Source organism: Oncorhynchus gorbuscha, linkage group LG08 (genome assembly GCF_021184085.1).
Source record: "Oncorhynchus gorbuscha isolate QuinsamMale2020 ecotype Even-year linkage group LG08, OgorEven_v1.0, whole genome shotgun sequence".
Classification (NCBI taxonomy): Eukaryota; Metazoa; Chordata; class Actinopteri; order Salmoniformes; family Salmonidae; genus Oncorhynchus; species Oncorhynchus gorbuscha.
This window is the reverse complement of record NC_060180.1, coordinates 52,921,342-52,982,025: the sequence shown is the minus strand read 5'-3', so window position 1 is coordinate 52,982,025 and position 60,684 is coordinate 52,921,342. Positions and strand designations below refer to the sequence as shown.

General features: G+C 42.4%; 1 protein-coding gene across 4 annotated transcripts; it reads right to left on the bottom strand.

The window, feature by feature from the left end:
* Window positions 1-337: 337 nt before the first annotated feature.
* On the bottom strand, window positions 338-59,365 carry LOC124041807 (collagen alpha-1(XV) chain-like). 4 transcript variants are annotated; one of them, XM_046359855.1, is made up of 43 exons: window positions 59,234-59,365; window positions 59,066-59,139; window positions 28,433-28,989; window positions 25,038-25,112; window positions 24,586-24,651; window positions 21,655-21,787; window positions 21,374-21,411; window positions 21,053-21,253; window positions 20,865-20,891; window positions 20,699-20,761; window positions 20,522-20,599; window positions 20,369-20,428; window positions 19,925-20,056; window positions 17,802-17,855; window positions 17,656-17,682; window positions 17,205-17,333; window positions 17,038-17,097; window positions 16,890-16,925; window positions 15,725-15,766; window positions 15,549-15,611; window positions 15,108-15,143; window positions 14,311-14,394; window positions 12,095-12,154; window positions 11,527-11,562; window positions 9,010-9,072; window positions 8,800-8,889; window positions 8,669-8,704; window positions 8,354-8,407; window positions 8,176-8,232; window positions 7,998-8,057; window positions 7,650-7,691; window positions 6,317-6,344; window positions 6,122-6,196; window positions 5,940-5,965; window positions 5,549-5,647; window positions 5,187-5,331; window positions 4,951-5,015; window positions 4,622-4,750; window positions 4,407-4,499; window positions 3,991-4,059; window positions 2,410-2,607; window positions 2,094-2,209; window positions 338-1,953 (listed from the first exon to the last, which is right to left on the bottom strand). In XM_046359855.1, exons 1-43 carry the CDS (start codon window positions 59,242-59,244, stop codon window positions 1,737-1,739), a joined length of 3,804 nt encoding a protein of 1,267 aa, XP_046215811.1. In that variant the 5' UTR covers window positions 59,245-59,365; the 3' UTR covers window positions 338-1,736. The 4 variants fall into 4 exon arrangements, with proteins under 4 accessions (XP_046215811.1, XP_046215808.1, XP_046215809.1 ...); XM_046359852.1 differs by lacking the exons at window positions 59,066-59,139; window positions 59,234-59,365 and adding an exon at window positions 32,685-33,194; XM_046359853.1 differs by lacking the exons at window positions 59,066-59,139; window positions 59,234-59,365 and adding an exon at window positions 32,685-33,194 and having other exon boundaries at window positions 21,664-21,787.
* Window positions 59,366-60,684: the final 1,319 nt, after the last annotated feature.

Sequence of the window (60,684 nt, the reverse complement as noted above, 5' to 3'; positions counted from 1 at the left end):
AAGGAGAAACACGGAAGAGTTGTAATCATTGCAGATACACTGTAAGAAACACCTAGTCAGAGTAATCCAGAGAGACAGATTTGATAACAAACCGTAAATATTTCTCAAATGTCCCCAACCATAATTAAGAAGCTGTATGAACACTCATCAAATAATGCCGAGGTTTTTTATTCTTAATGATGTAGACGTCCTAGGCCCACTTTCAACAGAATAATCGGTAGTGACATGGTTTGCTACCACCTAGTGCCCATTTGGTGTACCTGCGTTTATTTACCTTCAAGATAAAATGTCATTGATTGTGTGTTGCAGAACTACACATGACATTAATAACAGAGTCTTAAAAAACAAACATTTATTCACTGAGCAACAGTCAATGAGTACAAACATTGTATTTCTCTAAATGACAGTCAAACATTTTCTTTCCAATTTAAAAAAGACAATCTTCCTGACTGTAAAAATATAACCGTCTGTGAAATTAATCAACATATAAAAATACTTTGCGCTTTAGAGTTGATACTGTTCCTATCATTTCCCCAGCCATTAAAATATCTAGCTCTTGATTATATATTTGTTGAAAGTACATCTAGTTAGTCAATTAGTAGAATACCGTACAAAAATAACTTTCAGGTTAGATAGCACGTGTAGTGTTTCAATTTAATTTCATTTGAATGTGAAGCTATGTTTTGCTAGATATAAGATGATGTGCTGTTACAGTATAAATAAAAAATGTAAAACATAGAATTAAACTTAAATATTAAGAAAAAGTTATCACTCGCAACAGAAAAACCCTTAACAATTTTCACAGACAAAAAGCCTTCATGGCTATGGAAACATCCCAAACTATTCAAATCAACTCACAGTGCATCGAAATGACTTCAAGGCCTAAAGAGGAAAAAAAGGTCCCTTGTCTGAAAACATCCAAGTATTTTATTATACATTTATATCACAGAAAAACAGAAAAGACCAGTTGTCCTAATTTCATCATATCATCACATTGTTTTGAGGACTGATACAGTAATCCACAAAAGGTTAGAACTGTTGTTGCCTCTATGCAAACTACTCTACTGGGCACTTAAGAATAAGACTAAATTGAGCAAACCAACAAAAAAAATGTGTTAATGATTACTTCAGCAGAAACAGTGTGTTAGTCGGTTGGTTGCTGATTACCAGATCTTTGGCATTCCTTATTCAGTCAATTGAAACATAAAGTGAATTGGAGTTATGCAGTGCTTTTGACAGGAAGCAATTTACATTATATTTACACTTTTCTTAAAGGGACAGGAAAACTTAGATTAGGGACAAGTGCAAAGCAGTGATGCTGTGTTGATAGAAGGTTAATAATGAGAGGTTAATGAAGCGGGGAGTTTCATCTGTGGTCAGTATGAAATAGTGTAAAAGTGCCTCTTGTGGTCCAGCACATAACTGCTCTTTGTTAATAGGAGGTGTGTGTGTGTGTGTGTGTGTGTGTGTGTGTGTGTGTGTGTGTGTGTGTGTGTGTGTGTGTGTGTGTGTGTGTGTGTGTGTGTGTGTGTGTGTGTGTGTGTGTGTGTGTGTGTGTGTGTGTGTGTGTGTGTGTGTGTGTGTGTGTGTGTGTGTGTGTGTGTGTGTGTGTACTGGATTTGCTTGAACATGTGTCAATAGCTTAGTTTTACATGCTCTTCATGAAAACATGAATGAGATCTAGTTTTGTGTGTGTGTATGAGAGAGAGTGTGTATACTATATGTGTATATTGAGGTTAATTAGACCTTCTGTGGTCAGTGTAGCTGTTCTCGATACACAGCACTACGAAGCGGTTGGAGCAGCTGCGGGTGTGTTGGCCCAGCAGTCTGCCTGTTTGGAGGAGAGAGGCCTGGCCCGTCACTGCCATGTCACCTGCCCGCCACGCCTCGCAGTAGTTAGTGGTCATACGGATTCCCACCGTGCTGGAGCCATGCCACACCAGCTTCTGAGGCCTGCGTTCACAGACAACACACACAGAGTTAAACACAGACATTTGACATTTTACATTTAGAGACACTCTAAAACCAGGGTTAAACCAGGGTTCAACTATGTTGTATGTTTTTTAATGGGTCAGCCAAAGCTGGTCACTAACCAAGTAGGGTCCGTCATGACGTTCCGTCCGTCAAATGAGTAGATGGGGATTGATAGGTCCAACACACCTCCATTCCCAGAGAAGATGTTCATCCAGCTGCCATAGAGCACCTCTCCCTGTGGAAAAGATACGATTAAAGGCACATTTACAGTCACACACTTCCTGTAGTTTCAATCAAGGAAATATTTCATTTAGAAAAATATGACTATACCTTAATGAGATTAGTACAACTGTCTTACCACATCATAACCAAAAAACGAAGGACCTATCAGTCCATTGTTTGTGTTTTAGTTGTCATAAGAGAGAACAACTGTACCTTGAGGTTGATGACGGGCATGCTGTAGCGATCTCCCTTCTTGACGATGGTTGCCAGGTCCTGGAGGTGTGAGGACATGAAGGCTCTGTAGGTAGCGGTGAGGCCCATGGTGCGGGCCTGCTGGTAGCACTGGAAATCTGCCCCCCGGATGCCACGCATGTCCCCAGAGAACGGAGCGTTTAGGGCCACCAAGTGCAGCTGAAGAAGAAAAAAGTCAATGGACTTAGACAACACAGCTTAAAACCTTTTAGGGATAGGGGGCAGCATTTTCACTTTGGATGAATTACATGCCCATAGTGAACTGCCTCCTACTCTGTCCAAGATGCTAATATATGCATATTATTATTACTATTGGATAGAAAACACTCTGAAGTTTCTAAAACTGTTTGAATTATGTCTGTGGGTATAACATAACTCATAGGGCAGGCAAACTTCCAAACAGGAAGTTGAAATTCTGGGGTTGGTTGATTTTCAACTCATCGCCTATTCACATCCAAATAAGATATGGATCTGTTTGCACTTCCTACGCCTTCCACTAGATGTCAACAGTCAGTAGAACGTGGAATGAAGCCTCTAGTGTGATGTGGGACCGGATGGCAGCTATTTGAGTCACTGGTCTGGCAGAATGCCAGTTCCTGGTTACGCGCAGTAGTCATTATATCACCTTGCGTTCCATTACTCTGTAGACAAAACGAATGCTCCAGTTGGAACGTTATTGGATATATATGATAATAGCATCCTGAAGATTGATTCTCTACTTAGTTTGACCAGTTTATTCGACCTGGAATATAACTATTTGAAGTTGTCGTCCGAGTTCGCCTGGACCAGCGCCAGCTTTTGGACATGTGAACTAAACATGCTAGTAAAAGTAGCTAATTGGACACTAGTAATGGACATTATGGAACAAAACAACGATTTATTGCAGAACTAGGATTCCTTGCACTGCATTCTGATGAAAGATCATCAAAGGTAAGGGAATATTTATGATGTAATTTCGGATTTCTGTTGACTCCAACATGGCTGAGCGCCGTCTCAGATTATTGCATGGTATGCTTTTAACGTTTAAAAAAAATCTGACACAGCGGTTGCATTAAGAACGAGTGTATCTTTAATTATATGTAAAGCATGTATGTTTCGTCAAAGTTTATGATGAGTATTTCTGTTATCTGACGTAGCTCTCTGTAATTACTCCGGATATTTTGGAGGCATTTCTGAACATGGCGCCAATGTAAACCGAGATTTGTGGATATAAATATGCATATTATCAAACAAAACATAAATGTATTGTGTAACATGATATCATATGAGTGTCATCTGATGAAGATTATCAAAGGTTGCTGATTCATTTTATCTCTAATTGTGCTTTTGTGACTCTATCTTTGGCTGGGAAAAATGGCTGTGTGTTTTTTTTGTGGATTTGGTGGTGATCTAACATTTAAAAAAATATTTCCCGCGCTGCCTTTTCAGCTGAATGTTGGGGGAACCTGTGTCCTAGACAGGTTAATTAAGCAAGTCCATGGTAAACAATGTGCAACAGAGGTATAAACCCATAGCATATTGTATATGAAAATGAAGTCTTACCCCCGGTACTGAGTGAACTGTATGAGGTAGGACATTATAGTTGGGCATGTAGCTAGTTCCAACTAGTTCCTAAAAAAGCAGAGACACAAGCAAAGATTGACACGCCGTGAGTAAAGAAATCCTAAATAAAACATTTATCATAGACTGAAGAGTGGCAGGTAGCACCTAGGTTAGAGCGCTGGGCCAGTAACCAAAAGGTCACTGGTTCGAATACCAGAGCCGAGAAGGTGACACGTCTGTTGTTGTGCCCTTGAGCAAGGCACTTAACCCTAATTGCTCCAGGTACGCTGTTTGGATATGCAAAAAAAAAAACATTTCCATTACGCACTTGTGTGTAGCAGTACAAATATAAGCACGCCCCAGATGTAGTGTGTAGTGTAACAACAGTGGGTGCTGTGTTACTGTTGCCACAGTACCTGCCTGTGTGGTCTGCTGTGATCTGGTCTGCTCAGGGCCTGGGACAATGCGGAGGATGGGGTCTCTGCTGGGACAGGGATCAGCTCACCAAGCTGGAGAGACAGGACACTCATCACTGAATAAGCACAGGCAACATCTCATGTTCTATGCCAAAGGCTTTTAAGTAACTGAAGACATAACTGTGGGATTGTGGGACTGTAACGGCATACAGTACCTGAACCTTGCGCCAGCCATCTCTGGCTCTAACGTAGAGTTCTCCCTTGTCTGAGACATAGGCCATGGATCCCTCTGCAGCACGGTGGCTCTCCCTCATCAGAGTGATGGTGTTCCTGTATGTGGTCACCTGGGGTGAGAAGAGAGGAAGTTCATACTGAATCATAGACAACAGATAAATCCATGGTGGCAATGTGAGAACTGTATAGTGCACACGCAAACTCACACACAAGTAGGTACACAAAAACACATATACACATTTCCCTGTATGTTTACCTATGTTGACTTGGTGAGTATATAAGGAAGTAAGTACCCTACTGGTTGTCTTACCAGATTTTCATAGCCAGTAATCCCAGGAGGACCAGGAGGCCCAGGTGGGCCAGGAATACTCACAGCTGAAAAATAGAACAGTCATACAAAAGTATATCAGTGTACTGTAGGTCTACTAAACATACATTTGTGTATTTTATTAAATACATGAACTTGGAACTCACCCTAAACTAAAGCATGACAGAAAGGCTTAGTTTAAGATGTTGTATTTTAGCGAGCACACAGTGCACAGCTACCTGAGGCATAGACAGGGGGTGGTCCAGGGGGTCCAGTTGGCCCAGGGGGCCCCCGAGTGCCTGGTCGTCCAATGCCAGGAACTCCTGGTTCACCAGGAGCTCCAGGATGACCAGGGGCGCCAACAATGGATTCACCTTTTGGACCCTATATATAAATCATATACAAAATGGCCAAAGACACTGTCATATTTACTGTCATATTTCCAAATGTAACATACAAAAGTAAAAGCTTTATCATGTATGGAAATAAGTGTATTTTCTATTTAGCTTGACTACAGTTTTTAGTCAAGGTAAATGTATACAAGGTAAATGTATAATGTATACTGTACTTTGTTGAGTATTTGGAGCCTGGAATTACTCACCACAAGGCCTGATCTCCCAGGAAGACCTGGTGGGCCAGGCAACCCAGCGTCACCCTTCTCTCCTTTCATTCCTTCATAGCCCACGTCCCCTTTTTCTCCCTGTGGAACACACAGTTTGGCTGAATCAGTCTACTACATGTACATTTGAGTCATTATCCACAGCGACTTGCAGAAGCAATCAAGGGAACATCAACAGATTTCCTGACCTAGTTGGCTCTGGGATTTGCACTAGCAACCTTTCGGTTACTGCCCAACGTTCTTAACCATTAGCCTACCTGCCGCCCTATGACATGCATAAGAGTTTTACATAACATACATTTCCACTACTTATGCAGTATTTGAGAGTTGAACCGGTAAATGTTCCTTAGAGAACTTAAGGAAAAAGACTCACCACAAAGCCTTCGGGAAGAACACCATCTGAGGAGGGAGAAGATATCTTAGTTAATTGTCGTCTGTTGCAAACATATGTCTGAAGACGCTCATGCATACAGTTTCTGTTATAATTAAGTGCGCTAATTGCCAATAAACAAGTTAAATGGAGGATAAACTGCACCCTTGGCTGCACATACATACCTGGTTCTCCAGGTGTTCCAGGCAGTCCAACCTCTCCCTTTTCTCCTTTAGCACCTCTGTTTCCTCTCCTGCTACCTTTACAGAAATACAGTACAGGTGTATGAGACAACTGAGATCATCTATAAAAGTGTAAACCCTGCTCCATAGGCTGGATAGGTGATCCGATATTGTCAGTGTGATTCATTGATGACTTACCTTGTGATGATCCCCTGCTGCCATTCACCTAAAACACAAGATTGTATGCTTATTGTACTGTTATTGTGGATCAAACTTGTTGTGGAAAGATGTCACAAACAATATGGCTAATATAAAATTAAACCCAAAACCAGTTCCACATAATTCCCCCAAAATAATCACTAACAAAACATCTGTACATCCTATACAGACAACAAGTAAAGATGTTTCTGTTCAGTCAAAAACGTTGGGAAATTAAAATGGAGACATGAAGATTCATTTAGGTGTTAAAACATCCCTGCCAGCCTTGCACACACCAGTTAAACATAGAATGAGGACAAGGAGGGCGAGAGGTAGTAAGGAACTCAGTTGAATGTTCTTATTTTGGTCACCTTGAACTGCAGAGAAGTTAGAAGACGGAGAGCAACCATTACACTGGCTTTAAGGTCTCTGCACTGGCTGCCTGTGAGTTTTTAAATTCATTTTACGATTCTTCTATTGTTTTATAAGTCAATCCACAATAGTGCACCCCAATGCATGTCAGACATGTGTTTAAGGTATGTACCTAGTAGGTCCCTTAGGTCCTCTGGCACTTAACTATCCCAAAGCCTAGAACCAAGAGGCATGGAGAGGCAGCATTTAGTTATTATGTCCCCAGCCTGGAATAGCCTGCCAGAGAATCTGAGGGGGGACGAAACTGTGGACAAATTTAAAATAGATCTTAAACACATCTTTTTAACTTTGCTTTTCCTTAGGATGCTTTTTAGTGGTTCAGTTTGTGTCATTCTTTCATTTTTTAAATCTTATGTTTGTTGTTTTTGTCCTGTAACGCACATTGTGTTGCATGAAATGTGCTGTATAAACAAAGCTTGATTTGATGATTAACCTCTTAGCACTCTGAAGCTGAAAACCCAACAGATAAAAACACATGCAACAGCAACATGCCCAGGGTTAATAAAGGAACCAGATCACTCGAGGGAAAAAAGCTCTTTACATTTCTACTGGACTTTTACACTGTCAGCATAAAGCAGGCTGAACATTCAAAAGAGTTTGAATTCATCAATTCAGAAATGTGTGTATTGAAGTCAATGTGACTATTCAGTGTGGTTGAGATGTTCCAGTCACATATAATGGGACTGTATGATGTCACATATGACCTTATGACCTGCGGAAGAGCAGGAGCCAGCTTTATGCTGTTGTGAGGACCACCACAAACCCAGGAAACACGGATGGAGACACAGCACAGCTGCAGACAGGAGGAGATGGAGAGACTGCCTGTTAGAGGTAAGAGCCCACGGACTTACATGCGCCACCCCACCCAAAGGGCCTTAAAGGTGCTCAAACACAAACTTACTGGTGTTTTGCAGAACGGTCGGGGACGGACCGGAAAAACTGTCTTTAAGATTCAGAGGGAAATTATGACATCAGGCTAGTATTGATGGCGACATAATTGACAGCATCTGGATATCCAATGAAAGTGAGTACTTCATGTGTTGACATTACACCACCACTGGAGACAAATGACCGTTCATTTGTTGCTCTGTTTTGTTTGTCTCCAGTGGGTCCCGTTGCTACTGTATAACATTGCTACTAAAATCAAATGTCCATTCCCATCCACAATGCATTCTAATAATAGTAGAGAAACAGCAATGACATCAACACATCAATTCTTACTTACAGTATACAGGCATACTGTACTTACTCCATTGAGTCCTATTACTGGTCCTGGGGGACCGGGAGGGCCAGGAGGACCAGGAAGTCCCTAAACACAATTACATCGATCAAGAAATCACAGTCAATGACACCTCACTTTTCTATTAGTTAGTGAGTTGATTGTACTGTAATCCCATAAAATCACGTTCAAAGATGGCGATTCTTACTGGTTGACCAATGGCATCACCCTTGTCTCCCTTCTTCCCTGCCATTCCAGGTCGTCCCTACAGAAGAAAAAGGTAAACACTTACATAGGGCAGATTACAGTGACGGATGAAACTATCATATAATAACCAAACAAATTAAAACAGTAGTGACAGTAGAGTAGTGACTAAAAACACTAACCGGTCGACCAGGGAACCCGTATTCTCCTTTTTGTCCGGTTGGTCCGATTGGTCCCTTAAAAAGAAAACATGGTATTTTTTCATAACATTTTCACTCAGTAGACAGTAGGGACCAGTTTCCCAGACACAGATTAAGCCTATTCCTGGACTAAAAATCATGCTCAATGGAAATTCTCCATCAAAAGTACTTTTTAGTCCAGGACTAGGCTTAATCTCTGTCCGGGAAGCCGGCCTTATATGTTTACAGTTGTTTCAAACGTCTATAGCTAAGACCAATGTAACAGAGCATTGATTTAACAAGTCTTCATTCACTCACCATGATACCAGCAACTCCAGGGAACCCACGCTCACCCTGTAAACAGCACCCATACAAGGTCAGAATGCTTATCATCAGACAACCACTACCATACAATGTCTGTTGACCCTAGAGGTATAAAGAGACGTCACCTTTATTCCTTTTGGTCCCTGAGGGCCCCTGACACCTGTCAACACAGTGCCGTCCGCAGCGATCGTGACACCAGAATCCCCCTTCGCACCCTATGATGAGGAAAGACATAGAAGACAATCCTACCTATCTGATATAAGGTCTAGAGAATATAAATGCCCTAGCATGCAAGGGCAGTTAACACTAAAGACAAGAGCTTCCTCTGAGCTTACCTTCATTCCTGGTGGACCGTGAAGACCAGGAAGCCCAATGTCACCCTTTGGTCCTCTTGGGCCCTGGGCCAAGATCACAAGAATAATTATGGACAAAAAAGATAAGCGTATTTGAGCATAATGTACTTACAGTATAGTAGGTGAGTCAAGATATATGTTTTATTCATAACTACAGACTCTTCTCATTATGATAAGGAAACTACAAGTTTGTAGTGATTCCTATGTTGATGTAAAGAATATTTGTTGGTCCGTCATTTGAGAAGCAACCAGATGCCAAACTTGACACATTTATGAAATGGCTTATCCCAGTTAATAATAAGCATGCACCCATTAAGGAAATGACTGTATCGATTGATGAGGAGTTGAAAAATTGTATGGTTGAGAGGGACGAGGCAAAAGAAATGGCAAATAAGTTTGGCTGCACAACCGATTGACAAATTTAAAAATCATGTGACTAAAACTGAATAAAAAGAAGAAGAAACTACTCTATGAAACAAAGTAGAAGGACATAAAGAATGATAGTAAAAAGCTTTTGAGCACCTTGTGAAATTTTGGTCAAAAAGGCATACTCCCCTCCATCATTCATTGATTCAGATGACTCATTCATCATAAAATCCACTGATACTGCCAACTAATTTAATGATTTTGTATTGGGAAGATTAGCAAACTTAGCCATGACATGCCATCAACAAACGCTCACACCACACATGCAAGTCTATCTTACCAAATATGAAAGACAAGAGTTGTAATTTTGAATTCCGGATACTGAGTGAGGAAGAGGTGAAAAAAGTATTGCTGTCTATCAACAATGACAAGCCACCGAGGTCTGACAACATGGATAAAAAAGAGGATAATAGCGGACGATATTGCCACTCCTATTTTCCCTATATTCAATTTAAGCCTACTAGGAAGTGTGTGCCCTCAGGCCTGGAGGGAAGCAAAAGTCATTCTGCTACCAAAGAATAGTAAAGCACGATTTGCTGGGTCAAATAGCCGACCAATCAGCCTGTTACCAACCCTTAGTAAACTTTTGGAGAAAATTGTGTTTGACCAAATACAATGCTACTTTACAGTAAAGAAATTGCCAAAATATTTTTAGCATGCTTATAAGGAAGGACATTCAACAAGCACTTACACAAATTACTGATGATGATAAAAAGATTGTGGGGGCTGTTTTGTTAGATTTCAGTGTGGAGTTTGACATTATTGATCATAGTCTGCTGCTGGAAAAACATATGGTGTTATGGCTTTACACCCCTTGCAATATTGTGGATAAAGAGTTACCTGTCTAACAGAATATATAGGGTGTTCTTTAATGGAAGCCTATCCAACATAATCCAGGTAGAAATAGGAAGTCCCCAGGGTAGCTGTCTAGGCCTACTTTTTTCAATCTTTACTAACGACATGCCACTGGCTTTGAGTAAAGCCAAGGAATAAGTTAGTCCTAAATATTTCAAAACAAAAAGCATTGTATTTGGCACAAATCATTCACTAAACCTTTTTTTTGTGATGAATAAGGTGGATATTGAGCAAGTTAAGGTAACTAAACTGCTTGGAGTAACCCTGGATTGTAAACAGTCATGGTCAAAACATATTCATACAACACTACCTAAGATGGGGAGAAGTCTGTACATAATAAAGCACTGCTCTGCCTTCTTAACAGCACTATCAACAAGGCAGGTCCTACAGGCCCTAGTTTTGTCGCATCTGGACTACTGTTCAGTTGTGGTCAAGTGCCACAAAGAGGGACTTAGGAAAATGGCAATTGCCTCAGAACAGGGCAGCACGGCTGGCCCTTAGATGTACACAGAGAGCGAACATTAACATGTCAATCTCTCCTGGCTGAAAGTGGAGGGGAGATTGATTTCATCACTACTTGTAATTGGGAGAGCTGTTAACATGTTGAATGCACCGAGCTGTCTGTTTGAACTACTGGCACACAGCTCAGACACACATGCATACCGCACAAGACATGCCACCAGAGGTCTCTTCACAGTTCCCTAGTCCAGAACAGTCCCCTAGCCATGACTACATGGAACTCTATTCCACATCAAGTAACTCATGTAGGTAGTAATATTAGATTTAAAAAACCAGATAGAAATATACCTTATGGAACAACGGGGACTGTGAAGCAACACAAACATAGGCACAGACAATTGCATGCAAACACACGATAACATACGCACAATACACACACGTACCATGGCTTTTTTGTTGTAGATATGTGGTAGTAGATTAGTGGTCTGAGGGCACACACTTAATGTGTTGTGAAATCTGTTGTGAATGTATTGTAATGTTTTTTAAATTGTATAACTGACTTAATTTTGCTGCACCCCAGAAAGAGTAGCTGCTGCCTTGGCAGAAACTAATGGGGATCCTTAATACATACAAATATCCAATTCCTTCCCATAGCAGCAAAGACTAAATTAAATCTGTAATACAGTAATTCATAAAATGTACAATGGATCCTGCATGCTATATATGGGGTTATCACATTAAGAATGGAATTGCTCTTACAGGGAATCCTGCTCTGCCAGGCTCTCCTTCGGGGCCCTGTGACATGCAGCAAAACACACATATTATTAACGCATGGAATAATACAGTAACATGAAGTGTCTATGCAGCATGTATTAGCAACCATCTCGCAGAATACACACATTTCAAGGCTGTAATGTATCAACAATCTTTAGACCTGATATAATCATGATTCAGTGTAAGTGTATACATACATTCTGTAAGTAAGCTAAGCATATGCATTGTATGACCTAACTGTATGTGTTCTGGATCAATTATGCATTATGGTTGTATTAATTTGTATTAATGGTTGAGCTCTAGTAAATAGGCATTGAGGAATTGAAAACAGGCCACTCTGGCTTTACAAATGATAGATGGGACCAGAATGTATGAATCATTATGTCATTGCTCATGCATGACAAAACAATAAATGCAAACTGCCCTGAGGCATATTGATATGTGCCATGATTCAGCGTCCAGCCCATTTAATGTAGAGCATAATGGTAATTTCCATTCAATTATAATCGACTAGTTTCAGAAATACATATCAACTGAACATTGTGCTTCTCACCATCGGGCCAGGGGGCCCACGGATCTGATGAAACATGCCCTCTGTGTCGTTCAGGAGGAGCTGAGGGTAAATATATGACACACTGATTACAATAGTAAATATGCTGTATCTATACAAGCTATACATACACTTTACATACTTTACAAACTATGAATAGTTGAAAACCAAGTGGATGGCGATGAATACAATTGCACCATACATCTCAAGTTACTTCATGTAATATACAGTGAGGGAAAAAGTATTTGATCCCCTGCTGATTTTGTACGTTTGCCCACTGACAAAGAAATGATCAGTCTATAATGTTAATGGTAGGTTTATTTGAACAGTGAAAAAAATCCAGAAAAACACATGTCAAATTTTTTTTTAACCTTTATTTAACCAGGCAAGTCAGTTAAGAACATATTCTTATTTTCAATGACAGCCTGGGAACAGTGGGTTAACTGCCTGTTCAGGGGCAGAACGACAGATTTGTACCTTGTCAGCTCGGGGGTTTGAACTCACAACCTTCCGGTTACTAGTCCAACGCTCTAACCACTAGGCTACGTTGCATTGACACCTCACAATCAGAAAGGTTTCTGGCTCCCAGGTGTCTTTTATACAGGTAACGAGCTGAGATTAGGAGCACACTCTTAAAGGGAGTGCTCCTAATCTCAGTTTGTTACCTGTATAAAAGACACCTGACCACAGAAGCAATCAATCAATCAGATTCCAAACTCTCTACCATGGCCAAGACCAAAGAGCTCTCCAAGGATGTCAGGGACAAGATTGTAGACCAACACAAGGCTGGAATGGGCTTCAAGACCATTGCCAAGCAGCTTGGTGAGAAGGTGACAACAGTTGGTGTGATTATTCGCAAATGGAAGAAACACAAAAGAACTGTCAATCTCCCTCGGCCTGGGGCTCCATGCAAGATCTCACCTCGTGGACTTGCAATGATCATTAGAATGGTGAGGAATCAGCCCAGAACTACACGGGAGGATCTTGTCAATGATCTCAAAGCAGCTGGGACCATAGTCACCAAGAAAACAATTGGTAACATACTACGCCGTGAAGGACTGAAATCCTGCAGCGCCCACAAGGTCCCCTTGCTCAAGAAAGCACATATACATGCCCTTCTGATGTTTTCCAATGAACATCTGAATGATTCAGAGGACAACTGGGTGAAAGTGTTGTGGTCAGATGAGACCAAAATGGAGCTCTTTGGCATCAACTCAACTCGCCGTGTTTGGAGGAGGAGGAATGCTGCCTATGACCCCAAGAACACCATCCCCACCGTCAAACATGGAGGCGGCAACATTATGCTTTGGGGGTGTTTTTCTGCTAAGGGAACAGGACAACTTCACCGCATCAAAGGGACGATGGACGGGGCCATGTACCATCAAATCTTGGGTGAGAACCTCCTTCCCTCAGCCAGGGCATTGAAAATGGGTCGTGGATGGGTATTCCAGCATGACAATGACCCAAAACACACAGCCAAAATGCAAATCAACCTATAACATTTTTGACATGGGTTTTTCTGGATTTTTTTGTTGTTATTCTGTCTCTCACTGTTCAAATAAACCTACCATTAAAATTATACACTGATCATTTCTTTGTCAGTGTGTCACGCCCTGGTGGAAGTATGTATGTTTGTCTTCATTTATTTGGTCAGGCCAGGGTGTGACATGGGTTTATTTTGTGGTGTGTTTTTGTATTGGGGTTTTAGTAGGTATTGGGATTGTGGCTGAGTAGGGTTGTCTAGGAAAGTCTATGGTTGCCTTGAGGCGGTTCTTAATCAGAGGCAGGTGATTATCGTTGTCTCTGATTGAGAACCATATTTAGGCAGCCATATTCTTTGAGTGTTTCGTGGGTGATTGTTCCTGTCTCTGTGTTAGTGTTCACCAGATAGGCTGTATAGGTTCACGTTCCGTTTGTTGTTTTTTGTATTTGTTCGTGTTTTCATTAATAAAGATGTATCGAACTAACCACGCTGAATTTTGGTCCGACTCTCTTTCGACGGAAGAAAGCCGTAACACAGTGGGCAAACGTACAAAATCAGCAGGGGATCAAATACTTTTTTCCCTCACTGTACGTGTGCACACCAATCTTGTTATGAATACTCATGAAGGTAATAACCCATTAATGAACCACAACAGCTCTATTCCTGGTCAATGTGTGTGTTTTATTTGCGAAACAGCACCCAGAGAGAGGATGGGAGTTGTGAGGGGTGGACGTACATCCTGCAGATTGATGATGGGACCTGGAGAGCCGGGAGGACCAGGAGAACCAGGTACACTGTGTCCATCAGGACCACACTCTCCCTGGAAGACACAGCACACAGGACAGTTAGGATACCCCCCCATGAACTCAACATGACATGGAGGACCAGAGAGCTAATATTAATAATATGCATCTCAATCTCTCCTGGCTGAAAGTGGAGGAGAGATTGATTTCATCACTACTTTTATTTATGAGAGGTATTGACATGTTGAATGCACCAAGCTGTCTGTCTAAACTACTGGCACACAGCTCGGACACCCATGCATAACCCACAAGACATGCCACAAGAGGTCTCTTCACAGTCCCCAAGTCCATAACAGACTATGGGTGGCACACAGTACTACATAGAGCCATGACTACATGGAACTCTATTCCACATCAAGTAACTGATGCAAGCAGTAAAATTGTATTTAAAAAAACAGATTAAAAAAACACCTTATGGAAGAGTGGCACAGACACACACGATAACATACACACTATACATACACATGGATTTAGTACTGTAGATATGTGGTAGTGGTGGAGTAGGAGCCTGAGGGCACACAGTGTGTTGTGAATGTATCGTAATGTTTTTAAAATAGTATAAACTGCCTTAATTTTGCTGGACCCCAGGAAGAGTAGCTGCTGGTCTATAATGTTGTAACAGGCTTTGATGCAACCACACGTAATATATGATGGACAGTAGATGAGGGTAGAAGAACAGCTCACAACAGGGTTAGTTTGGAGTCGTTCTGCTGTCTAACACTAAACATACCTTTGGCCCTGGATCGCCTTTGTCTCCTTTCAATCCCTGGGGAGAGACAAGTAAAGAAAGCATAGCGTATCAAACACCTTCGTAGTAAGACAGTAAGTAGATGAAAGTAAGCCGGTATGGAAATAGTGGGGGTGCACTGTACCGGTAAAACATGAGACTTCAACAATTATAAAAAATAAAGATCGCAAGAAAACTGTAGGTTATTAATTTAAAATGTATCATAACTGCCTGTCAGCCACATGAAAAATGTGCGAATGGACTTGAAAACGGATGTTATATGCTACAAAATGCAGTGTGGTTGGACGTGAACGCAAACATTTTGGCTCGGCAGAGATGACTGGCCGTGACCGACAGCAGTGGACACATCAATTAAATCTACTTTAATCCCTGGGTTTAGCTAAGACTTAAGTTCATGGTTACTGCACGTGGTTCAATACTGACCCTGGCACCAGGAAGTCCAGCTAGCCCTTGGAGTCCCTCAGGGCCCAGAGCACCAGGCTCACCCTGAAAAGAGACCGAATAAAGCTGAAGACAGGATAAATTACACAGTATATGGAGACACAACCATCAATGTCCATCATTATTGTAGAAGGTGGTGTAAAATAGATGCAACCAACCTTCACTGACAACCCAGGAGCCCCAACCTTCCCATCTTCACCCTGTAGAAAACAAACAGGATATACAACTTATCAGATTTCCATGTGAACCAACACTGAACAAAAATATAAACGCAACATGTAAAGTGTTGATCCCATGTTTCATGAGCTGAAATCTTAGAAATTGTCCATGTGCACAAAAAGCTAATTTCTCTCCAATCTGTTTACATCCCTGAGTGAGCATTTCTCCTTTGTCAAGATAATCCATCCACCTGACAGGTGTGGCATATCAAGAAGTTGATTAAACAGCATGATAATTACACAGGTGCACCTTGTGTTGGGTCAATAAAAGGCCACTCTAAAATGTGCAGTTTTGTCACGTAACACAATGCCACAGATTGTTTTAGTTTTGAGGGAGTGTGCAATTGGCATAATGACTGCAGGAATGTACACCAGAGCTGTTGCCAGATAATTTAATGTTAATTTCTCTACAATAAGCCACCTCTAACATAATTTTAAGAATTTGGCCTCACAACCGCAGACCACATGTAACCACTTTAGCCCAGGACCTCCACATCCGGATTCTTCACCTGCGGGTTGTCTGAGACCAGCCATCCAGAAGGCTGATGAAATTGTGGGTTTGCACAACCGAAGAATTTCTGCACAAACAGTCAGAAACAATCTCAGGGAAGCTCATCTGTGTGCTCACCAGATTCTTGACCAGTTCTGTGTCGTAACCAACGTCAGTGGGCAAATGCTCCCCTTCAATAACCACTGGCACATTGGAGAAGTGTGGTTTTCACAGATGAATCCCCTTTTCAACTGTACTGGGCAGATGTCAGATGGCGTGTTTTGCGTCGTGTTGGCGAGCGGTTTGCTGATGTCAAGATTGTGAACAGAGTGCCCGATGGTGGCAATGGGGTTATGGTATGGGCAGGCATAACGCAATGGACAACAAACACAATTGCATTTTGTTGATGGTAATCTGAATGCACAGGGATACCCTGACAAGATCCTGAGGCACATTGTCGTGCCATTCATCCCCTGCTATCACCTCATGTTTCAGCATGGCCCCATGTCGCAAGGATTTGTACACAATTCCTGGAAGCTGAAAATGTCCCATTTTAAGTTAGGGCAAATCAAGTCAGAAATGTTCAAGTGGAAAATTTCATGTTTGTAATCTTACCTTTGGTCCTGCAGAGCCAGGAAGACCAGGAGGTCCCTATAGAAGAGAGTAGATAATAACAGTTATTCTCATGAAAACTTAAAGAGAAAGACCATTTACAAGTACTTCAAAACTACAGGAGACACACACATACACCACTCTCACTCACCTGCGGGCCTTTGAGTCCTACACCAAGGAGCATGTCATTCTTCCCAGACCCCTCCATATCCTGCAAGCATCAACACACAACATTGTTGCATTCAGAATCAATAGAGACAAAACAAGTCAACCGTATGATAGGAAACTGACTCAACAGTAAAATCAACAAAACAGCACCTCGACAAACAATCCTGCTCCTGGGGGTCCGGGGGGGCCAGGCAGCCCCCGAGGGCCAGTGTCACCCCTCTTCCCCTCTGGTCCCCTCAGCCCTGTAGCTCCTGCCAACCCTTGGTCACCTGGTTCACCCTGCAGGGAAGAATAGGCCCATTAAACTGACTATGAAGAACATGGAATAGTTTTGACTTTACAATATAATATATGCCATTTAGCAGACGCTTTTATCCAAAGCGACTTACAGTCATGTGTGCATACATTCTACGTATGGGTGGTCCCGGGGATCGAACCCACTACCCTGGCGTTACAAGCGCCATGCTCTACCAACTGAGCTACAGAAGGACAATAAAGTCGATGTTACTGCGTGTCAGCAGCATGATTAGGAACTTAGGTCTCATTGTTTGATTAATGCATTTTATAACTGATAACTGAGTTATCAGATGGTTAGAAATACCTTCGGTCCAACTCGTCCTTGTTCACCCTATGTGAGGAAGAGAGATCGGTTAATGTAAACATTTGCAATGGAATTGGTTATAGGGGATCAAATCAGCTTAGGGGATCAAATGCCGCCAATAGCCTCCAGAGTAACTATCATTTTACCTTCAGACCTTTAGGCCCCGTCGGCCCAACATCCCCATCCAGACCAGGTTGACCCTGAAATCAACAGCAGAGAGATGAGATGTCACAACCGCCGCTCTCTGAATTTCATGCACAAACAGGTCCCACAAGTGACTAGTCAACCATGACCAAGACTGTGTTGCTTTCCTTCGAGTGATAGTAGCAACCATAGATACTGTTGCAAAGATAACGTTCAAAAATTCATTTAAAAGGTTTCTTGACATAGTAATTATTGATTATTTTGTAACTTTATTGAATCCCTCAGAATTAGTTACTTTGCAACATAAAATATAGCATTCCTCTGTCTAAATAGTTCTACATTTTTAAAAATATAAATCATTGCCAGCCTGTGCCACCATTGTCCCTTTTGCCATTCCTGAAGGAACAACATGGCTCATTGACTGTAAAAAATAAAGGGCAAGCTCCATAAATGCAGTTAGTGAAAGCACGCAGGCAACAGACTTAAATGGCATATATTATTATATAAAAAGGCAGGTTCTCTCCAATGTACAGTAGCTTGACCATGTTTGATCTATGAAGCACATAGCTCAAGCTTAATGTCCATCAAGGCTGTTAAAGTCCAACCTGGGTTGTTTCTTCCCGCTAAATGAGAGGATTGGGAATGAGCATAGACCCCATGATGGTGTCATAGATGGGTAAACAATTCAAAGCAGAGGCGCATGTGCGCACACACACACAGGAGTGGCGTACCGCAGTTTCGTGGGGCCTCCGCAAGGTCTGAGCAAGGCCCCCCCTGTTAGAAGTTTTTTTTGGGGGGGAGGAGGTTATACATATTTTGCCATGGGCAAAGAGAAACATTTTGCAGTTGTATAGCTAATCTCATGCTATTCTACACATTTTGTCATGGAGATTGAGAGAAATTATGCTGTTTTTAAGCTAAATTCCTTGCAATTCCACACATATTATTGCCATGGGGCAGAGAGAAAACATTTTAGTTTTATAGCTCATTTCATGATATTCTACACATTTTGCAATGAGGGTGAGAGAATTTTGCAATTTTAAAGCTAATTTCTGTCTATTTTACACATTTTTCCATAAGGCTGAGAGAAAATGTTGCAAATTTACAGCGAATTTTCTGTAATTCTAAACATTTTTGCCATGGCTTGTGACCTGTTCATATAGAGTACCAGTCAGACGTTTGGACACACCTACTCATTCAAGGGTTTTTCTTTATTTTTACATGAGGCGGTCCTCATGAGTTTCATCATAGCGCTTGATGGTTTTAGCGACTGCACTTGAAGAAACATTGAAAGTTTCCGGTTTGACTGACCTTCATGTCTTAAAGTTTTGATGGACTGTTGTTTCTCTTTGCTAATTTGAGCTGTTCTTGCCATAATAAGGACTTGGTCTTTTACCAAATAGTGCTATTTTCTGTATACCACCCCTACCATGTGACAACACAACTGATTGGCTCAAACTCATTAAGGAGGAAAGAAATTCCACAAATGAACTTTTAACACGGCACACCTGTTAATTGAAATACATTCCAGGTGACTACCTCATGAAGCTGGTTGAGAGAATGCCAAGAGTGTGCAAGGTTTTCATCAAGGCAAAGGGTGGCTACTTTTAAGAATATAAAAACACAAAAGGCCCACAGAGCTAGTGGGGCCCCCAACCTTGTGTGGTATGCCAGTGACACACACACAAAGACACACACACACTCATCCCATGTACAGTAAGTTAAATGGCACAGGCTGTTAGAAAACATGGTTGACTGTTGGAGAGAACAGTCTGCCTTTTCAAGCCTACTGGTTCAGTGAAGGAACCAGGGAAATACCTCGCCAGAACCAAGCCCAGAGCCGAACAACCCTGAGCCAAACTCAGAGCCAAACCCAGAGCCCAAGCCAGAACCACTAAACCAATCCTCATTCACCTGAAACAATAAAGGCCAGGTCAACCAGGTCAATAACAACAGAGAGTGGAGAGGAAACCACTGTCAACTACAATACATACACATACAGAATATAAAATAACATTTACAATACAAAATAAGGGTGGGAACATCAATAACAGTTGAACATGAGTGGTAACAGGTGGAAACATCAATAACGGATATGAGGGAGAACATGAGATAGACAACTCACCGGAGGTCCAGGTTTCCCAACAAGGCCAAATCTGCCAGGAGGACCTGGTTGTCCAGTGAACAGGCCTTCCGTGGCATTGAAGGGGCTGGTGGGTCCTGGGGGGCCAGGTTGACCTGGAGGGCCAGGAGGACCCTAGGAGAAAATCATAAAATTATCACATCACTATAGTGGATTGGTCTCAACTATACAGTAGGTGATCAGATGAAACAACACCACCTGTTGGATATGGGATGCCATAGCACATGTTTAACATTGAGAGATGAACACTTGTAGCCTCCTACTTCAAGCCTGAAGTGTAGCGAAACCTATAGTGATGTGATGATGTTTTAAAAATGAAATCTTGCGAGATCAGGCTGGCAGTATGTGGCTAAAATACTCCTCCTAGAGACATTGTATTAGAGAAAAACATAACAGATAAGCTGACAGCAGAATGAACGTTCTTACTCTGATCAATTCTGTATTGTCAAGGTCTCCAAAACCAGAGCCGAGTGCATCCTCTCCATACTGCAATGCAACAGAAAACAGGCAGTTAAAGACGAATCCCCACTTGATCCCCAGTTCAACCCAATGTTTTCAGGATGTTACACTGCTACCCACTGGCACACTGTGTGATCTGAGGGGTCCAGGAGGTCCAGGGGGGCCTGGAGGCCCTGGTAGTCCTGCTCCTGGGTCCCCCTGCACAGAAGAGAACAAAAGAACAAAGGGTATGACTAACTGCCTATCTCACACACATTGAATATACATTTTTCCTTCTAACATATTTTATTACTGTACCTTGTCTCCTTTGACTCCAACCTCCCCTGCCAAACCTGGGAAACCTTGAGGTCCTCTCTGTCCCTGTGGGTATTGCCATAGATTCTGTAATTTCTTAAGACATACAGTATTTATGTATGACCATGACAGAACAGTACACATTTGATACAAGACCAGATTTACTCACTGGATCTCCATCTTCACCCTTGCTTCCCTAAAAAAAATTGAACACTTCTTTGATTTATCTTTTCAGTCTTGTCAAGTGAAGGTAATAGAAAACATAATCAAACATGTACTACGATCACAGAGTAATGGATGATTGGATAATGTTATTGACATAAATAATTTAATTTAATTTAATGACATAAATCTCACCTGCTGTCCGTCCTTCCCTGGCACCCCAGGGGCCCCTGTTGGCCCTGAAGGCCCCAGAGGGCCCCTGGATCCTGGCTGGCGGTGCCCAGACCTTCTACCCTCAGAGAGAGTGGGGGGACCAGGAGGGCCACGGGGACCAGCAGGACCTATAGGCCCAGGCTCTCCTCGCTCTCCTTTCAGTCTGTGGCTAAGAGGTCCACCCTGATGATCAGCACAAAGAGGAGAATGTTGTATAAGAAGATGTATTAAATACTGAATCATTAATTAAGCATTTAAGGGACATCAGGTTTTGAGGCACGTAACATCTAAGCTATTACTTACATCCCCTGACATCTCTGGCTCCTCTGTCTGGTGGGGTCCTGAGAGAGGAACAAGAGACACCAATAGGATTAACCAATGAGGCTTCAATAATGTTAACCAGGTAGGGATATATGATGTATTCAACCAACGATATCAACCAGTGAACGACAGATAAGATTGATCAATGCAAAGAGAAAATCCAATAACAGTTGACATAGTCACCGGGCGAGTTAAATCAAGAGCTCATCAGTTATTTCCCTGGACTGCCATAAGATGATAGGATAAGTGCATGGTGAACCTGCCTTCCCCACCTCTGAGATGCATCTCCTGATGGCCCTCCTCTGTGGGGGTCAGGTGTCCTGAATACTCATCTAGCTCCACCTCCGGAGACTCTGTGGGCGGGGCTCGCACAGGCCCGCTCAGCATGTCCTCTGGCTGGTGGGAGAAAAACATTTACGAGGAAGAGAGAGAGATAAAGAGAATGCGAGAAAGAGAGCGCGCGAGAGAGAGGTAAGTAAATTTGTAAAACAATGTGCAACTTATTTTAAATATACAGGAAACATCTAGCGATCTAAAACATTTGGACGAGAATCAAATAAGAATAATAAGAACAGACAGCTTACATCTTATGTGTAAGATGTGTAGTAATATGTAGTAATTGGGGTCAGATTGTGGGATGTTTATGGGCAGAGTGACATGACATTCTGGAACAAGTACAGTGTGTTACAAGGCTAGTGGTGGGAGGATGAAAGCGAATGTAGCTTACACATGGCCAGAATCTGGAGCACCCCCAGAATGGAAGAGAAACAGACACTGTATCTGTGTTTGCTTCCTATTGACAAGGATGTGGTGGTTGGCCACATTTTCCTTATAAACAACCACTGCTACCAGTAGACATAACAGACACATCAAAGGCCAGTGCAAATACTTAATATGGGGGGAACATTAGTGTTAGGCCATAGACAAACACACTATCCAGGTTATACTTCCACACTCCCTTCCCACAGGGGGCAGCAGCAACCTTGTCCAAATGCTGAGCCTGGTTGATAAGCACACGAAGTGCTGCCAATTAAGGTGATCGTCAGTCAGTCTCCCACGGGGAAAGCCGTGAGGTTGCTGGGTTTGTTTGGTGGCCATGAGGTCTTTAGTTTGTTATTTTTCCTTTTTGTACATTTATGTTTCGTCACCATCTGAACAAATTATAATCCGCTTGGACTGGCCAACACGGAGCTGGCCCTGAACTTTTTTTCTTTTTCAAAATCTAGAGATTGTTATAAATTGTGAGTTGTCTGTTCATTTTGATGTATAATTTAAGTGTTTTTGACTGAGTGAAAAATGAGTGAGCTACAGTAGCTACTTTTCAGAGTCTATATAACCAGCTTATCAGGCTTCATCTCCGTGTGCTTCATTCTATACCTAGAGGACTCTTATGTCCAGGAGTGATAAGTATATATTTAGTCTATATCTGTCTAGTACTGTCTTTTTGCTAGCTACGGCCATCTATTTTAAGTGCTGCCTGTCTTCCCAGTAGCCTATTTGGTGTGTGAACTCCTGACTGCTCATAATTTGCAAATAGTTGTTGACACATCAATCAGGATCAATGGGCAGGGCGATTTGTTTTGGTAATCAGTAGCTGTATTGGAGGGGGGAGTGATTTCACCTCTCCTAGGCAATTAGTAAAGGGAGGTGTGCTACCCACCTCTGCTAGGCAATTAGTGTTAAGAGGATGGCTCCACACCACTCTCTCCTTTTAGTATCTTACCTAGTTATTTACAGATCTAATTGTTTTTTTGATAGCTTTGTCAACAATGTGTTTTCTATACCTGTTCACACCTCTCCCTGTAGGCTTTGCAGATGCTCCCCACCCCTTGTCTGCAACCCTTCTAAAGTACTGTACCCTGCACACAACCCATGTGGAATTCTGGGTCTTTGGCAGTGTTTGGATCTGCGGTCAAAATGGCGAGTTCATCTCTGCTGCCCTTCAGTCCCTTGACTTTTTGGCCCTGAAGGAGACATGGATCACTCCAGAGAGAGCAGCTGGAGTAGCAGTGTTTTCTTCATCTGACTGTTTTCTCTCATAGTCTGAGAGCATCTGGTCTTCTACCCTCAACACTATAGACCTACAGTAACCACAATGTATGCTCGCCCTGGGCGACGCTGGATGAGTCTCAGTACTGTATCTGATTTATTTTGTTTACCCTTGAATGTTGAATAGGCTCGTTCATATTTCCTTAATCTGGTGCTTACCTGTTTACACAAATGTAAGCACCACAATTGTAATGCAAAGATGAATTAAAGTAAAATAAATATAAAAATCAGAGTACTGGCAAGATTCCTCCACGGTGGTTGCTTTAGTTCCAGGCCCTGCTTAGCCTAAATGCAGAGACTATTCTTCTCTCTGCTGAAATAAATGATCGTCCTTCAAGATGTGATTTAAGTGGATTTGTGTTTTATTCAAGGAACTGCGATGTAGGGAACACCTTGATAGTGGGAAAAAAAGTGTAGGAACCCTGAGGTGTGGTGATAATACATTCACTAATTCAATAATTGTATTTCTAATATTCCAGTGACATACAGCACCTACTGATTAGCATTCATTGCGGCGAATAAGCACAGCCTTAAACAAGTACACGGTTATTTGCTGATACTTATGGGTGAGACTTGGGCAGAGATGTATTGCAACTGCCGTTAAACGTGCATTGGAATTTCAAGATGTGTGTGGCCGTTTTTAGGGGATTTACTGAACCGTTTCCAGATATATGCACGCCCTCACACAAGGGGTCCGTTATCGGCAATATACTGGATGTGTGCAGGGCTGTAAACGTGTCTTTCCATGCAGTGATGTGCATTCAACACAGTCCTCAAATGCTGATTTCTCAAATAAATGCACACATTCATTCAGGCTACAGACATGTAACAAGGCTTAGGACTCCTAGACTTAGCGAGTGCAAAAATGTTAGCAGGCTAGTAACTGGGGAGAGAGGAACTGAATCCCTCTACTGGAATATGTGCCCCAAGTGTTCACTATTAGGTACTTGTGTTTTGTAGCAGTACAAATTGAAACTGATAAAACAGACAGATGCTCCACTGCACGTCAAAGTGTTGCTCAGTCAGCGACGTTCCTTGTCCAAGCCAATCTTAGTTGAGCGGGTGGATGTTCTTTCTCTCACCTCTGCTCAACCAGTGTCCGTTGACAGCCTCTCACTGAACACAATCTCTCACCCCATGCTCACCCTTGCTGTTTCCTTTCTTCGTTTCATGTCATTCATCGTTTCGGCCCCACTCCCATCCCCAGAAGCCTGGAATACAGAAGACATCACCACCCATCTAAACACGATATTGACACCAGTGACCTAGAAGTAGAATTTCCCTAACTAACCAGTAGGGAGAACTCTTAATTAACGTAATTTAGGCGAAGAAAGGCAAGAGTAGTGGCAGCTATGGATGTGTGTGAGAGCCAGTTAAAGTGAAAATCAACCAGTATTCCCTATTTTGAACACTATGGGGAGCCATCTTTATGCAAAGTCAAGCCATGGATAAAAGTCCTGCCAGCCAAACGCTCAACACGTTAGTCAATCATTTGTGCTGGTGAGGCCTCTAGAATGTCAGGAGCTCAATGATATGGATGCATACATATCAATAGAACTGAATGTGTATTGTCAGGCTGTGGTGTGTAAACACTCACATAGGGATCATCTTCCTCACACTGCTCCTCTGCAGCCCTGGGGTCTGATTTGATCACCAGCTGCTGGATAGAGCCCTGTACAGAAGGAGAGAAAGATATATGTGATGTATGATAAGGAGTTACTGTGCTGATATAGCTAACTTAGAGAGAGATTCTGATCTGGGATCAGTGGGATGTAAAATACTGGCCCCACAGTCAGTCAGTATGGAACACAGCAACCTACGACATTTACTACTGTAAAATCATAAGACCCAATATTGCATAGAGAGACAAAGACCGCCAGAACACAAGACCAAAGAGAGAGAGTGAAATGAATCAAGGCTGCATCAGAACAAAACTCGTAGCTTTATTGTCCTGGCTGGTTTTGATGGGCCAGAGCTATCTCTTCACACAGAGTTTTGCCCAGCATGACAGCCCACAGTGTTCTTTTGGCTCTGTGGGACCCCCCTTATTCTATCGCCTTCTCTACCCCCTCCTCTCCCTCTTGGCCCTCTCAGGCCCCTCGCCGGTCCAGAACCAAATTGTCTCACAACAACAAAAGGTAAAGCTGCCCACTTTGCTGCTGTCACCATGGAAACCACTTTCCAAAACACACACCAGAACTCTCAAGGCACAGCAGCATACTAATAAAACACGTTGCTGGATGGTTCATTTAGGGGCATGGAGAAAGTCCCATTCACTTCATCATAGAGTTATTAGTCATATCATGTACAGGGTACAAACGGTATACACCGCCCAAAAGGAAATGCTCACTTGCAGGTTCCTTTTCAACAATGCAACAACAATAAGAAATAATAAAAGAGAAGAATACGAACATACAGTACAGTGCCTTGCGAAAGTATTCGGCCCCCTTGAACTTTGCGACCTTTTGCCACATTTCAGGCTTCAAACATAAAGATATAAAACTGTATTTTTTTGTGAAGAATCAACAACAAGTGGGACACAATCATGAAGTGGAACGACATTTATTGGATATTTCAAACTTTTTTAACAAATCAAAAACTGAAAAATTGGGCGTGCAAAATTATTCAGCCCCCTTAAGTTAATACTTTGTAGCGCCACCTTTTGCTGCGATTCCAGCTGTAAGTCGCTTGGGGTATGTCTCTATCAGTTTTGCACATCGAGAGACTGAGATTGTTTCCCATTCCTCCTTGCAAAACAGCTCGAGCTCAGTGAGGTTGGATGGAGAGCATTTGTGAACAGCAGTTTTCAGTTCTTTCCACAGATTCTCGATTGGATTCTGGTCTGGACTTTGACTTGGCCATTCTAACACCTGGATATGTTTATTTATTTTTGAACATTTTGCTTTATGTTTTGGATCATTGTCTTGTTGGAAGACAAAATCTCCGTCCCAGTCTCAGGTCTTTTGCAGACTCCATCAGGTTTTCTTCCAGAATGGTCCTGTATTTGGCTCCATCCATCTTCCCATCCATTTTAACCATCTTCCCTGTCCCTGCTGAATAAAAGCAGGCCCAAACCATGATGCTGCCACCACCATGTTTGACAGTGGGGATGGTGGGTTCAGGGTGATGAGCTGTGTTGCTTTTACGCCAAACATAACGTTTTGCATTGTTGCCAAAAAGTTCAATTTTGGTTTCATCTGACCAGAGCACCTTCTTCCACATGTTTGGTGTGTCTCCCAGGTGGCTTGTGGCAAACTTTAAACAACACTTTTTATGGATATCTTTAAGAAATTGCTTTCTTCTTGCCATTCTTCCATAAAGGCCAGATTTGTGCAATATACGACTGATTGTTGTCCTATGGACAGAGTCTCCCACCTCAGCTGTAGATCTCTGCAGTTCATCCAGAGTGATTATGGGCCTCTTGGCTGCATCTCTGATCAGTCTTCTCCTTGTATGAGCTGAACGTTTAGAGGGACGGCCAGGTCTTGGTAGATTTGCAGTGGTCTGATACTCCTTCCATTTCAATATTATCGCTTGCACAGTGCTCCTTGGGATGTTTAAAGCTTGGGAAATCTTTTCGTATCCAAATCCGGCTTTAAACTTCTTCACAACAGTATCTCGGACTTGCCTGGTGTGTTCCTTGTTCTTCATGATGCTCTCTGCGCTTTTATCGGACCTCTGAGACTATCACAGTGCCGGTGCATTTATACGGAGACTTGATTACACACAGGTGGATTGTATTTATCATCATTAGTCATGTAGGTCAACATTGGATCATTCAGAGATCCTCACTGAACTTCTGGAGAGAGTTTGCTGCACTGAAAGTAATTTTGCACGCCCAATTCTTCCGTTTTTGATTGGTTTAAAAAGTTTGAACTATCCAATAAATGTCGTTCCACTTCATGATTGTGTCCCACTTGTTGTTGATTCTTCACAAAAAAATACAGTTTTATAACTTTCTGTTTGAAGCCTGAAATGTGGCAAAAGGTCGCAAAGTTCAAGGGGGGCGAATACTTTCGCAAGGCGCTGTAAATAGCTCAGTGTTTGACCTAATAGAAGCGGGCTTTAGGGGAAGTTTTGCTCTTGCTCTGACACCAAACAACATTATTAATAGGAATATTATCATTGGTTATATCGAACCAGCTGAATAGTTCTCTCTTCCTAGATAATATAACATATTTCAATGGTCTCACTCTAACTACACTAGAATACCTAGAATGTATGCACACATGACTGTAAGTCGCTTTGGATAAAAGCGTCTGCTAAAAATGGCATATATAGATGACAGTCAATGTTTGATAGCTGGGAGATGTTGTTTTGACTAGACCAGACCAGACACGACTATCACCCCCTTAATTCCTCCGTTTCTCTTTTCAGAGAAGCAAAATAACTGGAACAGACATCACAGGACACATCAATGTGAGGAGCAGATCTGACCACGGGTCTGTTTATTAAACAAAGTTGATCTCTCCCTTCCTCTCTGAGAAACTGCCAGGACCTCCCATCAGGACACAGACTATCAATGGCTGTCAAATTTCAGGATGTTTGGACCGGAGTTATACAACCTTATATGAGCTGATTCTGAGAAACTGTGATCAAGTGACTATAATCCATGACCGAGCACATTCATACATGAATCACTGTATACGATACGGCTAAACATTCTTGTTTAAAATCCGATATTGTATGCTAGACAAGTGGTGCACAGCGAATGGGAAGATGTCCCAGCTATGGAGCTTTTAGTGCAGCAGTTAAGACTAATTCAACACAGATGACCATTGAGTCTTTTATCATGTTAATCGAGTAATGTTCACGCTAACACAGACTGGGCAAACAGAGTAGGACTCACAATCCACACAGTGCAAGTCATTTGTGCAAAGAATTACATACAGACAGAGAGAGAGAGAGCAAGAGAGCCCAACCCACCCAAACCCAGCACACAAACTCAGTGACATGGTACTGTAAAATGATCAGAAGCAACCACCGACTTACCACAAACCTCTCCAGGCCAGTCCCTCCAGCGTTGCCCACAAAGATGCCTGAGCTGGGCTCAAAGCTGAGCTGGCGGCTGCTCCTGTGGAAGGTCTCTGCTTGGAAGTCATCACAGTTCATATAGAGGCACACTTCCTGGTCCTGCACTGACAGAGTGAATATTGTCCACTTTTTGGTCATATCAGGCACCTTGAAAGACACCACCTGCTGGCTGTGTGAGGACTCCTGGCCCCCCTCTGTGTAGTACAGCTGAATCCTCTGAGTCTGATCCTCCACGGCTGTCAGCGCCAGCCCCAGCTGCACCACCCTCTGCTGGGCATCAGTGATGGCGAACAGCACCCCTCCCTGGTTGCTGCTGGGCCTGATGGTGACGATGATGGCAAAGTCCCTGAAGAAAGGGTCAGGCATGAAGGTCTTGGTGAGGCGTCCAATGTTGGCGCCGGGACCGAAGTTGTAGGCCGGCCGGAAGCCCTCATAGCCGGTGGTATACGAGACAGAGGGAGGGAGCGGCACTCCGATCAACTCAGTCAGGTCTAGGTGGCCTGTAGAGCCAAGCTCTGTAAGCAGGAGGAAACGCAACAGAATCTTAAAATCAAAACACAATGAACAGAATCACGTGTATGAGCCTAAAGCTGTATAGAAAATTCTGTGGCAGTTAGCCTAGCAGTTAAGAGCATTGGGACAGTAACCGAATGGTCGCTGGTTCGCGTTGTGCCAGTGACCGAAAGGTCTCTGGTTCAAGTCCCCGAGCCGACTGAAAAATCTGTTGATGGGTCATTGAGCAAGGCACTTAACACTAATTTCTCACTAAAGTCACTCAGAATAAGAGTGTCTGCTAAATGACTAACATGTAAATATAATAGATGGCTCAGTATTACTATAGTTATCAGTACCATTTCCATTATCAGCATAACTCAAAATCACAATAACATCCAATGCTCTCATCAAGATGGGTCACCATACTCTACGTCATCAGGTTACGTAACTTCAACACTGCAGTCAGAACCTCAGTCACTGGAACCTTTATGGAACTCCTCCTCCAGTGTCAATTAGCAGACAATATCATACATGTATGTATGTGCTGTCACCTGATCGTGATCAGTCCCTGGGCATCATCACAATCACTATTGCATGGTTGTATGCACTTGAACACAAAAGGTAGGCTTTTCCAGACACAGATTAAGCCTAGTCCTGGGCTAAAAAGCACTTCCAATGGAAATTCTAAAATGAACATGTTTTTTACACCTTGATCATGTGTAGTACAGACTATAGAATGTTGTAGAATGCCATAGTAAATACTACAGTATTAGCCACAAAAAAACTCTAGTAAATACTACAGTAATGTCTGCAAAAACACTACAGTCCACAAAAACACAACTTTTTAAACTATAGTAAATACTACAGTATTTCATTTGCATTCCCCTCCCCCATATCACAATTTGTGCCACCCATAAGTGAGAAACCTACATGCCAAGTATATACCATATATTGTGTTCCCTACCTACTTACAGGTTATGGAAAATGTGCTCTTTTAGTATTTCTCCTGTAGGTTTTGTGAAGGAGAAAGCCTTCACTTCTATGCCAAAGATAATAAAATACTACAGAAAATACTACATTCTGCAAAAACACTACAGTAAATACTACAGGATACTTCAATCCACAAAAACACAAATTACAATAGTAATTACTATACCCTGCCCATTCCCCTCCCTCATAACACAATTTGAGCCACCCATCAGTGAGAAACCTATATGCCAAGTATAGACCATATTATAATAATATATATTATATTGTGTTCCCTACAGGTTATAGAAAAGAGCCGAAGTGCTGAACCATCTGTTCAGATCCCAGTTCTACCTACCTACTTACCTACCTACAGGTTATGGCAAATGTGCTCTTTCAGTATTTCTCCAGTGGGTGTCCTGAAGGAGAAAGCCTCCACTTCTATGTGATAATAAAACAAAAACACTACAGTAAATACTACAGTATAGTGCAGTCTGAAGAAATACTACAGTATACTTCAAACTATATACTGTAGTTTTCTTTTACTGCGGTATTTTAACTGTAGTTAACGGTAAACACTACAGTGAATAAACTGTAGTGTTTTTGCAAACTTTAGTCTGCAAAAACCCTACAGTGACTACTATACTAATTTGTAATGTGGGTAGTACATGTCTAGGCTTAACCTGTGTCCAGGAAACCATACCAAAGATTATGGTCCTTCTGTAGCTCAGTTGGTAGAGCATGGTGCTTGTAACGCCAGGGTAGTGAGTTCGATTCCCGGGACCACCCATACGTAGAATGTATGCACACATGACTGTAAGTCGCTTTGGATAAAAGCGTCTGCTAAATGGCATATATTATTATATTATATTATTTTTATATATTAGTGCAAGCACAGTATAGGAATAATATCTCATTCTACCATAACCGATGTGGCCAGGGTCTCCCAAATCCATCTATCCTCATCACTGAGCCTAACGACCCCTTAAAGAGTCAAAAGTTCACCTATGGCTCATTGCACTCATTACCCCCCCCCTCCCCCGTGTCCAGACCATAATGCTCCCCAACATAACCTACAGACACTTGCCATAAAGCCTTCAATTGGGGTTGAGGGGCCTATCATCGTGACGTGTAGAGAGAGGGCTTAGCAGAGAAAGATACCGGTAGATCACATTCTCTCCATTCTCCCCCACATGCTGTTCATCTCCCTTGGCGAACACTATGACCCCAACATTCCACCGTGGTAACCTTTTGGCCATTGGTTTCACCTCAGTCTGGTCAAGTATTAACCCTCATCTACACATCAGTGGGACTCTCTGCCCACGGACTAGACATGGTCTCTGATTGGGTTTGTAATTCCTCAAATTAGCAAAGTGGGAAAAGACACGCCAATTAGGGAGTAGGGTGATAGTGTTTGAACATCCTCCGCTCGGAACAAATGCCTCCCACAACATGCAGCCTCACACAAACACTGACTGAGTCGCACAACCCAGACTGCCACAACCAAGCCAATCTATTAGTGGGATCAGAGAAAGATCGATCAGAAGTTCACGTAAAATAGTTACGTAGGAATATATCCAAACATACATCTGACGTCCTCAAAGAGGACCCTGCCTGTTTTAGCATATCGACACAGTAATGCAAATAACGTACGGGTGAATGGTGTGAACTGTCTAAAGTTCTGTAAATAGGTTGTCATACTGAGTGGATGTCTGGGAGAGGGAGTTACTGTTTATGGCCGGCTATAATCAAAGCTGGATCGACAGACCGACATCCTCCTTGGACAGGCACATTGTGGAGAGAAGCTGTCAGAGTGTAACACCTACAGTACAGCTCAGACAGAGGAATAGACAGGAGAGACCTCATGAAACTTATGGTTTACTACAAAAGTTACCAACACATTTTATTCTGAGAGAGCTTGCAGAATGTGGACACAACTTTGTTCTCTTTGTCAAGAGATTTTCTTGGAGTCTATGTACTGAATTATTCTAGTCAGGCAACACTATAACGGTGCACCATCCATTTAAATTCTGAAAAAGTTGTATTGCTCCTCTTATCTCCAGCCTCTTGATAAAAGTCCTCCCTCCCATACCTCAGCCATCCGTCCGTCCGTCCCCCATTCCCCACTCTCTCTCACCCCACAATCCAGCCCAGCCAGGCTCTGAAACTATTTCTCGCACTCCTCAGACCCTAATTTCCTCAGGTTCCAGGAAGGCTCCTGGCTCTAATCCTATTATTTTAATATCATGTGATAGGGATTTAATTTGGAAACCAAGGAGCTGGCAGGAAACCTGCTCCCCTCAACAATGCACAGCCTCAATTAGACAAGTTAAAAATGCTTAGCCACGCTCAGTAATCTTGAGCAGGCTGTGAGGGAACACACTTCTGAATCCCTGTCATGATCCCACTACAAGTATCAGCTTGAGACTACTTTAACAAAAAATAATGGACCACCATGAGTCTACAGCTCCACAGCTGCCACATTGTCAAGGTCTTTAGATTCTTTCAGGGGAAGTTTTTAGAGCATTATGCTAAGTCGATGACTGAGAACTCACAGAGCATTGGTTCTAATTTCATTGAACGTGCAAGCCAAGTGTAGAAACCAGTAGCAGAAGTGTTTGTTATTTAAACACAACATAAAATACTACTTTTTTGGACAGAATCCCAAACGGAAATGAAACTGAAAAAACTACTTCACCCAGCACACTCCAGGTGTTCCTCGACTCCTGCACAGCACAGAACAACTCACCACGACTCTTCCACATTTTCAGAGGTATTTTCTTAGCCTTGGGCTTGATCTCTGTTGTTCCAGCACCTGCGGGCTCATGTGTGCTCTGTAGAGGTGGACCCTGAACAGGTGCAGTAGTGTACACCTCTGTCTGGGTCCCCACCTGGCCCACCTCTGTCCTTTCCATTGTCCAAAATACCTTGGTGGTGGTGAGGACCTCGGTGGTGGGGGGCTGTATGGTCATCTCCTGTGCATTCCCCCAGAGCACACTCCACCATTGGCCATGAACAGGAGCCATGAGCAGCAGCAGCAGACTGCACAGACGCAGGACAGCCATCCTGTCTTGATGCTCCAACTACCGACTAAAAACTTAAGAAGTATGTTCTCCAGTATGTTCACAGATCAGCTCTCATGCTCCACTCTCTTCTCTGCTTCTATCTGCTCTCTCTCTTTCCCTGCTTCTATCTGCTCTCTCTCTCTCGCTCTTCCCCGCTTCTCTCTCTCTTCCCTGCTTCTATCTGCTCTCTCTCTCTTCCCTGCTTCTATCTGCTCTCTCTCTCTCTCGCTCTTCCCTGCTTCTCTCTCGCACTTCCCTGCTTCTCTATGCTCTCTCTCTTTCCCTGCTTCTCTATGCTCTCTCTCTTTCCCTGCTTCTATCTGCTCTCTCTCTTTCCCTGCTTCTATCTGCTCTCTCTCTCTTCCCTGCTTCTATCTGCTCTCTCTCGCTCTTCCCTGCTTCTATCTGCTTTCTCTCTCACCTGCTTCTAACTGTGCGCTCTCTCTCTCTCTCTCTGTTCTACTCTGCTCTGTGATTAGCGGTGACCCCTGCTCCAGACCCCTCAGCACCACGCAGACTTAGGTATTTCACAGGCAGCACAGCAAGAGCAGCAGCTCTACACCACGTCTGGCTCACTTCACTCTGGCTCCCATCACAGTGGGTGGGTGTGTTAAGAGGATGTAAGTGCCAGCTGTAAGCCACAGCCCCCTTCAGTAATGCCATCCCCGTCTGTATCCCATTATCATCAACCCTAGTACAGCTTACATGTAGGAGCTGGCCATCAACAGTCGTTGCTTACTAAACAAACAGTTGTCAGTAAAAAGTTTAAAAAAAAAAATTTAAACATAGGGGCACCGTGACATTAACTCTGGTGTTTTTGACCCTGTAGTATGTTCTCCATTTTCTTTTAAAAAAAGTAAGCCAACATGTTTTCAGCACCTTTATTTCCATGACTGATCAAAATGGTTTTTTATTATGGCTCGCTTATGTGTTTCTGCAGCAGACCTAAAGTGAGCAAAATGTTTGGAGCATCAAATAGCAATATCATCGCAGTATCGAATCATAATACAAATAGAATCGTGAGAATCGCAATATATATTGTATCGGGACCTAAGTATTGTGATAATATCGTAATATCGTATCGTGAGGTCCCTGGCAATTCCCAGCCCTGAAGGACATGGTGAACACTTCATGTTCCATTCACCCGGGACAAGAGACTACAAGACCTCAGAAGAATGCTGTAAAAAAGGGCACTACAAAGGAACACAATTAAATGTAACACTAACGACTTGTACATTTGACATCTTACCTACCCGTAGTCAGTTGCATTCATGTCCATGAAAAAGCAGAATAGAACTATAGGTGTAACAATACAGGAAGTTGGGGTGCTGAGGGTGCTGCAGCATCCCCTTGAAAAATGGAATGCGTTGAATCGCGTGGCCTTATCGTCGCTTTCTTTTGCAAAATTACTAAGAATTAACAAACGTGTTTTCTAAAATTGTCAATTGCAAACATCATATTAAGGTGTGGGATGTTGATTGTATGACAAGAAAAAATGTGCAGATCCATTTCACTCCAGCAGATAGCTTAATCTGTCTGTCCGCAATTCACCATGGCAACATGGCGGTTCTCAACATCACACAACACAAAGAGCTGGCTGCTACTTTCAGAGAGATCGTTCATGAGGAGATTACCTCTGGCCTCGACTTGAAATTAAAACCGGTAAATGAATCATTCACTTCTAAATTGAATGCCTATTCAACTAAAGTGGAAAGTCTGGAGAAGGCGGCCAATGTGACAGAGGTGTGAATCCATGACCTGGAAACAGAGCGAGCTAAGCTAGAAGGGGAAAACAATCTCCTAAAGAGAAAACGGAATCACTTGAAAATGATTCCGGTAAAGTCAATGTACGCGTTATAGGACTTGAAACTGGAATGGATGCGGCCAGCCCAACTTCCTTCATGAGCATTCTTCTCTCTGAACTGTTTGGGCAGAAGAAGCTGGGTCCCATGCCGCTAATTAATATTGCGCACCACACGGGTCCTCTATGAAATGGGTCTTGTTCTATGATTGTACAAATCCACACTTTTGAAGTCAAACCGTGAGTTGTTCGCCTTGCAGTGGAATCCAGGGCTCTGACCTATTCGGAGAATAGGATCAGCATCTACCCAGATCGTAGTGGCGAACTGCTAAAAAAGAGGGCGCCCTACAATGAGAAGAAATCCCAGCTACGCGAGCCAAATCTGAGATGCGGTTCATCCATCTGGCAAAACTCCTCTTGATCTTCCAGAATACAACAAATCAAATCACACTGTCACATAAGCGAATACAACAGGTTTAGACTTTTCCGTGAAATGCTTACTTACAAGCCCATAATCAACAATGCAGTTCAAGAAAGAGTTAAGAAAATATGTACCGTACGTACTCCCCTCTGTAGCGCATTACGGTCAGATGCAGAGCAGTTGCCATACCAGGCAGTAATGCAACCATGCTCTCGATGGTGCAGCTGTAGAACTTTTTGAGGATCTGGGGACCCATGCCAAATCATTGCAGTCTCTTGAGGGGGAAAAGGTATTGTTGTGTCATCTTCACGACTGTCTTTGTGTGGTTGGAGCATGATAGTTCATTGTTGATGTGGACACCAAGGAACTTGAAACTCTCGACCTGCTACACTACAGCCCTGTCGATGTCAATGGGGGCCTGTTCGGCCAGCCTTTTCCTGTAGTTCTCGATCAGCTCCTTTGTCTTGCCCATATTGAGGGAGAGGTTGTTGTCCTAGCCTCCTTCCTATAGGCCGTCTCATCGTTGTTGGTAATCAGGCATACCACCACTTTTGAGTCATCGGCAAACTTAATGATGGTGTTGAAGTCGTGCCTGGCCGTACAGTCTTGGTATTGAATTATCACATAGGTGTTCCTTTTGTCCAGTTGGAAAAGGGCAGTGTGGAGTGCAATACAGATTGCACCATCTGTGGATCTGTTAGGGCGGTATGCAAATTGGAGTGAGTCTAAGGTTTCTGGGATAATGGTGCACTTCATGGCTGCAGATGTGAGTGCTATGGGTCGGTAGTCATTTAGGAAGGTTACCTTAGTGTTCTTTGGCACAGGGACTATGGTGGTCTGCTTAAAACATGTGGGTATTACAGACTCGGACAGGGAGAGGTTGAAAATGTCAGTGAAGACACTTGCCAGTTGGTCAGCGCATGCTCGCAGTACACATTCTGGTAATCCATCTGGCCTTGTAAATGTTGACCTGTTTAAAGGTCTTACTCACATCGGCTGTGGAGAGTGTAATCATACAGTCGTCTGGAACAGCTGGTGCTCTCATGCATGTTTCAGTGTTATTTCCATCGAAGCAAGCATAGGAGTAGTTTAACACGTCTGGTAGGCTCATGTCACTGGGCAGCTCTTGGCTGTTCTTCTCTTTGTAGTCTGTAATGGTTTGCAAGCCCTGCCACATCCGACGAGCATCAGAGCTGGTGTAGTACGATTTGATCTTAGTCCTGTATTGACGCTTTGCCTGTTTGATGGTTCGTCGGAGGGCATAGCGGGATTACATATAAGCTTACGGGTTAGAGTCCTTCTCCTTGAAAGTGGCAGCTCTAGCCTTTAGCTCAGTGCAGATGTTGCCTGTAATCCATGGCTTCTGGTTGGGGTATGTACATACAGTCACCATGGGGATGACGTCATCGATGCACTTATTGATGAAGTCAATGACTGATGAGGTGTACTCCTCAATGCCATCGGAAGAATCCTGAAACGTATTCCAGTCAGTGCTAGCAAAACAGACCACTTTTTTATTGAGTCACTGGTGCTTCCTGCTTTAATTTTTGCTTGTAAGTAAGAATCAGGAGTATAGAATCATGGTCAGATTTGCCAAATGGAGGGCGAGGGAGAGCTTTGTACGTGTTTCTGTGTATGGAATAAAGGAGTTTTTTTCCTCTGGTTGCAAATTTAACATGCTGATAGAAATTTGGTAAAATGTATTTAAGTTTCCCTGCATTAAGGTTCCCAGCCACTAGGAGCGCCGCCTCTGGATGAGTATTTTCCTGTTTGCTTGTGGCGGAATACAGCTCATTGGGTGTAGTCTTGGTTCCAGCATAGGTCTGTGGTGGTATGTAAATAGATCCTAAAAATACAGATCAAAACTCGCTAAGGAAGATAGTGTGGTCAACAGTTTATCATGAGATACTCTACCTCAGGCGAGCAAAACCTCAAGACTTCCTTAGACATCGTACACCAGCGGTTGTTTACAAATATACATAGTCTGACCCCCCTTGTCTTACCAGATGCCGCTGTTCTATCCTGCTGATACAGCATATAACCAGCCACCTGTATGTTGATAATGTCGTCGTTCAGCCACGACTCCGTGAAGCATAAGATATAATTTTTTATTGTCACGTTGGTACTTTAAGCTTCCTTGTAGGTTGTCAATTTTATTTTCCAATGATTGCACTTTATCTAGTAGAACAGAAGGCAGTGGAGGTTTATTCGATCACCTACAAATTCTCAGAAGCCAGCCTGACTGCCCTCTTTTTTTGTCCAGCATCTCTTCATGCAAATGACTGGGATTTGGGCCTGTTCCAGGGAAAGCAGTTTGTCCTTCACGTCAAGTTCGTCAGACTCGTTAATTGAAATAAAAGCTTCTGCCAGTTCGTGGTGAGTTATCACTGTTCTGATGTCCGGAAGTTATTTTCGGTCATAAGAGACGGTAGCAGCAACATTATGTACAAAATACGAAAAATAATAAGTTGCAATAAAAACAATGAACAACAGAACAGTTGGTTAGGAGCACGTAAAACATCAGGCATCTTCTCTGGCACCATGATACACATAGCCCCACATTCCCTGTGGGGCTACAGCGCATTGAGTTCCTAAATAGGCTAAATATGTACAATAAAAAAAACAATACAATATAAGTTGGAAACTACTTTTTGCTACTGGTACTGAGATATGGCCAGTCCCATATGGACAACTACACAATGTTTTTATTTATTTGTATTACATTGTTTTTTAGGACAGGCTATTGAATTTATCTCCCAGGGAGGACATAATGAAATATTGTGAAGATTTTGATTATAGACTTCATTTCTTGCACATATCATCTTCTTAATTTTTTTTTTACATAGCATGGATCACTTAAATGCTTAATAAATATGTAGGGGGGGGACCTTCTAAAATAATTAAGAACTCCTCTTCTCTCAGCAGGAGAAGCCACCTCACTGGGAGCTGAAATCTCTCTCAATGAACTCAAAAGGGCACTGGATAGCATGAATAAAGGGATGATATTCCTCCTGAGGTCTATTTAAAATGTTGGAATCAATTAGGTCCACTATTGCTCGAAATGATTAACACAGTCATTCACAAAGGTTCATTTGGGAGAGATGTGAATACAGTACCAGTGTTCTGACTGTCGCCCCCATCTTTGATAAACACAGATATGAAACTGTTTTCCTAAATGTTGTTGTCCCGTCTCGAGACTTACCCAAATTGGTCCACACAGACCAAAGCGGGTTTGTTTAAAAAAATGTATCCTCGGATAAACTCCGTTGACTATTACATATCTTAGATGCTTCATCAGAAACAACAGCTCCTTGGGCTGTATTATTTCTCGACGCAAACAAGGATTTTGGTCTGTCTTGGAACATATGGGAATTGGCTCCAATACTATGATTAAAATACTCTATGTCAATCCCTCAGCCATCGTTATAACAGACAATATCTGCTCCGTTTAGAATCACTGGAAGCAGCAGACAAGGCAATCCAATTTCGCCTTTGCTGTTTTTATTATCCATGGAACCCCTGGCACAGGTAATTTTTCAAATCGAATTTACCTAGAATCTACTAATTACTTCATCTCATTATACACAGATGATATTTTACTTTATCTAGACAACATATCTCAATCGCTCCCAAACACATTGAAAAGCAAAGATAAATTCAGCTTAATCTCAAGTTATAAAACATACAGTATCTAACCAAATCAAGACTTCTGCATCTCAAGGCCCCGATGGAGCTCCATCTCTACTTATGGAATACCAATTGTTACCGATTTTAAGTACATCGGAGTAGATATTTCCTTTTTTAGATAAAACCATCACCAGAAACTTTAGCAGAATGCTTAAATCAATTAAATCCGACCTTGATGGAATAATATCCTAGTTGCTTAAACCGGCAGAATATCTATTGTCAATATACATACAGTGCATTTGGAAAGTATTCTGCCTCCTTCCCTTTTTCCACATTTTGTTATGTTACAGCCTCATTCAAAAATGTATTAAATAATTGATTTCCTTCATCAATCTTAACATAATACCCCATAACGATAAAGCAGGAAGGGTACCAAAACATTTTAGCAGCATTGAAGGTCCCCAAGAACACAGTGGCCTCCATCATTCTTAAATGGAAGACATTTGGAACCACCAAGACTCTTCCTAGTGCTGGCCGCCCGGCCAAAGAGCTCCTCTCGCCCAGCTCCAGAGTTCCTCTGTGGAGATGGGAGAACCTTCCAGAAGGACAACCATCTCTGCAGCCCTCCACCAATCAGGCCTTTATGACAGAGTGGCTAGACAGAAGCCACTCCTCACTAAAAGACAGCCCGCTTGGAGTTTGCCAAAAGGCACTTAAATGACTCTCAGACCATGAGAAACAAGATTCTTGGCTTGAATGCTAAGCGTCACGTCTGGAGGAAACCTTGCACCATCCCTATGGTGAAGCAGGGTGGTGGCAGCATCAAGCTGCGGGGATGTTTTTCAGTGGTAGGGACTGGGAGACTAGTCAGGATCGAGGGAAAGATGAATGGAGCAAAGTACAGAGAGATTCTTGATGAAAACCTGCTCCAGAGCGCTCAGAACCTCAGACTGGGGCGAAGGTTCACCTTCCAACAGGACAACTATCCTAAGCACACAGCCAAACAATGCAGGAGTGGCTTCTGGAGAGACCTGAAAATAGCTGTGTAGCGACGCTCCCTATTCAGCGTGACAGTGCTTGGGAGGATCTGCAGAGAAGTATGGGAGTATTCCCAAAATACAGGTGTGCTAAGCGTGTAGCTTCATAACCAAGAAGGCTGTAGTTGCTGCCAAAGGTGCTTCAACAAAGTACTGAAAACGTATGTAAATGTAATATTTCAGTTTTTTGTTGGACATTTTCAAAAAGGTCTAAAAAACTATTTTTGCCTTGAAATTGTGGGGGTTTGTGTGTAGATTGAAGAACAAACAACAATTTGATCAATTTTAGAATAAGGCTGTGACGTAGTCAAGGGGTCTGAATATTTTCCAAATGCACTGTCCTGCTGCGGCTGAATTTTTGTAGTTCAATGATTCCCATGGCTCCCCCTTCTGGCAATTGGGACAAAATTCATAGTGCGGTTTCAAGATGTATATGGCAAGGTAAACGATCCAGGATAAAATGAACAAACTTATAAAGAGTGAAAGACATAGGAGGACGATCCGCACAAACATTTTAATCGTATTTCCAGGCACTAGCATTTCGCCCCATCCTAAGTTGATTAAGACATGATTTTTTTGCCCTCTGGCTGAGTATAGAGAGACATATGGTGTCGCCTATTGCCCTAAAAGAGGTGGTCTTCACTGATATATCCCTTAAACAATGTAAGCTATACTTTGGTCCTATTATTGCTCACACAATTTGTATTTGGCACCAAATGTAAAAACAAGGTAACTGGGATTCAAAATGTCATGACCATACTCCAGCATTTCACAATAATGCCTTGTGATCTGGAGGGCGACCTTTTGCATTCCCCCAATAGTCAATATGTGGAATTCTTACGCTTATCGATATCATGGACAGATGATATCATGGATATAATGTTTTGAGAACATTTCAAGATTTGAAAGATACATACACATTACCAGGCAACTCCTTTTTTCTACTGCCCTGTAATTAAATGCTTCAGGGGCATAGTTACAAAATTAATTTTGAAGTGCATGAATGTAAATATTCAACACATTGTATCTATTATCTTTACTTAACAATGATAGCTCCTTGAATCTGTCAATCAATCAGAGATGACTACTGCTGGCAGGCAGCAATCAGAGGTTGGGGGTGGAGTCCCACTTATTTTTTTTTTGTTTTCTTTTCCTGTATATACTGATTGTATTATTATTATTACAAAACATCTCAGCAATCAGTACATTAGGTCCCCATTGGACAGGAATTTTCCAATCAGTGGCTGTCTGACTCTGAGGGCCCCTGGGCACTGCTTAAACATGGGAGAGTGAAAAGCTGGACTGTGACAGAGGAGAGGGGAATGCAGGGCATGGAGGAGAGGAGAAGAGGAGAGGAGAGGGGCTTCTGCCAAGCCTTCACAGCTCAGTGATCAGAGGGGCCGGGCAGAAAGACATGCAGGCAGGCAGGCATAGTGACAAAGGAGAAGCCTGTTTCGCTACTCAGTACTCAGGACCCTGGTCTTGAGGGGATGGGAATGGGGCCTAGGTTTTGACAGCACTGTCAGCAGCACACACACACACAGACATGGGAGATGAGGATGAGCCCAATCTGGACCAATCAAGTACCAGAGGAATACACTGTTCTGATACTGCTTCAATTACAGTAACAATACCTATTCAAATGCACATTAAGATTACCAATACACAATCATGCATTGAACACCAACTGTAATTGTGAAGTGCATGTTTGGATATTACATCCAGCACTTGGAATTGCATGTGCATTGTCTTAGATGTGCAACATTTCACAGCAATCCACAGTGGAGGTATGGATGGACTCCATACCAAAGAGACTAGAAACTAGTGTTCCAGTGGTCCCGGCAGAGAGGAAGGAAGCCCAGGTTAGCCTGCCCTGGGGTGGTAGTGTTTCATGTGAGGGGGCCTCTATAAGAATCCCATTCTTATAGGGTCCTGATGGGCTATAGAGGGCTAGGGGCTAGGAGGCAAGCCATCAGTTGCTGTTTTAATGTTGCGAATCTCTTCACACAGAGATACAGTAATTTTTCATCTATATGGAATCAGTACACAAGACCTTTGACTGTAATACACTATATCCAAAATCCAGTAACACCTAGCACTTCATCACATGTACTATGTATAAAATAGATTCAGCACAAAGTGATTAATATGCTCACAATATATGCAATGAACAATGATAATATACATTCTGTGCTCATATAAAGTCTAACCATGAATGGGTTTGAATACCCCCATTCAAATCTGTAATGAATTGCTTCAAATGTCCCTACTGTAAAAGTGACTGTGTTAAATATAACAACTAAGCTTCTTGGTAACTTCATGTGTAGATTGTTACAGGTGTAAAAACATTCACCTTCCCTGATACAATAAAATTACATCACAGACCAATCATTCATAGACACAGAGTGGTCCTCCAGCTCCTCCATGTGGTCATAAACAGAACTGCAGATGAAACTTCATTCCCTCACCAGAACACATTGCCCTGTGTACTACACACACTGTGCCCTAAATGCACCCCATTCCCTATGTAGTGCACAACTTTTGACCAGGACCCATGGGACTCTGGTCAACAGTAGTGCTCTATATGGGGAATAGGGTGCCACAGCAATCCCTGCCCCTTTAAGATTGACCATAGTGACGTCACCAGAGGTTAGGTTCCTGGGAAGATTACCATCAGTGTGGAGGAGAAGAGCCAACCTGACAGAGGCCAGGCCTCACTAATCAATTAGCAAAGTGAAGGAGACTTTGCGGGTGAACAAAAACAGAACTTTGCCACATTAAATCACAATCACTGGGAAGCTCTCTTATCAAGAGTCTGACCCTTGAATGGTGTATTATTATTATGGGCAGCAGATCAAGAGCAATCTGGTTTTATCGGGATGATTTAGTTAGACACATGGGCCCAATGGCCTATAGCTAAGTTTGTAGCCAAATAAATCTCTCTCTCAAAAAAGATTTGTCCCAACATGTTGAAAGACAGACATTCCAATATTTTGCTTGCAAAATAATCCATTATTTGTATGGCACCATATGTTAGGATATTCAGATCCTTACTCCTTTAACTATCCTCATCAGTTCATTATACATTTAGCTAAATCTACATTTCATCTGAGGGCTGCCAATTTCTTTAAAAAAGTGACAAAATCCATAAGCCATAAAACTCCTAAATTGCCACATAACTTTCAAATAAGAGGGCGTTACTATTAATAAAATGCTAACTTGACATAAAACCATAGAAACATCACTTTAAATGTACAGTTGGACCAATCTAGCCTTGAAGACAAAGTATGTAGGAAGGCTGTCCATATAGCAGCCAAAGTATTTATTGTGTCAGAGGAACAAACTGATTGGCAGTTCTTCCCAGCCAATCCCTGTCTAGATATAAGAGCTATGGGTGGAGACCAGTGGAGAGGTAGACAGTGTGTGACTGTTCTCCACTCTGGAAGAGGTAATTATAAAGCATTTCACTTTTCAACTCTCTCTCCGCACACACACATACATAAGTTCCCTCTCCCTCTCAGCGATCCAACTCAATGAAGCCTCTGTTGCAGATCTGTTTTCCTATGGCTAAGTTGGCCAACTCCCCCAGTGTCATTTATGACGCATTTTCAGGTCAGGCAATCTATGGCATGTTCAGAGCAGGACATTTATTCATTTATATGTACTTATAGGTTAAGGGTACTGGTCCTCTCTGACTTGTAATAATCTGCAACAACATTAGAGTTGATTATGTTTTACTGGGCGAAATACTTTGGCAAATGTGACACCAAATTACAGATACACTGTGATGATACACCACTGACTATACCCCCCTCCCCTCAAGGTGTCGAAAGCGTTCCACAGGGATGCTGTCCCATGTTGACTCCAATGCTTTCCACAGTTGTGTCCAGTTGGCTGGATGTCCTTTGGGTGGTGGACCATTCTTGATACACACGTGAAAAACCCAGCACCATTGCCGTTCTTGACACAAATCGGTGTGTCTGGCACCTACTACCATACCCCGTTCAAAGGTACTTCAATCTTTTGTCTTGCCCATTCACCCTCTGAATGGCACACATACACAATCCATGTCTCAATTGTCTCTAGGCTTAAAAATCCTTCTTTAGCCCGTCTCCTCCCCTTCATCTACACTGATTGAAGTGGATTTAATAAATGACATCAATAAGGGATCAGAGGGAAGCAATGGCGGAAGGAGAAGTATTTTTTGATTCTCTTGGCACAAGTACAATTGATAAGAATGAGTGGATGATGGTGAACAAAGGTGGAGAAAAAGGGCTAAAGTTGGAGATGAAAAGCAATTTATGGTCGGGGTGCAATTCACAAGCAAGGATGTTTTTGGGGGTGAACCTGTTAGTGATCTCGAATGACGAATTGGGTAAAGTGGAATCGGTCAGAGTGACCAGGAGAGGTATGATGTTGATTTCATGTGTGTCAAAAGCGCAAAGGGAGAAAGCTCTGTGGCTCAACAAGATGTCGACGTCTGATGTGGAACGCTACACTTTTCAGAGTAGGGCACCGGTTAAAGGTGTCATCATTCCAGGAATGGTTGACGCACTTAGCTTGAATCAAATGATAGACGGAAAGAAGGATCAAAGCCTGTCGGTTGTACTGTCGTTTGATGAAGGGGTTCTCCCGACTTATGTAAAGATAATTTGGTGAGACAGTGCTGTATGTACAGAAGCCGTTTCAGTGTTACAATTGTAAAAAGTTTGGACACGTGGCAAGTGTTTGTCGAAGGGATAAATATGAAGTAGTGGAAGAAAAGTATAGCCAGTTATAATTAGTTATGGTAATGGTTTAGCAGATTCTAAAAAAAGACCAGTCTTTACGTGGCTAAAATAAATATAACATTATTAAAACGGTTATATTAGGTATTGTTCATCCTGATCAGACAGGTTTTTTCATGGACGATACATTGGAGATAATTTACGACAACTACCAGAAATAATAGAACATCATGAAACATCTAAGAAGCCAGGCCTGGTGTTTGTAGCGGATTTTGAAACGGCCTTTAATAAAGTAAGACTGGATTTGATTTATAAATGCCTGGATTTTTCCCCATTTCTGTGATTCTCTTATAAAATGGGTAAAAGTAATGTATAACAACCCCAGGTGTAAAATAGTAAATAGCGGCTACTTAGACCGTTTTTAATTGTCAAGAGGAGTTAATCAAGGGGGTCCGCTGTCACCATATATATTCTTTATGGCCATCAAAATGCTAGCTATTAAAATCAAATAACAACATTAGAGTATTAGAATTCCAAGGCTTAAAAACAAAGATTCCATGTATGCCGATGACTCAAGTTTTATGTTAAGTCTGCAAGCTAGATCCCTGCAATATCTCATTGAAGATCTGGATAACTTTTCTGGACTCTCTGGACTAAAACCTAATTATGATAAGTGTACCATATTACGTTTTGGATCTTTAAAAAAATACAACTTTTACATTACACTGCAGTTTATCTATATAATAGGCTGATGGTGGGGTAGACATACATGGTATTCATATCACAAAATATATAAATTAGCTCTCCACAATGATTTTCAATAGAAAACGAGTAATAATAGACAAGATCCTTCAACCATGGAGAAGTAAATACCTGTCTATTTATGGAAGAATTGCCCTGATTAACTTCTTAGTCATATCTCAGTTTACTGATTTACTTATGGCGCTGCTACTCCTGGTGATTCGTTTTCAAATCATATGGGAAAAAAAACATTTTGCTTTATCTGGGACGCTAAACCAGACAAAATAAAGTGTGCCTATCTATATAATGAATATGAATTGGGTGAGTTGAGATTATTAAATATAAAAGCACTAAACCTCTCTCTAAAAGCCTCACTTATTCAAAAGTTTTATTTGAACCCTAAATGGTTCTCAAGTAGATTACTAAGAAAAGCTCATCCATTGTTTAGAAATAGCCTTTTTGCCTTTGTGCAGATTGCCATGTCTCATTTTTGTTGAATTGAAAATGATACTTTTTTAAAAGCATCTCTCTTTTTCAAACAAGCATTGTAGAGCTGGCTACAATCTCAATTTCATCCCCCTGAAAAGATAGAACAAATATTACAACAAATACCTTGGCTGAACTCAAATGTGCTGGTTGATAAAATACCTGTATTTATGGGTATTTTGTTTTTAAAGGATATTGTCAATTGGAATGGTAGAGTTGTGTCTTACATGGAGTTGTCAGAATTGTATGGGGAAGTCTGCTCAATCCAAGAGTACAAGCAATTAATTACAAGCATTACCCCAAAAATGGAGGAGGCAGGTGGCAGCGGGAGGAGGTAGGTGGCAGCGGGAGGAGGTAGGTGGCAGCGGGAGGAGGTAGGTGGCAGCGGGAGGAGGCAGGTGGCAGCGGGAGGAAGTAGGTGGCAGCGGGAGGAGGTAGGTGGCAGCGGGAGGAAGTAGGTGGCAGCGGGAGGAGGTAGGTGGCAGCGGGAGGAAGTAGGTGGCAGCGGGAGGAGGCAGGTGGCAGCGGGAGGAAGTAGGTGGCAGCGGGAGGAGGTAGGTGGCAGCGGGAGGAGGTAGGTGGCAGCGGGAGGAGGTAGGTGGCAGTGGGAGGAGGTAGGTGGCAGCGGGAGGAGGTAGGTGGCAGCGGGAGGAAGTAGGTGGCAGCGGGAGGAGGTAGGTGGCAGCGGGAGGAGGTAGGTGGCAGCGGGAGGAAGTAGGTGGCAGCGGGAGGAGGTAGGTGGCAGCGGGAGGAGGTAGGTGGCAGCGGGAGGAGGTAGGTGGCAGCGGGAGGAGGTAGGGAACAGGTCTGTCTGACCAATATAAAGGATCAAAACTGGCAGAGGAACACAAATAGCATAAAGAGGAAAGTGTACCAGTTTCATTTGAGGACCAGGATGTTGGCACAACTGTGCCAAGAGACTTTTGATATACCGATTCCATGGTACAGGGTGTATGAGTTGATATATAAAGATTCAAGACTGTGTTTTTCAGCTAAAATTATTATATGGAATTTTTGTTACCAACAAAATGTTGAATATTTGGGGCATTCAATCATCGAAGTTCTACAGATTTTGTTGTGAGGATACAGAATCAATAGACCATTTATTTTGGTATTGCCCTCAGGTAGCCTGTTTCTGGTCTCAGGTTCAGGAATGGCTGAAAATGCAGAACATTGATCTAAAATTGACCCTAGAAATAGCACTGTTGGGCGATCTGGGGAGACCGGGTCAGTCAATTAATAATATACTAATATTCTTAGTAAAAGTATTTATTTTCAACTCGCAATCTGGGGATTCTATTTGATTAGATAGATTGAAATTGTATGTTAAACATCACAGCATAGTTGATATATATATGGTGCGTAGAAATACGAAGAGGGTGACCACCAATGTAGATGTGATGTTCAGGGCAGGTCACCCAGCCAATTCTATTAGCCTTAAAGGAAGTCATAAGAGGAGAATTATAGAACCTCAGATGCTCTCCTCTCCTCACACACAGACAGGGGTTCAAAGCGTGTTGCCGTGTGCTGACTTCCCTGTAGGGATAGACTAACGCTGGACAGCATTTGAGTAGAACCACAGGTTATTGGGTAATGTATCTGTATTATCCAGTGTGTGGCACTGGCCCGATTGAGTGGAATGACTTGTATTAAATGCATTACAGTCAGGGTTGGGGAGTAACAGATTACATGTAATCCTGTATATGTAAGGGGTTACAAAAAACAGTAACTGTAATCCTTATTGTAATAAGATTAACGTTTAAATTCAGAAAGGATGTTTCCGGAATTTTTTTTTTGTTGACACTTCTCTGTTTTCTCAATAAGTTTGTTCCTCCTGAGTGAGGCTGGCCACAAGTCAGAGACCACTATGATGATACACCAAATGGGTTTGATGGATCGCGGGAAAAGAGCAGGAATCGTTTTAAGCTACAGTGTCTTCCAACAGTGCCACTGATGTCGGCATCCTAAGATGATCCAACTAGAATAAACGCTTGGAGGAATGACAGCAGTGGTGTCGTCTACGGCGATACGGATATCACTTATTATTGATATCTACATCGCACATTGATGTGAGTCACACTGCTGCTCTCTCATTTAGCTTTTTGCACGTTATGGATTGTGGTTGTTCACAAATCGAAATGTGTATTTGAACCCTATAATGGTTGAACTCAAGAAGTTTAAGCTGCCTATCAATCATTGTTCTTAAACCAGTGGACAGCCAGTGAAAAATGCGTTCCTGCAACAGCTGCATAGTGCCGATCCAAGCCTATGGAATAAAAGTGGGCCTTTTATTTCTCAATCGAATTAATGCTGATGAAATAAAAAATCCATAGGTTTAAATGGTCACATGCAAAAACTTGCACACTTTCGCTAGATTTAAAAGGGGCAATCTGTAGTTGCAGGCATCCATTTTTGGATTTAAAACAATAAAACAATTGTGATATCATGGTCAGTCCTTGCATTCATAGCTCTGTCTATTAATCTGAGAGTGGTTACATTCGTCCAGGCCCATCCCTCAGATTTTTACCAAAACAGAGGCGGGGCGCCCGTTTTGTTGTTGTTTAATTTGTGGATTTTCCCTCTAAACAGCTTCATATTATCAAGATATCAAAGTGTCACCAAAAAAAAGGTAAACAATAGGCATAGTAAATGCAGCACATGGCATTCATTTTTCACATGTAAATAGCACTTTTCAGAACCCTATAGGTTCACTCCCCTTGTCAATTTTAATTGTTTAACCTAGCTCAAAACCTCCCAAAAATGTGGGATTGTACATGAGTTTGAATGGGAGAATTGTATTGAATCTCCAATCAACGCATTATTATACAAAATCAAGCAGCCTCTTTTCTATGGACATTTGTAGAACTTGGCTAGGAGTCAGCCAGTTGTAAGCCACTATCTAAACAAGTTATTAGCCTGAAAAATATCTACACTTTTAATCTCTTTAGAACATGTGTGAAATCTTCACATCCCATTCTCATTGGAGGTTGGGGTGGGGGGAGGTTAGTTGCTGACTGTTTTGGAGTTTCAGGATGTTCGCAGAGTACTCTTAGTTCTGAGTACATGAGTTCACAGTAGTGAAATAATGTTTATTTTTCAACTGTAAATAGTGTCACTTTTTGGTCCACCAAACATCGTCTCTCCTTTCCTGTTTACAATCAAAGCGATTGTATTTCAATGCTCCCTACTCATACTCACCTCTTAAACATGACCCATTTCACCTTAACATGGTATCAAATACATCCTGCTTCAGTGGGATATGTTTATAGCTTATTAATGGCCATGTCTTTCTGTGCTTGGGGCTTGTGGTACTTTTAGAGGCTGTGTAGAGAGGCTGAGCTGACCTGAACACAGGTCTACAGTACAGTAGTACTGATAGAGCCAGCATGGCCACATTTGATGTAGTGTTCTCATTGGAAGCAATAACAGAGTTTAAGGTAAACACTTGTGCCTTAAGGGCATATATTTAAAGAGTAGCGGGATTAACAGGAAGCCTTTCTGCCAGCTGATGACCATCAGATTAGTTTATTTACTTCATTCTGAGACATTTTAACCTGGAGTAAAGTGGAGTGGGAGGTCAGGTTAGTTAAAGAACTACTGTAACATAATACAATACAGATAAAAATCATGTTTATTGATGGCATGCCAAAATAACACTGTCCTTGATCCTCAAGTGCTTAAAGTAGGAAAGGAAAGGTTGCCGATAGTGTCTGATGCAGATCCATAATACACATCTGGGTGTATCGTTTATAAGGACAGATAACTTTCCCGCAACACTGTACCCACAATTAGTAGTAATGGCTGTGCAAACAGACCTGTGGAGATGCATTGTGTGGTCTGCAATTCGTGCTTATTTGGGTCGGACAGAGGAGAGCCCGGGCCATCTTTCTGAGTCTGCCAAGGGTCCCTTCAGCACGCACGCACGCACGCACGCACGCACGCACGCACGCACGCACACACACACACACACGCACGCACACACACACACACACACACACACACACACACACACACACACACACACACACACACACACACACACACACACACACACACACACACACACACACACACACACACACACACACACACACACACACACACACACACACACACACACACACACACAGGTAAGCAGTTCTGGTTCAGTCTTGCAGTTTGCTTTATAAAGACCATCGAACCATTTCACTGGCTCACTCAACCAATCAGAAATCATACAGCACTGGTGACATCACGTCACAAGAGCGTGTTTTATGCGTCTGGACAGAATGGACAGGAAATGGTTTGACAACATTTCGGCCACAAAGGAAAACTAAACAGCCCAGTGAAAACCTCTATTGAGTATTGTTCAGACTGAGACAGATTTGTTACAGTAGACTGGACAGTTATTCAGCAGAGTTCATTCATAAATCTCCCTGGGTAGGGAGTGAACGAGGTCACATTTACAGGTGAGATAACTAATGTAATGTGCCCTCAAACCATGAACTGTCACTGTGGTCATCGTCACTGTCTCTACGTTGATATCTAGATTATCTGTAGCCTCAGTTAGATTCAGCTGGTCTCACAGGTGAAGCAACTGGAGTCACCATATACCAACAGCCACTTTGATCTCAGAATAACTCTTTCTATTGGATCATCTTTTAGCCTCTTAGATTTCGTTTAGATTTAAATGCTGCCTTCATACTATTGATCATGCTATTCTCACTAAGAGGCTAGACGACTTGGTTGGTCTACGAGGACAGGTTCTCAATTGGTCCAAATCATACACCACACCAGTATCTCGACCTGCACATGTTCATCTGATCATTTATCACTCCAGTGTTAATCTGCTAAATTGTAATTATTCACTCCTATGGCCTATTTATTGCCTACCTCCTCATGCCTTTTGCACGCAATGTATATAGATTATTTTTTTTCTACTATGTTATTGACTTGTTAATTGTTTACTCCATGTGTAACTCTGTTTTGTTGTCTGTTCACACTGCTATGCTTTATCTTGGCCAGGTCGCAGTTGCAAATGAGAACTTGTTCTCAACTATCCTACCTGGTTAAATAAAATAAAGGTGAAATAAAGGTGAAATAAAATAAAAATACCTCTGAGCGGTATTCAATTTGTTCATCTGGCCAATAATTCATCTGAACATTCCAAGCTTGAATGTGCCGTTTCCCAAGGTTCTGTGCTTGGACCCCTTTAATTTTCCTTGTACGTGTTACCCCTTGGTTATGTTATCTGTAAGCACAACATGCACCTTTACTGCGAACACTGATAATACTCCATTGTATTTATCTTTTAAACCAGACAATGCTTTCCAGTCAGCCCACCATGAGAAATGCATCACAAGTCTCAACACAGGATGACAACCAACATCTTGCTTTTAATCTCTGATAAGACATAAATTATGCTACTTGGACACTAAAAACATATATAAAGTGTCAGACCTCACTCTCAACGTTGAAGGTTGCCTCATTACACCAAACATGGTTGTTAAAAACGTTGGTTTTACATTTGACCAGGTCTAACTTTGACAACCACATAAAAAGCATCCCAAAACAGCATCCTTCCATCTCAGGAACATTTCCAGAATTACACTTCATCTCTCAGCCAGATGCCGAAAAATTGGCCGATGCATTTGTTTAATCTAGGCTAGACTACTGTAATGCCCTCATCTCCAGCTGCTCAGACTCTATTAAAAGTCTACAATTTGTACAGAACACTGCTGCTCGTATTCGAACAAACAATGGAAGGTATGAGCACATCACTCCAGTTTTATATGCACTACACTGGCTGACTGTAAAGTATCGGTCTGATTTTAAGATCTTACTCTTAACTTTTAAAGGCACTGCATGGCCTTGCCCCCCCTCATACAGTACATGGCAAAAGTATTCATCCCTGTTCCCGTTTTTCCTATTTTGTTGCATTACAACCTGTCAGTTAAGTAGATTTTTATTTGGATTTCATGTAATGGACATACACAAAATAGTCCAAATTGGTAAAGTGAAATTTAAAAAAAGAAGAGAGAGAGAAAAAAAGTGGTGCGTGCATATGTATTCACCCCCCTTTGCTATGAAGACCCGAAATATGATCTTGTGCAACCAATTACCTTCAGAAGCCACATAATTAGTTAAATAAAGTCCACCTGTGTGCAATCTTAGTGTCACATGATCTCTGTATATATACGCCTGTTCTGAAAGGCTCCCGAGTCTGCAACACCTCTAAGCAAGGTGCACCATGAAGACCCAAATCAAATCAAAATGATTTGTCACATACACATGGTTAGCAGGTGTTAATGCAAGTGTAGCGAAATGCTTGTGCTTCTAGTTCTGACCAGGTAGTAATATCTAACAAGTAATATAAGCTAACAATTTCACAAAAACTACCTTATACACACAAGAGTAAAGGAATGAATACGAATATGTACATAAAAATATATAAATGAGTGATGGCCGAACGGCATAGGCAAGATGCAGTAGATGGTAAAGAGTACAGTATATACATATGAGATGAGTAATGTAGGGTATGAAAACATATAAAGCGGCATTGTTTAAAGTGGCTAGTGATACATTTAATTACATCAAGATGGCAAGATGCAGTAGATGGTATAGCGTACAGTAAATACATATGAGATGAGTAATGTAGGGTAAGTAAACATTATATAATATAAAGTGGCTAGTGATAAATTGATGACATACATTTTCCCATTATTAAAGTTGAGTCAGTATGTGGGCAGCAGCCACTCAATGTTAGTGATGGCTGTTTAACAGTCTGATTGCCTTGAGATAGAAGCTGTTTTTCAGTCTCTCGGTCCCCGCTTTGATGCACCTGTACTGACCTCGCCTTCTGGATGATAGCGGGGTGAACAGGCAGTGGCTCGGGTGGTTGTTCTCCTTGATGATCTTTTTGGCCTTCCTGTGACATCGGGTGGTGTAGGTGTCCTGGAGGGCAGGTAGTTTGCACCCGGTGATGCGTTGTGCAGACCTCACTACCCTCTGGAGAGACTTCCGGTTATGGGCGGAGCAGCTGCCGTACCAGACGGTGATACAGCCCTACAGGATGCTCTCGATTGTGCATGTTTTGGTGACAAGCTAAATTTCTTCGGCCTCCTGAGGTTGAAGAGGCGCTGCTGTTGGTAATCAAGCCTACCACTGTAGTGTTGTCTGCAAACTTGATGATTGAGTTGGAGGCGTGCATGGCCAGGCAGTCGTGGATGAACAGGGAGTAAAGAAGAGGGCTGAGAACGCACCCTTGTGGGGACCTAGTGTTGAGGATCAGCGGGGTGGAGATTTACCTACCCTCACCACCTGGGGGCGGCCCGTCAGGAAGTCCAGGACTCAGTTGCACAGGGCGGGGTCGAGACCGAGGGTACTATGGTGAAGGTTACTATGGTGTTAAATGCTGAGCTGTAATCAATTAACAGCATTCTTACATAGGTATTCCTCTTGTCCAGATGAGTTAGGGCAGTGTGCAGTGTGATGGCGATTGCGTCGTCTGTGGACCTATTGGAGAGGTAAGCAAATTGGAGTGGGTCTAGGTTAGTAGATAGGGTGGAGGTGAGATGGTCCTTGACTGGTCTCTCAAAGCACTTCATGATGACGCAAGTGAGTGCTACAGGGCGGTAGTCAATTAGCTCAGTTACCTTAGCTTTCTTGGGAACAGGAACAATGGTGGCCCTCTTGAAGCATGTGGGGACAGCAGACTGGGATAAGGATTGATTGAATATATCTGTAAACACACCAGTCAGCTGGTCTGCGCATGCTCTGAGGACGCGGTCGGGGATGCTGTCTGGGCCTGCAGCCTTGCGAGGGTTAACACGTTTAAATGTTTTACTCACGTTGGCTACAGTGAAGGAGAGCACACAGGTTTTGGAAGTAGGCAGTGTCAGTGGCACTGTATTGTTCTCAAAGCGAGCAAAAAAGTTGTTTAGTCTGTCGAGGAGCAAGGCATCGTGATCCACGATGGGGCTGGTTTTTCTTTTGTAGTCTGTGATTGACTGTAGACCCTGCCACATACCTCTCGTGTCTGAGCCGTTGAATTGCGAATCCACTTTGTCTCTGTACTGACGCTTAGTTTGTTTGATTGCCTTGCGGAGGGAATAGCTTCACTGTTTGTATTCGGTCATGTTTCCGGTCACCTTGCCCTGATTAAAAGCAGTGGTTCGCACGTTCAGTTTTGCATGAATGCTGCCATCAATCCACTGTTTCTGGTTGGGGAATGTTTTAATAGACGCTGTGGGTACAACATCACCGATGCACTTGTTAATAAACTCGCACACCGAATCAGGGTATTCGTCAATGTTGTTGTTCGCCGCAATGCGGAACATATCCCAGTCCACGTGATCGAAGCAATCTTAAAGCGTGGAATCCGATTGGTCGGACCAGCGTTGAACAGACCTGAGCACGGGTGCTTCCTGTTTTAGTTTCTGTCTATAGGCTGGTAGCAACAAAATGGAGACGTGGTCAGCTTTTCCGAATGGAGGTAGGGGAGGGCCTTATGTGCATCGCAGAAGTTAGAATAACAGTGGTCTAGGGTTTTGCCAGCCCTGGTAGCACACTCGATATGCTGATAGAATTTGGAGAGCCTTGTTTTCAGATTAGCCTTGTTAAAATCCCCGGCTACAATAAATGCAGCCTCAGGATATGTGGTTTCCAGTTTACATAGAGTCCAATGAAGTTCTTTCAGGGCGGTCGATGTGTCTGCTTGGGGGGGAATATACACGACTGTGATTATAATCGAAGAGAATTCTCTTGGTAGATAATGCGGTCGGCATTTGATGGTTAGGAATTCAAAGTCAGGTGAACAAAAGGACTTGAGTTCCTGTATGTTGTTATGATCACACCACGTCTCGTTAATCATAAGGCATACACCCCTGCCCTTCTTCTTACCAGAAAGATGCTAGTTTCTTTCGGCGCGATGCATGAAGAGACCAGGTGGCTGTACCGACTCAGATAGCATGTCTTGAGTGAGCCATGTTTCCGTGAAACAAAGAATGTTACAGTCTCGGATGTCTCTCTGGAATGCTACCCTTGCTCGGATTTTGTTAACCTTGTTGTCAAGAGACTGGACATTGGTGAGTAGTATGCTCGGGAGCAGTGCCCATCTACGGAGCCTGACCAGAAGACTGCTCCATCTGCCCCTTCTACGGCGTCGTTGTTTTGGGTCGCCGGCTGGGATCCGATCCATTGTCCTGGGTGGTAGGCCAAACAGAGGATCCGCTTCGGGAAAGTCGTATTCCTGGTCGTAATGTTGGTGAGTTGATGTTGCTCTTATATCCAATAGTTCCTCCCGACTGTATGAAATAAAACCTAAGATTACCTGGGGCAACAATGTAAGAAATAACACATTAAAAAAAATACTGCATAGTTTCCTAGGACCGCGAAGCGAGGCGGTCATCTCTGTCGGCGCCAGAAATTCCCAGATCAGGGTTGGGTTGTAAAAAAATATCAGAAACTTTGAACATCCCACAGAGCACCATTAAATCCATTATTAAAAATAGAAAGAAAATGGCACCACAACAAACCTTCCAAGAGAGTGCCACCCACCAAATCTCACAGACCAGGCAAGGAGGGCATTAATCAGAGGCAACAAAGAGACCAAAGATAACCCTGAAGGAGCTGCAAAGCTCCACAGCGGAGATTGGAGTATCTGTCCACTTTAAGGCTTACAGTCCAGCTGGGCTTTACGGAAGAGTGGCCAGAAAAAAGCCATTGCCTCAAGAAAAAAATAAGCAAACATGTTTGGTGTTCGCCAAAAGGCATGAGGGAGACTCCCCAAACATATTGAATAAGGTATTCTGGTCAGATGAGACTAAAATTGAGCTTTTTGGCCATCAAGGAAAATGCTGTCTGGTGCAAACCCAACCCTTCTTTTGGGGAGGGGGAGGAGGTTGTGTTACTTCTTGTATGTTTCAAAGTGGTAGGCATGTTGTGTAAATCAAATTATACAACCCCCCCAAAAATCTATTTTAATTCCAGGTTGTAAGGCAACAAAATAGGAAAGATGCCAAGGGGGTGAATACTTTCGCATGCCACTGTATCTGGCAGACATGCTCGTTCCATACAACCCAGCGAAGGCGCTCTGCACCCAAGGAGCCGGTCTGCTTACAGTTTCTAGATGCAGAACCAAGGCAGAGGGTGGAGCGTTCTCTATTAAAGCACCTTAGTTGTGGAAGGGTTTGCCCTGTCAGGTATGAGGGGCAGACACCATTTGAGGTTTTTAAACAACATTTTAGCTGGGCTTTTAATAAGTGATTGTTTTCCACATCCTCTGCTCATGTTATTACTTAAAAATATATATGTATGTAAAGTGTGGGGCGATTTTAAATGCACTTTATATAACTTTTAATTTGATTCAGTCATCATTGGACCGCACTCTGGCACTTTCATGGTGAGATGCTGCTAGACTCTAAGAGATGATCTGTGCAGCAAAAACACATCAAACAGAACCAAGAGTTCCCAGATGAGACAGACGACACAACACAGCAGGCATGTCTCTCTCCTAGATGTCTCACTGGGTGGTGTTATGACAACAGGAAGTAGTCATAATTCTCCACAACCAGTTTGTGCCCACTGAGTAATCTGTATAAGATCCTTCCCATCACAGTTGTAAAATGGCCACGGCTTTCCTTTCACTGGGTGTGTTTCCACAACTTTCACAGGACAGAACAGCGGCATACAGAGAGTGCTGAGTGCTCCCCATGGAGCCTCCAGGAATACTGTACTGTACATTCCCCTTCATTTTTACCTCAAAGTGAACAGCTTGTGAACAACTTATCAGGACAATTTCATTAAGAAACCTATCATTTTCCTCATCGTACTCAGATAAGGTTATCATAACACTCTTACAGATGTCGCTTACACAAGACAGTCTTCACATCCAAAAGTGGGTAACCGTTAGATGAGGGAGTTACTAGCCTTTTCAAATGAAGTAACCAAGGAAACCTCACGCCTACAAAACAACATCGGCATATATTTGACGCCACCAACTGTCAAATATAAAAACGGTTGAGAAGTTATGACATTCCTATGCTTGTATGAGCACATGGAAAAATATTGTATATTCATGTCAATGTCTCAAAAAGTACTATCACATGAATAGGTAGGATATTCTGTAATAAACCTTCCATTGAGTGGTTTTTCCCTTAAAAACCACAACGAAACATTACATTATAGCTTAGTGACACCTTTTACAGTTGGTCTTATAACCTTCACCATTCTGCTCTATATGACACTATACTGTAAGTGGAACATACTGGAACCTTTTCCAAAATGTGGAGGGAATTTCTTAGCCCATAAAACTGAATAAGGTTTATAATGTCAATTGTTCATTTTCAAATGTATTTATAAAGCCATTCTTACATCAGCTGATATCTCAAAGTGCTGTACAGAAACCCAGCCTAAAACCCCAAACAGCAAGCAGTGCGCAGGTGTAGAAGCACTGTGGCTAAGGAAAAACTCCCTAGAAAGGCCGGAACCCAGGAAGAAACCTAGAGAGGAACCAGGCTATGAGGGGAGGCCAGTCCTCTTCTGGCTGTGCCGGGTGGAGATTATAACAGAACATGGCCAAGATGTTCAAATGTTCATAGATAACCAGCAGGGTCAAATAATAATAATCACAGTGGTTCGATGTATTAACACGCTTCAAAATAAATCTCCCACTGGGGACCGATCAGCAGGACTGTATTAACCAAACATGAATTCATTTGTGAGGAACTGAACCAGACTATAATCAAATGTGAAAGGCAGTAATATTCAGCCCCACAAAAAAAAGTGGGTTAGGGTTAGTAAAAGTAGTCAAAGTAAAAGTCCTCACTAACTAGTCATAAAGAATAATAAAACCTCAGCGGTGGATTTTGTGATAAGAATATACAATCTCTGTTGTCTTTCATATCTTCATTAACAGACGTTTTGGCTAGGGTGATCATCATATTTCAAATAATGACATTCCGACACACATTCCCATATTTGAACTCAAAACGACACACTGAGAAACAGATATTATACAAACGCTTTATGCATTTTTGTTGTTGTTGTTGTAATTTGATTTGAAGCGTAGTTAACACGATATTCTCCAGAGCCACTCCTTTAGACAGCAGATTGAAGAGGAACTTAGCCCTTCAGAATGTGTGTTAACCAGAGTCAGTGTAATGACAATGTAACAACCCTAGATAATAGTACAGTTCTCTCTCTATTGTAGTAACAAGAGGGACATTTACATAAGAAGTGACCACACCAGTTCACATCCAGGTGCTGAGTTTAACCAGACCACTGCTTCCACGTCCACTGTGTGTACAACACTGCCAATAGCAGATGGGGCGGAAACCAGGGCCAGTCAAGAAAACATCTTATCGCAGGGTATATGGGGGCTATTCAAACAAACTAAAGCAATTAGAAATGCTAAATTGGTGGGTAAATATACATACACTCTAAAAAGTGTTTGTTTACAAGTATTGTATGTGACTCACAATTTCATACAGATGCAAAGAATGCATGTCCACATACTTACAGTGGGGCAAAAAAGTATTTAGTCAGCCACCAATTGTGCAAGTTCTCCCACTTAAAAATATGAGAGAGGCCTGTAATTTTCATCATAGGTACACTTCAACTATGACAGACAAAATGAGAAAAAAAAATCCAGAAAATCACATTGTATGAATTTAATTTAATGAATTTATTTGCAAATGATGGTGGAAAATAAGTATGTACTGTGTATGCTCATCAAGTGAGCATATAACTCAGACTTGCCCGGAGTCTGTTTACTACATGCTATGTATGTCACAGGATAATCTGTGAGATGGAGAAAAAAAATCATTCAGCTATTCACCCAATAAACCAGTTGCATTCAACTTCCAGTCGGGAGGTAAAAGATGCCGCAAACACTTCATTTCAAAAGCATCTGTAGCATAGGGGGATCAATAATGTACTGTACACTAAAACGACATAAACCTACATCTCACACCTTAAATCAACTTGTCCTCAGAAAAGTTATCAAGTATATCCACTTAAGATACTGTATCTAACTATATTGACATAAAGAAGGCTATTTGATAAAGAAGCTACTTTGTCTTACAATTTCTTCCAAGAGAGTCAAGACATTTTAAATCCAAATGCAGCAGGTCGATAGCCTTGGCAATGTTTAGGCAAGTATTGAGTGCATCACATCAGCACTACCACGAAATACATCAAATAGGGCTACATTAATTATGAATACTTACATTTCAAAATGTCTTACCTTCAATGACCTGAACTGCAGGTTCAAAGTGGTACAGCAGGATGAGAAGAAGAACCGAAGACCACCTGGGGAGGCTGGAGGTAAGAAAATTATGTTGCATGAGTTAGTCTGAATATTTTTTTGGCTTTTAAAATCAAGCACAGAGCATTAAAAAATAAACACCCTTACCGAATAATCATTTTGGGATAGAGATGTCAAATCCAACGTGCTTAGAGTTGGAATCTGCTCTCGGTCTACTTCAGACCTTTGCCTCTCCTGCCTCTGAGTGCACTCTCCCTCCCTCCCTCTCTCTCTCTTCACTCTGTCTCTCTCTCTCCCTGACAGGCTGGAGTACCAATCGAACAAAGAAGGCCTCAGTTCTTCAGTGAGTCACTGGCCCACGGACACGGAAATCTGACTCCTTAAAATCCCTCACTAAACCGTTGCCTTAAAATTCTTAACTTTGCCATTTGTATGGTGACTATCTGAATTTTTCCATCTCCATTATTTTATTGCATTATTACCAGTATTTGAAGTTGATGGAATGGAAGATATTTTGCAATCCATCTATCAGGCTGGCTATTTTATTTTTTAAGTATTTTTTATTTTATTATTTTATTTTTTTCTCCCCAATTTTATGGCATCCAATTGTTAGTAGCTACTATCTTGTCTCATCGCTACAACTCCCGTACGGGCTCAGGAGAGATGAAGGTTGAAAGTCATGCGTCCTCCGATACACAACCCAACCGCACTGCTTCTTAACACAGCACGCATCCAACCCGGAAGCCAGCCGCACCAATGTGTCGGAGGAAACACTGTGTACCTGGCAACCTTAGTTAGCACGCACTTAGTTAGCAACCTTAGTTAGCGCCCGGCCCGCCACAAGAGTCGCTGGTGCGCGATGAGGCAAGGATATCCCTACCGGCCAAACCCTCCCTAACCCGGACGACACTAGGCCAATTGTGCGTCGCCCCATGGACCTCCCGGTCGTGGCCGGTTACGACAGAGCCTGGGTGCGAACCTAGAGTCTCTGGTGGCACAGCTGGCACTGCAGTACAGCGCCCTTAACCACTGCGCCACCCGGGAGGCCTGGCTGGGGAACCTCAATAAGATTAAGCAGCTCCAAAATGTTTTCGTGAAAATTACATTTTGAGAGGGGACGAAATTTGTTCTGACTCAATGAGAGTTGGGGAAAAGTTCAATCAACTTAAAATGACGTGTTACTGAAATTGTTCTGATTCATGAGACAAGTTACTATGGAAATGAAATAATTTCATCACAAATATGTGTAAATTATGTCAAATATTGGAAAACCTCATTGTAAATGTCTGTTCATAGCCTATACCCAACAACAGGTAGTGGCACCCTGACAGTGAAATTTAGTAATAAGGTGAAGGACCTTCCAAGTCTTTGAAGTTCGGTTGTCATCAACCACTGAGGACTGCTAAAGCTTTTCCATAGACCCTGTATCATGTGACTCTCGGCACCCTGTTTAGATGCTTATCTGCCTCAGACTCCATGAACTGGACCTACTGAAGATGGCATGTTGACCACAAGGCATCTCCACAAATTCCTGATTCCAATTCAGTTGATATGCAACTACACCAGATACATCCAGAACTCTACGGGTATACATTTTA

Coding starts and splice junctions, on each gene's coding strand:
- LOC124041807 (XM_046359852.1), bottom strand. CDS start 33,000: ATGGCTGTCCTGCGTCTGTGCAGTCTGCTGCTGCTGCTCATGGCTCCT. Junction 12,155..14,310: donor CCATCATCAATCTGCAGGAT/GTACGTCCACCC, acceptor ATTTACCCTCAG/CTCCTCCTGAACGACACAGA. Junction 8,890..9,009: donor ACGGTCCACCAGGAATGAAG/GTAAGCTCAGAG, acceptor TCCTCATCATAG/GGTGCGAAGGGGGATTCTGG.